At 39.9% G+C, this 70,994-nt stretch overlaps 6 protein-coding genes across 7 annotated transcripts in view; 3 read left to right on the top strand and 3 right to left on the bottom strand.

Moving 5' to 3' along the window:
• The window catches only part of LOC103700633 (putative wall-associated receptor kinase-like 16), a 2,539-nt gene extending 147 nt beyond the window's left edge, over positions 1–2,392 (bottom strand). The window contains exons 1-3 of the mRNA XM_039115747.1: positions 2,292–2,392; positions 1,712–2,091; positions 1–1,194 (exon numbers count right to left, since the gene is read on the bottom strand). The exon at positions 1–1,194 is cut by the window's left edge and continues 147 nt beyond it. Coding sequence (XP_038971675.1) covers positions 1–1,194; positions 1,712–2,091; positions 2,292–2,392 — 1,675 coding nt within the window. The remainder of the gene's footprint in view (positions 1,195–1,711; positions 2,092–2,291) is intronic.
• Positions 2,393–14,200: 11,808 nt separating this feature from the next.
• LOC103708447 lies at positions 14,201–20,503 on the top strand. Its single transcript, XM_008793376.3, has 2 exons — positions 14,201–14,412; positions 19,978–20,503. Exons 1-2 carry the CDS (start codon positions 14,246–14,248, stop codon positions 20,303–20,305), a joined length of 495 nt encoding a protein of 164 aa, XP_008791598.2. The 5' UTR covers positions 14,201–14,245; the 3' UTR covers positions 20,306–20,503.
• Positions 20,504–23,556: 3,053 nt separating this feature from the next.
• LOC103708446 lies at positions 23,557–24,454 on the top strand. The gene has a single exon (XM_008793375.4). It carries the CDS (start codon positions 23,711–23,713, stop codon positions 24,230–24,232), a length of 522 nt encoding a protein of 173 aa, XP_008791597.1. The 5' UTR covers positions 23,557–23,710; the 3' UTR covers positions 24,233–24,454.
• Positions 24,455–24,996: 542 nt separating this feature from the next.
• Positions 24,997–32,292, bottom strand: LOC103708444 (pre-mRNA-splicing factor SLU7-like). Of its 2 annotated transcripts, XM_008793374.4 has the most exons (11): positions 32,097–32,279; positions 31,883–32,025; positions 30,564–30,727; positions 30,354–30,466; positions 29,211–29,624; positions 28,880–29,015; positions 28,458–28,757; positions 27,974–28,190; positions 25,659–25,762; positions 25,511–25,579; positions 24,997–25,427 (listed from the first exon to the last, which is right to left on the bottom strand). In XM_008793374.4, the coding sequence occupies exons 3-11, from the start codon at positions 30,600–30,602 to the stop codon at positions 25,350–25,352; spliced, it is 1,470 nt and encodes a 489-aa protein (XP_008791596.2). In that variant the 5' UTR covers positions 30,603–30,727; positions 31,883–32,025; positions 32,097–32,279; the 3' UTR covers positions 24,997–25,349. The 2 variants fall into 2 exon arrangements, with proteins under 2 accessions (XP_008791596.2, XP_008791595.2); XM_008793373.4 differs by lacking the exon at positions 31,883–32,025 and having other exon boundaries at positions 32,097–32,292.
• Positions 32,293–43,282: 10,990 nt separating this feature from the next.
• LOC103708443 (malate dehydrogenase) lies at positions 43,283–51,040 on the top strand. The gene is made up of 7 exons (XM_008793372.4): positions 43,283–43,450; positions 45,546–45,704; positions 45,810–45,985; positions 46,206–46,483; positions 46,600–46,735; positions 46,821–46,932; positions 50,624–51,040. The coding sequence occupies exons 1-7, from the start codon at positions 43,408–43,410 to the stop codon at positions 50,716–50,718; spliced, it is 999 nt and encodes a 332-aa protein (XP_008791594.2). The 5' UTR covers positions 43,283–43,407; the 3' UTR covers positions 50,719–51,040.
• A 7,146-nt stretch (positions 51,041–58,186) lies between these two features.
• Positions 58,187–60,514, bottom strand: LOC103708442 (transcription factor MYB30). Its single transcript, XM_008793371.4, has 3 exons — positions 60,167–60,514; positions 59,562–59,691; positions 58,187–58,988 (listed from the first exon to the last, which is right to left on the bottom strand). The coding sequence occupies exons 1-3, from the start codon at positions 60,297–60,299 to the stop codon at positions 58,460–58,462; spliced, it is 792 nt and encodes a 263-aa protein (XP_008791593.2). The 5' UTR covers positions 60,300–60,514; the 3' UTR covers positions 58,187–58,459.
• Between the last annotated feature and the right edge of the window lie 10,480 nt (positions 60,515–70,994).

Genomic DNA, 70,994 nt, shown 5'->3' with positions numbered 1-70,994 from the left:
CAATCTCTTCAGGATTATGTTGTAAAAATGGATGCTGCTTGAATTTTTTTAACCGATTTAGGTCGTCGGCCACCTCCTTCATCGTAGGCCTATCTTCACTTCTAACATTGAGGCATCGCTTTGTTAGCTCAGCAACTTCTTGTACCAATTCCATATCCTCTTCATTTTTAATACGACTGTCCAAAAGCTGTAGAAGTCGATCCTCCTTCATGGCAGATAAAAAACTTGATGAGAAGCTCCTTTCTTCATCAGATCCTTCAAAATAAATTGCCTTCTTTCTAGTGAGGAGCTCCAAAAGAACAACACCAAAACTATAAACATCACTTTTATCGGTTAATTGACATGTTTGTAGGTATTCAGGATCCAGGTAACCACAAGTCCCTTGAACTAATGTAGCAAACTGAGTTTCATCCTTTGGCACCAACATTGAAGCTCCAAAATCGGACACCTTTGCATTGTAGTTGTCATCCAAAAGTATGTTGGAAGACTTGACATCTCCATGAAGGATTGGAGGGGAAGCTGATGAATGTAGATATGCAAGGGCTTCTGCAGACTGTAAAGCAATCTCCAAACGGGTATCCAATGAAATGTGGGATGACTTATTTCTGTCATGGATTAATTGGAATAACGTTCCATTTGAGACAAATTCATAAACCAGCATAGGGACTTCCACCTCCAGACAACATCCCAAGAGCTTCACCACATTCTTATGGTTGATCTGAGAAAGAATAACCATCTCCTTCCCAAATTCCTTCTTTTGGCAATCATTAATTATTTTTGATTTTTTTATGGCAACTGCATGACTGTCATTCAGTATTCCCTTATAGACGGTTCCATGGCCTCCACCTCCAAGAATTCGGTTCTTGTCAAAGTTATTTGTTGCCTGCTCTAGCTCTCCTTTCGTATATACCTTAAATGCAAGACCTTGCTTCGACTTTATCTCTTCTAGTAACAACCGCCCTCCATGTCGCCGAAAGTATTCCTCTTTTATCCTTGTAAGTTTTCTTCTTTCACGTACCCGGGAAAGGACAATGCATAGTAATAGTAGAAGGGCAAAGCTGGTGCTAGCGACAATGCCTGGAGATTGTAAATAGACAGGTAGAGTAATAATCCATGAGTTCGAATAACAAGGAGGTTCTCCCTCGTGTTTATTCCTTTCCCATACTAAACGAAAGTTTGAAACTTTTAAGCAGCCTAGAATTCTATGCTTAGCTGTACCTTACTTGTACACAGCCACCCTCATCTATAAAAGAGAGGGCTATGACACTGTTCTGATAATGAAGAAGTAGAGAAGCATATGCTTTTCTTCCTTGTTTCTCTATCCTCTTCATCTCCCTCTCAACATGGTATCAGAGCCTCACCTTCTCTAGCTCTACGAGAGCCTCTTTCCCTCTCCCCTCTCCCTTTGTGCTGAAAGTCTTCTTCTCCCATCATTCTTCTTTTCGAGCTAACGGCCGGCGGTTAGCTGAGGTTCTTCCATTGTCCCGAGAGTCTCCTTCTCCCATCTCACTTCTCTTCGAGCTAGCGGCCGGCGGCAACGAGAGGTCCTTTCGGTCTCTTCCAAGAAGCTTGTCTCGGTCTCCGGCGGCGGTGTAGGAGACCGGAGAAGAGGATTGTCCTCTGACCGGAGAAGAGGATTGTCCTCTGTTTCTCCGCCGCTGTGACCCACATCCAACCTGCCGTGGATTTCTTCTCCTCTGCTGTCACCCACATCGAGCCTGCCCGCCGGAGCTCGGAGTGGACCTGAGAAGAAGGAGGAGCCCGCCTGTCCGTCCGCTGTCAGGTGCCGGCTTTGGGTTTCTCTTCTCCGGCTTTGGGTTTTTCTTGTTGTCCCGCGCCGCGTTCCCGGCCAACTCCAGAACCTCGGCGGCGAGGTACTCGAGGACGGTGGCGAGGTACTCGAGGACGGCGGCGAGGTAGACGGGCGCGCCGGTGCCGACGCGCTGGGAGTAGCGGCCTTTCTTGAGGTAACGACCGATCCGGCCGACCGGGAACTGGAGGCCGGCCTTGACCGACCGGGATACCGGCTTCTTCTTTGGGCCTCCGCCCTTCCGGCCGCCTCCGCCCTTCCGGCTTCTTTTCTCTTCTCCGCTGTCAGGTAAAATATCCTATTCTCCGCTTTGGGTTTCTCTTCAACCTCCTCTCCGCCTTGGTTTCCCTTCACCTCTGTGGCACAAAAGCAGAGGAGCTCTTTCTGAAGTCTGGTGAAAGAAGTGTGACAAGGGAGGTTGAAAGTTGAAAGCGGCGTAAGGGTTTGGTCACCTGTCATCTGGGCAGCTAGCTAAAGCTACAGAGACGTGACAAAAAAGAAGAAGAAGAAGAAGAAGAAGAAGAAGAAGTAGATTTCATTCATGGCCTTGTCAACTGATGTTACACGCCCTATTGAGGTCATTCTGAATGGGACCAATTATAGCATTTGGTCCCAACAGATGTCTGTTTTTCTTATTGGGCGCAGATTATGGAGATTTGTCACCGGAGACAGGAAGGCTCCTACACAGGGTCTTACAGAGTCTGATGCTAATTTTGAAGAATGACGAGAGGAGTGGGAGAGTACACACTGTAAGATATTATCTTGGTTTATTAATACATCTGCGCCTTCCATTCAAACTCTTCTCCCAAAATTTCGAAATGCCAAGCTTGCATGGGAATTTCTGGCAAATCGTTACAATTGTTCAAGTGACTTGGCTCTTCAGTTCCAGCTGGAGTCTAGGATTCACCAGTTGCGTCAAGCATCTGGTCAATCCATTCTTGATTTCCATTCACAGATCAGCAGTCTCTGGGATCAACTTTCCCAGGCTGATCCTAATTTTACAGATGAGGACTCTGCTAAGAAATTTCAAGAATATAGAGATCGTCGGCAATTTATTCAGCTTATGATGGGCATTCGCGACGAATTTGAGACTACCAGGGCTTCCCTACTTCATCGATCTCCTCGACCGACTGTGGAGGTCGCCCTCACTGAACTCATTTCAGAGGAAACTCGTCAGACTACTCGTCGAGGCATCTCTACTGATATGGTTATGGCCACATCAGCTGGTATTTTACCTACCCCCCTTATCTCCTCTGCTTCTGTTCCAGTTGCTGCAGCTATCTCTTCAAAGTCAGACAAAGGAAAAACTAGTAAATTTCAGAAACAGTGTTTCTATTGTGGCAAAATAGGCCATAAGATCTCAGAGTGCAGGAAGAAACAAGCTGAGGAGACGAAGACAGCTCAGAAAGCCCAGACGATCTCATCACACCGTTTTGCGGCCGTTGCTTCTACTGATTCGTCTGGTTCTGCATCCTCTTCTTCTATACCCACTTCATCCCTTACTACAGCTGATATTGAGGCAATAGTTCATCAGGTTCTATCTCGCACTGCCCTCTCTACCATCTCAGGTAAACCCTCCTCCTGGTTTATTGACTCCGCCTGCTGCAATCACATGACCTCTGATTCATCCCTAATTTCCTTGAGCACAAACCTAAACTCTGTTCCTGTTATTTACACTGCTAACGGCTCTCATATGGATGTAAGCCACGTAGGTTCTGTCTCTACTCCTATTCTGTCTTTACCTAATACATATCTTGTTCCGAAATTATCTTTCAACTTACTGTCTGTTGGTCAACTTGTGGAACATGGCCTTAAAGTAACTTTTACTGATAGAGGTTGTGATGTGCAGGATCAGAAGACGGGTCAGCTCGTTGGGACCGGGCGTAAAGTTGGCCGTTTGTTTGAGCTCATATCACTACATGTTCCTAACTCTAGTCTTATCCCATCAATCGCTGCTGTATCCTCTAGTCTCTGGCATTCTCGGTTAGGACATGCTTCTCCGTCTCGTGTTCAGTTTTGGCTTCAAATGGTCATTTAGGAAAAGTTAATTTTGAATCTTTTGATTGCGTCTCTTGTCAATTAGGAAAACAAAATGCCTTACCTTTTAATAAAAGTATTTCTTTTTCTACTGCACCTTTTGACTTGATACACTCTGATGTTTGGGGACCTGCTCCTGTTACCACTAAGGGAGGATCAAAATATTTTGTGATATTTATTGATGACTACTCACGGTATACATGGCTCTATCTTTTACGTGATCGTTCTGAATTGCTTGATACTTTTCGTGATTTTCAGCAGATGGTTAAAACTCAGTTTGGTCGGCCCATAAAAATTCTTCGTAGCGACAATGCCATGGAATATACCTCTACCTCATTTATGGAAGCACTTAAACAAGATGGAACATTATCTCATCGTTCTTGCCCTTATACTTCTCAGCAAAATGGTCGTGCCGAACGAAAACATCGGCATATCTTAGATATTGTCAGGTCCTTTCTTCTTTCTGCGGCATTACCTGAATCTTTTTGGGGAGAGGCTGCTCTTACAGCAGCCTATACCATCAATCGGGTACCCTCTCCTATCATCTCAAACAAATCACCATATGAAGTTCTTTATAAAAAAATTCCTGATTACTCTTTCCTAAAAGTATTTGGTTGTGCTTGCTTCGTTCTACTTCCTTCACATGAACATACTAAACTTGGACCACGATCACGTCTTTGCTGTTTCCTTGGTTATGGCATCGAACATAAAGGTTATTGTTGTTATGACCCCATAGCCAAACGACTTCGTATATCTCGACATGTCCACTTTTGGGAACACAAAATGTTTACCAGCATATCTCCTCTTTTCACAGGTTCTCCTCAATATTCCCCAGTCTTCAACAATCCTCCTATTGATTTCTTTCCAGATTCCTCTTCTGTTGCAGGTGATGAGAGCTCATCAAGAGACCGTTTCATGCCCGACTCCACCGAAGCTGGATCGTCCACTGATCCCATCAGTACAACTGGATCATCCGAGCCCGAACCCCTCCCCAGTACTACCCTCCGTCGCTCTGGTCGGGTACGATCCACTCCATCTCATCTAAATGACTATCATTGCTTTTTTACTCTTGCTACCCTCTATGAGCCTCGTACCTATCGCGAGGCCAGCTCTAATCCTCTTTGGCAGAAGGCTATGTCCGATGAACTTCAAGCACTCCATGCCACTCATACATGGGATCTGACTGACCTACCTCCTGGAAAGACTACAGTGGGATGCAAGTGGGTATACAAGATCAAGACGCATGCTGATGGTTCAGTAGAACGCTACAAGGCTCGTTTGGTGGCTCGAGGATTCACTCAAGAGTATGGTATTGACTATGAAGAGACTTTTGCCAAAAACGCCTTCCTCAATGGTGATTTAGCTGAGGAAGTTTATCTACAGCCTCCTCCAGGTCTTGCTCATCCTCCTGGAAAGGTTTGTCGCCTCCGAAAGGCGCTTTATGGTCTCAAGCAGTCTCCTCGCGCTTGGTTCTCCAAGTTTAGTTCAGTCCTTACTCAGCAAGGTTTCACTCCTAGTGCATATGATTCTGCACTGTTTCTTCGCCGATCTGAGGCCGGTACTGTTCTTCTCTTGTTATATGTGGATGATATGGTTATTACCGGAGATGACATCTCAGGGATTCATGCACTTCAAAAAATTTCTTGGACGACAGTTTGAGATGAAGGATTTAGGATCCCTTAGCTACTTTCTTGGTCTCGAGGTGACATCCAGCTCAGATGGCTACTACCTTTCCCAGGCTAAGTATGCTTCTGAGCTGATCTCTCGTGCTGGGTTGACAGATAGCAAGACTGTGGAAAGTCCTCTGGAAATGAATGTTAAGCTTCTTCCCACTGATGGCGAACCATTAACAGATGCGACTTTGTATCGACAGTTGGTTGGTAGTCTTATCTATCTGACTGTTACACGCCCAGATATCTCTTATGCAGTCACATTGGTCAGTCAGTTTATGTATGCACCGCGTTCTACACACTATGCAGCAGTCTTACGTATTCTCCGGTATGTTAAGGGTACATTGTTCCACGGTCTTTTATTCTCAGCCCACTCTACCTTGGATCTTCAAGCCTATTCTGATGCTGATTGGGCTGGAGATCCTACAGATCGTCGTTCTACCACCGGCTATTGTTTCTTGCTTGGTTCTTCTCTCATTTCTTGGAAAAGTAAGAAACAAACGGTTGTATCTCGCTCCAGTACAGAGGCTGAGTATCGTGCATTGGCAGATACTACTTCTGAATTCATCTGGCTTCGATGGCTCCTCCATGATATGGGTATTCCTCTGACTAGTGGTTCCTCTCTCAATTGTGATAATATAAGTGCGATGCAAATTGCTCATAATGATGTGTTTCATGAGCGAATAAAGTATATTGAGATAGATTGCCACTTCATTCGGCATCATATCAAGCATGGCACTCTTCAGTTGATACATGTTGCTTCTGCAGATCAGCTTGCTGATATTTTTACAAAGGCTCATCCACCAGGGCGTCATCGGGATTTGGTTCACAAACTCAAGTTAGCATCTTCGTTACCATCTTGAGTTTGAGGGAGGATGTTAGCTGTATGATTTGTCTTGTCCTATAGCTATATAGGAGTGTGACTTGTCTTGTCTTGTAGCTGTATAGTAGCTGTATCTTAGCTGTACCTTACTTGTACACAGCCACCCTCATCTATAAAAGAGAGGGCTATGACACTGTTCTGATAATGAAGAAGTATAGAAGCATATGCTTTTCTTCCTTGTTTCTCTATCCTCTTCATCTCCCTCTCAACAGCCTTGGCGCGCCACTCAATATATAGAGGAGATCGAGTGGGACGTGTAACGAGGGTTCCCCAACAACAACCGATCGAAGGCGCTGGGTATTTTCTCAAGTCACCAGGGCTGGCCCAGTCAACTGGGAAATGATTTAGGTCATCGCATATGTCATCATCATTGTATGTAGTATAGCAGATAGGAAACCATGCCGAGACGTGAATTAATATTTTAGAACTCTTCCAATCGCAACTCTTCCGTATTTGATCCTGGCTCCTTGAGTTACGGCCCAACTAAAATCTTATTTCATTTAAATTTTGGATTTTTTTTATCCATTTGTTTGATGTATACTTTAGGGATCTCCAAATTGCTTTAGCATTGATCAAATACGAATGTCCCAGCAAGATCGGCACAAATGGTCGGACATGCTCGAATTATATGTATCACCTTGTTTCATGGTCCATTGGTGATTAATGCAGGAAATATATATGGGTTGTCGAAGTGCTTCGTTGTGTTGGCGTCCGAAGTGGACACCATTCCAACTCCGGCACCCATCATTACAGGTAATTTCTCGGAACGACCAAGTCAAGTGGCTAGTCGGTCGCGCCTCCTTGGGCACGTAATTGTGTTTCTGGGACACGTTTCCTCATGCACGCTCCTCTCCTTGTCCAAACAGCATCACCGACTCTGTCAACTTCCGGGCAATATCATGACTTGTGGTCTTTTTTTTTTTTTGATACATTGACTTGTGGTCTTCTTTTTTTATACGCATGCACTGACTTGTGGTCTTCTTTTTTTATACACATGCACTGACTTGTGGTCTTCATCGACTTGCTTGGTCACGGGGTCTTCCGCAAGAGTATGATTGATGGGATACATGGGGAGGTAATTATTACAATAGTTGTCGGATCGGGATGCTTTTCATCCTTTTCTATCAAGATCCTTTGCTATCAAGATCCTTTTCATCTACACTTACATATATATTAGCAAGGAAAACGTGCACTGTGCATTAAAAAAGAATTATTCAATAAAAAAAATATAGAATTGGAGATAATGTGTGTAAAATTCGGCAATTAGATAAAGTGTATTGCTCTCTTTTTTTCTAAGTTTTAAAAAGAACCCAATTATTGAGGGACATGGATAGGAGATGGATGGGATTTTTTTTTAAAAAAAAAACAAGAGTCCAATTATTTTGGGATGCCTGTGAAAAATAAAAACCCATGAAATCTTCTTGATCTTATTTTTTTCTGAAGAGAGGGACTAAGAATATTTTAGTCACAAATTTTGATAGAGGAAATCTAAAACAACGTGTACCTTTCTGATATTGTGTGTATGTAACTCTATGTAATTGTTTCTTGAGCCCAATTGAGTCCATAGCTAACCCCTTCCTCATAGTTGTTGCCAATCATCGGCTCTATTTAAAACGGGCGACCGTGATAGGTAGAATCTGGCCGAAACATACAGTATCTCTAGCTGGCTATGCCCAAAACTTAATCCCTTGTAATTTCAATCCCCAATTATGGCCTTAGATCATCTTCATATGTCGACGTGTCTATGTCTGATTCATTACAATTTCTAATTCTAGCCATAGATTTAGATTGTTTCAGGACATGTTATTTTTAATTGTTTTGTGCTAATTAGGAATGCAAATGGGTCGAGTCGGACCAGATTATGAGTGACCGTGATGCAACCCAGTTATTTGTTCGGGTTCTAATGTTGGACCCAGACCCAATCCAATAGAAGATAAGATCGTGTCGGATCGGATCCATAGCTAAAATTTCTGACCCAACGGGTCATTCGGATCGGGTCGGGTTCATGTCTAACCTAGTCCCAACCCAAAAAATTTGGGTCTAGGTTAGGTTCGGGTCGGATCTGAGTCACATCCCTGTACTTGTCATTCCCTGTACTTGGTTTCATTTGCAATAAATGAAAACTACAGAAAACAAGTTATGCACGACCATACAAGTAAAAGTGCCTAAGCATCGAGGATTGATGCCATTACTTAATGATGATAGGCTCGACCTTGTTAGCTTCAAGAAAATTTTTTTGTTCATGTATGCATACTTTTTTTTTGAGTAGAAAAGGATTGCAGCTATGCTAATACTTTTTACTCGACAGTGATATTCCTTGAATTTGTTAGAATACATCTACTACTATTTTTTCTAAACATACTACGAGAAAAGTATATATGGGCCAAAATAAGAAATATAGTTTTGATTATGACACATGGCAAAGTTCAATAGTTGCAAAGGACTCATCATGAACTTATCGTTTTTCACATGTCAAAATTAACTCTATTTTGCTTTCATTAGTCTGAACTTTTTTCTTAAGGAACAGTATTCTCATTTAATGTAACCAACCTAAGCCTTAACATAACAGTACACAAAAAACAATCTCTTCCATTCCTCTCGTCCTCAAACACAAAAAGAAATTAGAGGAATAGAGAATTATAGACCCTTAAGAACTCCTGCGGGCCCTAACGTTGTACCTGGTTTGGGTCGGAGCGGGTCAGAATTTAGTAATCCAGACCCAACCTGAAAAATGGAACAGGTCCAATTTTAAAACCCGACCTAGCCCTATGGATTTTAAATTGGGTTGGATCGAATCTAAACGGGTTGGACCGGGTCGGGTCATAGGTCAAACCAACCCATTTGCAGCCTTAGTGCTAATCCATCGTGATGCTCTTTTGTTGAACCCACGACTACTCTAATATCCTAGTGGCTAGCACTTCGTCCATCTTGAAAACTCGAAGAAATCTTGACCCATTTTTAAGGCATTGGTTACAGTTTATGATAGCTTCTTGCTTCACCATCTCCCACCACAGACTAATGGATTTGGTACCAGATCCCAGACTTGATTTGTCCTCATTGACTCCATGTCATTATCCATTGCTTTTATCCACTCATTTTTACCGGAAGATGAGAGAGCCTCATCAACTGTTATAGACTCATCATCATCATGCGAAGCAACCATGAAAGCTTCTCCTTCAATTTCAAAACGACGATGGAGAATATTTTCATGTTGACTTCTACGCGGGTGAGATTGTTGTTGATCATCCTCTAATGGTGTACTCCCACTAGGTAGTAAGTCACTTTCACTATCTCTAGGAGTTTGAGAAATCTCTTCCTCATCATCTACTAGGCCACTTGGAGTGCCTTCCCTTTGATCCACAACTTCATAGAGTTCTAAATTTCTATCAACCTCTCCTCTGCTTGGGAATTCATCTTCTATGAAATCCACAACTCGTGATTCAATTTCAGTCACACTTCCATCAGATTGTTCACCTATTAAAACATAGCCCTTGGAATGCTCTGAGTATTTTATAAAGATACATTTTCTTCCTCCAGGGCCCAACTTTCCATACTTGTGAGAAGTATCGTGAACAAAACCCGTTGAATCCCATGGCCGCAAGTTATTCAAATTAGGTTTCTCGCCGGTCCATAGCTCGTACAGGGTGGAAGGTATTAACCTAGAGGGCATCCGGTTAAAAATGTAGGCTGCAGTCAACAATGCATCCTTCTAATAAGATATCGGTAGGTTTGCTTGCGCCATCATTGACCTAACCATCTCTAGCATTGTACGATTTCTTCTTTCCGCCACGCTATTTTATTGTGGCATACTTGGCATCATCAACTGCCTCTTAATTCCTTTCTCATCACAGCCTTTTAAATTGCTCAGATAGATACTTGCGACCACGATCAGTTCTAAGAGCTTTAACAGTCCTGTCTAATTAATTTTCAACCATACTAATATATTTTCTAAAACAATCCAAGGCTTCAGACTTATGGGAGATCAAAAAGACATAACCGAAATGTGAAAAGTCATCTATAAATGTCATGAAGTAGATACCACCATGTCTAGCCCTCACACTCATTGGACCACAAATATTAGAGTGGACTAATTGCAACGAAAATGATGCCCTAGTGGCCCTTCCGAATGGTTTCCTCTTTGACTTTCCAATTAGACAATGTTCACATATGGGCAAGGAGACCTTAGTGAGATTGCCTATAAGGCCTTTTCTAACTAACTTAGTCATCCTATCTTGTTCAATGTGGCCAAGCCTAGCATGCCATGTCAGTGAACTAATATTATCAGATGAAGTCAAATAAATAACTGAAGCATCGACATCGGAATAATCCAAATCCAAAATCATAAAACAATCAGAAATAAAACCACAACCATAATAACTTATTTCCAAATACAATGAAACGCCATTATTCTCAAACAACAAACGAAAACCAAGTGTCACTAAAACAACTACAGAAAGTAAATTCCGCCGAATCTTTGGAGCATATAACACATCATGGAGCAATAGAGTGCGCCCACCATGCAAATTCAGCTTGTAGGTACCAATGCTAAGCACCTCCATGCTGACTCCATTTTCCACTTTATGTCTTTACTTCTAGCAGATACCCGGCGTTATTCCACGTATCTGACTTTGTCTCGCGCTACATGCTCGGTTGCTACTGAGTCTACAGTTTACACAGGAGAGGAGTTAGCAACCATAGCATAACTTGTTACATAAACACAGCGAGGGTAGTCCGAGAATACCTTCTTCAGTTCAGTGCACTCACGAGTGAAGTGGCCTTCCTTTCTGCAATTGTAGCAGACCATCTTGGACTTATCCTTCCTTCTAGCGCGTTTACCTCTCTTGCACTTGATGGTCGTTGCCTTCTTGGCAGCTGGTCCACTAGCTGTCCTTTGGTTGGGAGAGAGGACAAAGTTCCTGCGCTTGGGCCTAAATGCCCTACGCGAACTTGACTCAGCTATATACACGGAACTGTTAAGCCTAATAGCCTCTAAGCGCTTAGCTTCTAGTTCCAAATGACGCGCCACATCATTAAAAGTCTTGATGTTCTCATTGTGCGTCATGTTTTGGCTCATTGTCTTCCAAGTACTCAATAATGAACGAATCACTGCTTGAACCTGCTGCTCATCAGTGAGATTATTCCCAGCTGTCTTGAGCTTGCGGATTATTGAAGACATAACTCGAAGATGCTGCTTCATCGAATGACCAGAGCGCATCTTATAAGAGTCAAACTTCATGGTAATCCACGCAGTCTGGTAGCAGAAGTTCCACCAAACTTTAGCTTCAATGTGTTCCACATTGCCTGAGCCGTTAGATACTCCTCAAACCCACCAATCAGATCGTTGACCATGCTGCTTAACATCGTAAAGCGTGCACAACGATATTTCTTGAGTCAGTTCTTATAGGCATCAAGGTCTTTCTTATGCTGTTCGATATCTTCTATTTCAGGCTTAGGTAACAAATTTGTCAAGGTCTCCAAGACCTCTTGTTCGTCCAAGACATACTGGATATTTTGATCCCATTTGTTATAATTATCCCCATTCAACTTCTCTCCCTTATTCAGATCAACGATAACACACTTCGAAGCTATTTCACTATAAAAATACGCACAATGGAATATTACACGCAAGTCTAAATATTTTGTCACGTCTATCTAGATCAAAGTAAAAACCATTCTGACATGTCGCTAGATCGAAAAATCACTAAGCTTCGTAATCATCTCCAGCGCCACTATGTCCAATCACTAATACAATAACCTAATTTTCGCTCAAAATAATGTATGGAGGAAAAATAAATTTTCAACTCTACCATACTCCCACTTTCTAAAATAGATGTCACCATTGAGGATTTACCATTAATAGCCTGTTGGGCAAGTCACTAACAGCGACAGTTCTTACTGGGGACATCATAGCCTTTCGGGCCAGCCATTGAAAGTAATATTTCTTACTAGGGCCATTAATAGGACAACCTTAATTCTAGGTCCTAGTAGCCTTTTGGGCTAGTCACTGAAAGCAACAGTTCTTACTAGGGCTACCAGACCGACTCTCCTCTAAATCAATACCAATTCTCTGAATCACTGCAGTTGGATCAAATAGCATAAGGTACTACCAGTAGCTTTCCTTATTGTGTTATCCCTAATATTCCCTACAGCAAATTAGTTAGGTCAAAGAGCACAAGATATTATTATTAGTTATTGAGAACTGATAGGCTGTTAATGAGTAGCAATATTTATAAATGTTTATTGCTTGTAATATGCGCATTAATGTTTAAATGCCTTTATTGCATTTAATTTTTTTTAAATGCTTGGAATGATCTAAAGGCCTCTATTTATTATGTGCATTTATTAAATTGTTGGGCCTATGATTAGCACATTACTTTTATGCGTTGTTATAATTTTAGAAAATGTTTAGTATTATTTATTTTTTTGGAGAAATACTTAGCATATTTTGGAGTACATAAAAATGGATGTATCCCTGTTTTTGATCTATACCATGTTCAGTTAGGGACAGCACAACAAGGGAGGCTACTGGTAGTACTTTATGTTATTTGACCCAACTGATTTGCTGTAGGAAATATTAGGGTCGGGTCGGGTCAGGTCATGAGTGACCCGATCCAATCCGGTTTCTTGTTCGGATCCTGATTCTAGACTCAGACCCGACCCGATGGAAGATCTGGTCGGCTCGGGCCGAGTCTACCACTACAATTTTTAAGCCAATGGATTATTTGGGTCGGGTCTGGTTCATGTATAATTCGGACCCAACCCAAAAAATTTGGATCCAGTTCAGATCCGGGTTGGGTCTAGATCGGGTCAACCTATCCATGGCTTCAGAACTTGTGTTTGCACCCCTACGGGTCGCAGCCCGCGGGCCCAAATAGTTTTACAGATTTGGGTCGTGTCGGGTCGGGTCAGAGAATTGAAAACTCAAAATTATTCAAATTTTAAATGGGTCGAGTTGGGTTTGAATTTAGAAAATACAGATCTGATCCGAAAAATAGAATGGGTCCAATTTTAGGACTCGACCCGACCCGATCCGACCCCACGGGTCCTTCAAAACGGGTCGGGTCTAAATGGATCCGGTCGGGTCATGGGTCAATCCGATCCATTTGCGGCCTTAGTTAAAGAAGAACCATAATAATTGTTATAACTGTAATTAACAATTTTGTTGGAGTCCGTTGCAATGGGATGACTTATTGTTTAAAACATTACAGGAAACATACCCTTGTAGAATCTTAGAGACATGCGTTTTTGAGTTAAACATTCACGTGGTAAGTCCAGGCTCCTTAATCTTATCCTGCCAAACCCTTGGGAGATGATCACTAATTTTCGAAGCACGAAACCCGTCCAAGCACGTGAGCCATAAGTGCTAACATTTATTATACCGTGTACTGCTGAAACACCCAAATAATAATAATAATAATAATAAGAATAAGAAAAATATATTTGGAGAAGGTTTGAGACTTTGAGGGAATGTTATCATAAAATATTAAATTTATCTGATGAACAATTATACCTCTAAAAATAATTATGAATGCATAAACATAAGAGAAGGCAGCTATTGCAAAACAATCCTTAATCACAGCCGTTCAAATCCAATCAGATCATCAACAATAGATACGAGGAGGCCATTCGACCCTTCCGGTCCACCAGATGGACGGTAGGAATTCATCAGATCATGATTCCGATGAGGTACACCAACCAAGCCCAACGTTTTAAAATGGCCAAAGAGGTCAAGAATTAGAGTGATATGGACATTATCGTCCATCCAAAATATTAGACATCGTACAATTTTAAGAAAACGTTGGGGTTTTCAAACGGTACAGCGAGAGCCAAACCAGAGAGAGAGAGATGGGGTTGGTGGTGCTCTGTTTGGTCTGCTATCTCGCAGGGTTCGGAGAAGCAGCCGCTACGAGTGGGAGAGGGGAGGAGAGGAAGATGAGGGTTTACTCTGCCATCTCGGAGATGAAAGGGCCGGGCTTTCTCTATACCAGAGCCCCTGGAAGATGCACTCCCCAGTATGTCCTCTCTCTCTCTCTCCCTCCCCCCATGCTCTTGTCATGCTCCGGCCGTTTTGTGTTTCTCGTGCTCTGTTCCCTTTCTAAATTGAGGATCTTATGCTTCTTCCTCTTAATGCTCTTTTTTCTCCTCCCCTAAGAAAACATGTATTTGTTTTTGGATTTAGATAGCGGTGTGGAAATGTATTTAATGGAGTGGGTGGGGAGCTGTTTCTGGGATGACTTTTTGCGGGGGATTCGTAAGGAGAAGGTTTGAGAGAAGAAGTGTCCGCAACTTGAAGCCAAATCCCATTCATGAAGATGAGAAATGAGGACTTTTTCTTGCAAGAAGTCAGTTTTTTAAGCTACGGACTAAGTTGCCGCACTAGGTGGAAGGAAGAAATTGAGAAGAGGAAACTGAGGGCAAGAGCAAATTTCCAAAGTTGGAAGCAGGGAGTGGAAACTAGCAAATTGCAAGAATATGGTGATGAATAATTGCAAAACCTCATAGGAGCAAATTGAGGAACTACTGAAAGCGATAGTCCTAGGTTTGGAGTTTGGGAACAATTTTTGCTAGAGGCAAACCTGAATCGGGTTGATTTTATGCAAAATTGGGTAACCGATCGGGTCTGGCAATGGGTCAGATTGAGTTACGAGCTAGGTCAGGTCAGACCTGACCGATTGACAAGCATCGTTGGAAGCATGTCAGACCATCAAATAGATCCATGTTTTTGCGAATGCCAGGGGATCTCCTATTTTTGTTTACATTCTGTAGCCTGATCTTATTGTCTTGGTCATTGCTTGTAAGGATCCACAAGAATGAAATCCAGTTGCAATAAAACATGGAAAAGCAAGATTCACCGTCTTAGTATCGAGCCCAATACCGGTGCCACACTAGCACTGTATCAGTACGGTATAGTATAGAGTCTTTTTGGCATACCAAGTGTTTGTACGCCATTCATATCGGGTACTGGTACCGAACTGGTATGATACGGTACATCCTATACCGCCCAGTTCGGGCTGATATGGTGGACCATGTGGAAAAGGGTTCCTTAGGTTTAGGATGTCTCTTGGAAGCAACATGGGTAAATCATGCCCAGGTAGAGTGGTTAGAAGATATGGGCAACTACATATGATAGAGTAAAGACATACGAAGAAATGTATTACACAAAAGAAGAGGCTTCCATTTGCCATGTAAAATGTTGAAACTTTTCCAAAAAATATTAAATAGCTAATATATATGATAACTTGAAGGAGAACTAAATTGCTTGAGTACAGGAAACCAAATGGAAATATGCAAAATCAATGATCATCTATGATGCTTATGAACTCTTATTTCTAGGAAAGGAAAATGCTAAAAACAAAGTTGAATAGCAGTTGACAAAAAAAGACAAAATATGAAAGATAAAATTATAGATGTAAATATAATAGAATTTTTTAAAAATTAAAATAATTTGAGATTTTTACTTATGCGATTCAAATGTTTCTCTGATGTAAGTTGGAGAGAAGCTCTTGACAAGTTATTCTTACGGGGTCTTTTAATTAATTTATAACATTAAACTCCATGATGACATGCGTGAGGACCTATGTGGCCATGTATTTAGTTCCACATGTGCTATGCACTGGGTAAAGTTTTAATACTTATACAGGATCAAGAAATCCAAATAACATTTTTCGTCTAGTCTTTTTGGATGATGTCTTGGATTATTACAAATGATATCAGAGCGGACCCAGCCATGTGGATTAGGGGCACTGCTGCACAGGCCTATCTAAACTGGCCACTGGTTGATCGTGGTGTTTGTAAATTGAATTTGTGGTATTTGTAATTGGATTTGAATGGATTTGGATCTTTAGCCTAGTGAGGATGTTTAGGCTTAAACAGGAGGAGTATGTGTAAACCCATTTTGGTGTATCTTTTAGTCTTATGCTATGCACTGGGTAGATCTTGAGTACTTATACACGGCTAAGAAACCCACATAATACTTTTTGGCTAGCCTATTTGGTAGAAGTCTCAACATGTAGGCCTAAAAATGATCCCAGCTGCTCTTTTGCAGCTCGGGATCGGCTCGACTATAGCATAGATCAAGCTTAGCTCAACCAAAATGTGAACCGAGTTCAAATAGCTTTTAGAGCTCAGCTCATAAATGAGTCGAGCCTGAATAGGGTGGGGATAATAGAGTGACAAGGGAAGCTTGGCTCGGCTTTTTATAGGTTTGGCTTAGAGCTTATATACGCCATGCTTGAGCATGAGCTGTCAACCTCTGCTTGAGCTCGAGCTAAGTTCGAGCAGCTTCCATATGTTTCAAGCTGAGCCCAAGCAGCCTAATACTTGGCTCAGCTTGTTTGCACCCGTGATGAGATGGGCCCTACTTCCTTCTAGAATGTAGTTTCTTTAGCTGATTTTTCATAATCTTTCTACGGGGAAATAATGGAACACAAGGCCAAAAAAAGGTGATAATACAAGAAAATAATGCTTGGATGGTCGAAGCACTCAAAGTTGCTTTTGAATTGTTATCAATTAAAGGTTCAGAAAATATGCCCAAAGGCAAAATATGGAAGATTATTAAGTTTTGAAGCTCTTCTTTATCTCACCGGATGTGAGATTAAAGAAGAAAGAACTTTCAAGGCTTTCAATGATCAACCTTGCAGCTTATCCATGAACTAGTTTTCAAGCAAGATGCAGAACGCAAATATAAATTCATAAATAAAGGCTAATTTGTTCATGAATAATGCATGACCAGTTTGTATATGGAAAATCATCCAAGGGATCTTTTGAACAAGAAAAAATATCAGCAATAAATTAAGAATTTTCAGTAATTTTGTGAATAGTGCTGCCTATTTGTTGGAATTCAATGTTTTCTCATACCAATGAATTTGAATCAAATCAGCTACATGAATCCTATTTATCTGAAACAAGAAAATTTACTAGAGTGGGTTCTGTTATGGGGAAAAGGAGCTCTGAAAAAATATTTGTAGTAAGAAAGCACACAAGTAGTAGATGCAGGTATCAGATTTTAGAGATATTTTAAAGTGGATGTGGCACCCTAGATAGAAAAAGTATTTGCAGCAAGAAAGCACACGGGTGGTAGGTGCAGGCAAGGTAACCGGTCCGAACCGGAGGGTACGGGGTGTACTGTAGCATACTGGTTCGGTACCGATATCTGGTACAGATGGCGTACTGACACTCGGTATGTTAAAAAAAATTTCATACCGTACCGACACTGTGCTAGTGTGGCACTAATACGGAGTTCGATACCGAGATAGCGAACCTTGAGTACCGGTATCAGATTTTAGAGATATTTTAAAGTAGTTGTGGCACCCTAGATATAGAAATATATGCTACGCCCTAAATGCATTTCATTTCCTGCATAATATTGCTTTCTTTAGGGGACAAATTCTTTAGTATGCCTCCAGTTGGATCTGGTTAATCCAGGACCCACCATAATGTATTACTTTTCAATTGTGGTTTCTATCTTGAAAACTTGCTCATATAATTAAAATTGGTCAATTTCAGCTTATTTTTTTATGCACCTATCTATTACCTGTCATGCCCTTGAACATATGCAGATTTTAGGTAGATGTTCTTACAATTTTACTTGAATAAGTGCTATCAAAGTTCTCTCAACTCTCAAGATCTTTTTACAAAGAGTTAGCTTTGTCACAGATGTTCTTTATTTGTCATTATATAAATTGACCTTGAATATGTGCGAGATTCATGTTTAGGAGTTTAAGAAGTGATATAATTTCATGTCGTCTTCCAAAGTGGGAGTAGCTTTATTCATAATTTTGCCTAAATTTTCTGAGTGGTCTTATATTCTTCTAGTGGGTTGTTGATCAAAATCTAGATCAAATAAATACATTCTTTTGAATAGGTTGTTTTTGATCTACCTGCTCGCAATACTATGGATTGCCATAGGTTTGTCATGCCACATCATATGAATTTCAAAATTAATACATGAAGAACTCTTCAAGAGGAGAGAAATGTATCCTTCCTAAGGATTGTTCATCTTATGATGCTTGAGGAAATGGAGTACACCACCATCTTTATGCATCAAAATATAGGTCGATGACCTCATTATTCAATTGGCCAGAGTGGTAGTCCATCCTTTTTGTGGAACTTGTATTGCTTGGTTGAGAACCTCTGGAGCAATATTATCATGTTCTTTTCTTTACTGGGTCAGCTCAAGAGCAGAAGAGCCCAGGAGCTTGACCTTGGCTTGTGGTGCTTAACAGTTCGACGCTTAACCAAAGGGCTTAAATTTCTCAGTAGTTATAAGACCTAATTGTACTATGTAAGTTGCTTTTTAGAGGACTCAGGTTTAGAGCATGTACGAATCAGTAGTTTCACTCAAGGCTGAATAAGGTTATTTTATGAGCTCAACATCGTAATGAAAGCTGTCAGAGCTTAGGTATTCAAAATTAAAAAACTAATTAGAGCCTACCTTCGAGCACAAGAAGGCCTAAAAATAGGCCATCATCCCAACACATGTTATAAGATACTCATGAAAATACCAATATCTTCACCAGCATATTAATTTATCAGTATGTCAAGATATATCGCTTTATGTTAACAAAGATAGAAATATTTTTACATATAATATTGGTGACTTGGGGAGTGCCTGTTATCCCTTAACCAAGAAAAATTCATCTATGAGCTGATCATAGGCCAGATGTTACAGAATATACAAGGACATGCTGATTGTGTGTGGATTAGCATACCAGTGTTTCAGGTAGTGCACTTTGTGTGATCATCGGTCTTCCGGGCAGTGGGCTGTTGTTCTATCAGAATGTGCTTTGTCCCTTGCCAGGATGGTCGCTTTCTCTCCCTCTCTTTAGAAGATAATCTGGGAAAGGAACATTGCTATAAAAGCATGCTATTGAAGATGATATGGCACTCGGATGATATACCTAGATTGTATTTTCCATTCGCACAAAACATTTAAACACATTCATGGAGAAAAGTTTCCTACTCAGAACTTTTCAATGAATTTCCATTTCTTCCTATAAAAAGAAAATGTTATTGCAATTTGTTTTGAAATTGATAGCGTTCAATGCAGTGACCTCGATATGATTCTTGTTGATGTTCCAAATTAAGTATGATTAGACCTCTGTCTGCCTCTTGTAATTGCATGATCTGCAGGTCCTCCATTAGTTGAAGAAAACGCTGTTGCTATCTTGGTTTCCTATAAGCAAAACCAATTTTGCTTAAGGTTGATGTTGTTGTTTTCCTCAGCAAATTGCAAAGCTATTTATACACCAGCGTTTGTGCATCTACATATCATGCTTATGAAGGTTATGACCTACTGTTCCATTTATACAAGTTTTGTCAACATTTGTGCATTGATTTCTTGTACAATACAAATTGCTTTTATCTCCCAAGGTGACTTATGCCTAATACTTGGTGCACTGTTATGATCTCTCATAGTCCATCTAACTGGTTGGAGGACTAGCTGACGGATAATTATTTGTTCACTTGGCACCATAAAAGTTGCCTTTGCTGACATTTTTATCATGAAATAGTATGCTGGATATATTTCCTGATAGCCATTGCATGTACACTGCTGATGTACTGGTGTCCTTATGTAGGTTCTGGGGCAGTGGAAGAGAGGTGTGGCCCAATATGGTCCCCCAGGAAGCATCAGTCTCAAAAGTGTTTGGGTCAAGGGTGTTGGAGAGGTATGAACCAGGCCTGACACTATTGGAGGCAACGCAAAGGAATGATGATGTTGGTGGCAATGCCTTCTCCAAATTAGTCAAGCAGTCAAGTGCAGCACTCCTAAATGCTTATACAAGACCAGGCTTTGCTTACAGTGCTTGGGAGGTCAAGACTTTGCTCTTGGAGGCCCTTGTCTCGGAGGAGGCTGCCGCCTCCCAGGCCAAGCTTTTCGAGGAGGCTAACCAAGCTTGCACTTAGCTAGTCTCTGTTTCATTCATATGCCTCTCAAACCTATGTTAAATGTCACTTTGTGGATCCTTCTGCTACCTAAAGCCTTCAGTTACCTTGCTACGTATGTATGTTCCATGGAAGGCAGATTCTTTCACACTGGTAGTTACTATGATGTTAGATTAAGCTTTTGACTGTGGAAAATCAAATTGCCAAGTTCGAACGACAGTTTCTTTTTCTTCTCAGGTTCTATAATCGAAAACTGAGGGTTGTCTTAAAGAGTGTGCATGCAAATGATGTAACATACATAGAAGTTGGTTCGAGAGAGTACAATAACATGTCGAGCTTTGACACCATTTAAGAAACAAAGTATGTTCAGGGAGACATTAATTTTGCAACTTTAGAATGGAGTTCCTTGTTTGCTATGTAAACAACTGAATATATCCTTTTTAGTTGGAAAAAGAAAGTTCCTGGTAACAGAGGTATATTAAAAGTTCCACCAAAAGAGAATAAGAGAAAACAAAAAGGTAGAACAAAATTACATGACATTGTTATATGCTTCTGGTATTGTTATAGCTAAGTTTTCATCAAAAGTTATTATTTATTAAGTTTTTCAGACTGCAATAGAAGTGCTTCTCAAATATCATCCGAGCTAACAGAAGCAAATATGTTAAGGCTTCAAATTATTAATAATAGCTTACTTTTCTTCTCCAACTTGTACTGTCCTAAGCTTCGCATGACGTCCGTTGCAATTTTGCCATGGTTTCTCAAAGGCCTCCTGTAGCTCAACTGAGACTTCCGTAATAATCTGAAGCAAACAATTCGCACCCTTCTTCTTTTTCTTTTTCTTTTTCTTTTTTTTTTTTGCTGAAACGGGTATTTCATATATTACGAGTATGGATACACCCAATAGCATCCTTCCTCTTGGTAGAACAAGATTTGTGAAGATCTCGTGTTCAAAATATTGGCAGGCATTCCTCCAAGTGCAATAATCTCATATTTCCAAGTGCTCAATCTAACTAATTTTCACATCATTTAAAAAGAAGTTAAACAAAAAGATTATTGGTTAGGAAACCAGCAATATATTAATGGAATTTTGACAGGGTGATGGAGACCAGCAGCGGACTTGAGCTTGGTTGGTATAATAATACTAATAGCAGTCTGCCAGATTTAGTTTAACGGAATTGCTTAATTAACTAAAAGATTTTCATGGAGTTAGCTTAGGACCAAATCCCTCCGGCAGTGGAACGGTGAAAATATATATATATACCTAAAGCACTCTGAAACTACTACTCTCAGCCAGGACCTATTGAGAGCGCTTTATATGGAAGATTTCTGATTTGAGATGAAATGAAAAACTGTAGCTTTTAATTCGCTTTAATATAGATGATTTTTAACTTTTTCCCAACAAAAAAATTCTATCTTCTTTTGTTAATGTCGTGCAAGGATTGAAAGAATTGGTGATAAGGCACGCTCTTTGCTCTAGAATGATGGATTGAGTTTTCTCTGAACTGTGTTCGCAACTGAAGTTTAGTGCAAATAATAAAGAAATATGATAAATGTTAGTATAATGTTAGCAATTATGTAACGTCCGGCATCGCTTATAATATTTTTCTTTATTAACATAATCCTATATCAACCTAAAATATATATTTTTTAACGTGATTTTGTTAGAGTAATTTTATGAATCACGTAACAACCTATACCATCTATAATATATTTTTTTTGTTAGTGTAATCTTATATCAGCTTATATTATTTTTCTTATATGAAATATGTCCACGAGTCCATATAACCCCTAAGATGTTCCGAATGTGAAGGAGTAGAGCGATAAAATTTTTTCTCTCGCACTTTTTCTCTTGCTTTCCAACTTTCTCTGCAAATATTTTAACAGAAAACTTGAGGCTAGATTTTCTTCTGTTAAACTTCTCCAAGCATATGTTCTCCCACCACACTTGTAATGGATATCATATTGGCTTTCAATCTAAAGAATATACTGTTCTGCATGGCAGAGGAAACCTAAGTCCAAATAAAGCATTCGCAGGCGCGCCAAGGGTATTCATCAGTTTTGACGTTCGGTAGTTTCCTCTCATGATCTGCACAGCCCAAAAGATTGGCATCCCTTCCGATTTTTTTTCCTCATGTTCTCGACTGTAGAAGGCTTATTATTTTCTCAATTTCCGTCCAAATTTTTGTGCAGCAAGCATTCTTAGAATCATTAGGATGCAGAATAAGTGCAGGAACAGTCATCATGGGGTTCCTTGTGCTTTCTTAGTGGGCCCAAAGAAGGTGGGAATAAACTGGATTGCTATTGGGAACTTCGCTGGAAAGCATTTTAGCTGAGCAGAAAGAAAAAATAGATTGTTTGGTCCCTGGAAGGTGCCAAAGCATATCCTTTGATTCTCGGAAGTTTTAAGCAACCCAAGAATCTTGGCTGCAAGTTCTGGGGATTTGCCGTGCCGTCCACATTCATTGTTAGAAGAAAATGAGGGATGGACGTAGCATGTTCCAAAGGGGAGGTGGAGGTGGGGGATAACAATGGACCCATTATTCCAGGTGTTACGCAAATCTCGTCAGCAACCGAGCTCGAGAGTGATTCCTTCCTTCGCCTTATAGTTCCTGGAATTAAAAAACAAAAAGAAAGGCAACCAATTGAAGTGCTGAAATGACACATAGGCCCTGTGGTCTTACCTAATGGTTTTGGGAGTTTGCATTCTATAAAGAAATTATAATTCACATATTAATGTTATGCCGAGTACTATATGGATGCTGGAAAGGTTCCAAAAAAAAGAGATGAAAAAATGATGAGTTATTGGATCTAACTTTACAAGCTCAGCACATCCAAAAATATAGGAACCAAGTCTTTTTAAGTGCACAAGCCCGACATATACGAACCAATGTCTGATCTTAATAAACTTGGATAGGTACTGCTCATCTTCCTCTCAAAAGGTTGCAGATAAAATTTTTGAAGTGCTGCAGTGAAAGCAAATTCAATTAACTCTCAAGAATGTTAGCAAATTTGATTAGAAAAAATGGAGAACAATCATCACGCTCATCTACTTTTGGCAGCTCTCACAGGGGTGTTCTGGTAATCTTATTTTCCGAACCACGATTCCCTTGCAACTTAGGAGAGTTTGGTTCTACCGTTGGGTCACCCAACGGTCAAACACTTGGCGTAGATCTTACCCAGGGATGCCGAAAGGAGGAGACTAGACTCCCGCAAAACCCCATGTCTTCCACTTCCACTATCATAATTTTATAAGTAATTTCATCACAAAGTGGAACTATACTTGAATAAAAAAGGCCGGCCAGAGCTAGGAGAAATATATAAGAGCAAGCACCATCCCTCCCCACACCCTCAACCATCCCAAGTCCAAAACAAAGCCTTCGCCCGCTCAAGTCTCGTCCCTCTCGCCACCACCAACTCTTTGATTGCATGGCTTGCTTGGGCCTTAAGAACCAACTCCTTCCCTCCAAGAAGGTGTGGAACAGCTTCACCTCCAAATTTCAATCCAAACTATCGAAACTCAAGCGGGCCAAGGCCCTCAAACATGCAAAGGCGCGCCTCAACACCATCCTTCACTCCCCAAGTTCGTCCTCTTACCACCGTCGACGCAAGAAACGCCGCACTCGGCGACTGCACCAACATCGGCACTTCGCACCGGTCTTCGTTGATGAGCTCTACAACCAGCCCACGCCGGTGCACGTCGAGTGCGTGGAGCCATATTTGGAGAAAAGTGCAACGAGAGATCAGCTTCGGGTTACGTTTGGAGCTGCTGCTGTTCCTGCTTCTTCTTCTTCTTCTTCTTCTTGTGGGCCTTCTTCGAGTCTGGTGGGAGGGATGGGAGAGGTGGACTTGAGAGCAGAGATGTTTATAAGGAAGTTCAGAGAGGAGATGAGGCTTCAGAGACAGCGGTCGTTTGGGGAGTATCAGGAGATGCTGGCGCGAGGAGTATAAGCCCCTGCGCGAGCCTTGGGTTCATGGGTCTCTATAGGTTCATGGGTTCTATTGTTTATTCGAGTCTTCTTCTAATCTTTCAGTTTTCTTCTTTCGTGTATATATGGTGGCTCTGAACAATGATTGTGTATGTGGAATTTATATGGTCTGAAAATTGGTAGTGGCAACTGGAAACAACAGAAATTAATACATTTCTCAATCTATAGTATTTTAATTTTTTCCCTTGGAGGTTGTTGTGGTTGCTTGATTGGAAACTTCTAACACATTACTCGATCCAGAATATTTGTTTTACCTTTATATTTCAGGTTGTTTTGGTTGGCTATTTAGAAAGTTCAATTGGGAAGTTGTAAGTTAAAAGCGCTGGCCACGGCAGTCTATTTTTTGCTGTAAATTTTAGACAACGTGGATCTCCCGTTTCTGTATTTTCAAACAACACATGCTCTTTCCATGTTGCCCAGAAACTGGTTCAAAACTGGATCGGATTCAGATTCACAAATCCAAATGATCCTTGTTACAGATATTCAAAATCAGGTGGGAAAATGTCGGATTTGAATTGTATGATGAGCACTATTCACTTTTCAAGGTCTCAATTAGTCGAACCTGGTCAGTTGGGGATGAACTAATGTCGAAAGCTCCCTCCACCCCCGAACCAGTACTTTTTTTGCCCCTCCTCTCGGGCTTCCGGTGAAAATTCTCTCGGAATAAACTGATTGCAAGTCGACTCATCCAATGTCAAAACATGCAAAAAGATTGAACACATAACCTGTTCGATAATTTTGTTGTTTCAGATATCCCGGAGTTCACTTGGCAAAGAACCATCACCACTATCTTAACCCCAATAACCAAACCACATTTAACATAGAACCATCATTCCAATGCTCCTTTCACAATCGTAAGCCTATACGGCAAACGACTATAGACTTGATTTCTTAAGGATAACCAGTACCAAAGAAAAAGAAAACGTTCTCCACAATTATAGCCTCTGCAGCTTGGTCTAAAATTTACAAACTGAACACTCAGCCCTCAAACAAAAAAAGCGTCCAGGGGAATTGTTGCTCGTCCAACAGCCTCCCAAGCTTCATGACTTCAGTGGTAATATATATACACCAAGCAGGAATTAGTGGAGGAAATCTTTGATTGGATCATGATGATGGATCTTCTTCATTCGATAGGCTTCCATTTCTTCCGGAGTGACCTGGATGGATAAAATCAGATGAGAATCACGCAATGAAACACCTCTTTACAAGAAACAAGAAATACATGGAGACAAGATAATACCTCGTCATTCCACTTCACATTGTATTTCCGCTTTCTTTCATCCCTTTCTTCCTTCTTTCTTTCATCCTCCTGCCAAATTTGAAACACTTTCAGTATCTATAGATTAAACAAAAACACAGAAGTAAATAAAAGTAGAACTCATACTTACCTTCTTCAGAGCTTCTGCAAGCAATTTTTTATCAAGAACCAGGTCATCAGGGACATCAGTTCCCCAAGTAGCCAGCCGCTTCTCCTCATGCTGTATGGGTTTCTCTGTATTGCACAAATATTATCAGAATCAAAATTCGCCGTCTCGGTACCGAACCCCATACCAGTGCCACACTAGCACAGTGTCAGTACAGTACTATACAAAGTTTTTTTGGCGTACCGAGTGTCGATACGCCACTCATATCGAATACCAGTACTGAACCGGTACGGTATGTCCTATACCACCTGGTTCGGGTTCATACGATGTACCATGATCAAAATACCATCAGAATGTCGGAAGAAACTTCACTTGACCAAAATAATCACAATATTATAGTTTCTCACATACCACAAACCAAATTTCATTGTAATGAAGCTTGCTTGTATCAGTAACAGCCAGCTTTTAGGTATCAGCTAACCCTATAAAAGATATGCTGGTACCTTCTCCACATGTAACTTACATTCAGCTAAATTCACTTAAAACCTAAGTTCAATTTCAAATGTTTACCTAGTCAAATCTCTCCAAAGGAATATTTTAAAAGCCAATCAGGTCAAAGCCATGGGAACAGATCAGCCAAGATATGGCGACTTCTCTCTTTTTCTTTATTTCCAGTTCTTCCAACATGCAACCATTATTTGTTTCACAAATCAAATATACAAAATGTGGATGATAACATGATATGTACTAAAGCAAAATTAATAGTATGCCACAACATAGAGATCTCAAAGAAAATTAATACCATCTGAAGAAAGCAAAAGCTAGGAACGAGTGAAAAATTCCTTATGCACAATAAATCAATGAGTATGACGATATCAGGGCATTTTAATTAAAGGCAACAGGATAAAAGCATGCAAATTTGATTTTGAAAAGAGTGAACGGATACAAAGCTTGCTGGTGGAAAAGCAAATTATTGTGGAAGGAGGGAATGACCAACAGCTCCACAAGCAGCTCCTATAGACTTGGAACATAATGAGTTCCAAATAAAAAAAGTAAACGAACAAGAAAGGGGAAAACTGAGAAGGTTTCCATGGAGTCCAAGTAAAGAGAGAGACATCTAAAGAAAGATCTGTTAAAACCAAGATGGGCACTGAATCTGTATGCAACTACAGGTGCATACAGGAGGAATTAGTTAACAGAGGAAAAGGGCCCCATCAAATTGCAGAGGAAACACTACTTAAATATAAGAGCATGAAAGGTTATCTCAAGGGTATAATCACCCTAGGCTTTGTGATTAAAAGGAAATACAGAAACATTGAGAATTTCTTTTATCATAAATAATCACCTAAGTAGACTTGCACAATCAATGTGAATTATGACCCTCATTTACTACTAACAGATTTGAGACAAAAAAATATTTGGCACAGTCAAAACTAAAAGTTGTACCTCAGAAGACCTTGATAGAACTTAAGACATCTGACCAAAACTATCATCTGCCTATCCAAAAATTTAAATGAGAAAAAGAATAGAATAATCAGATTGCATGATGTTTAAAGGCTTCCGAAAATTGTGTCAGATTCAACAAATCAAGAAGATACTACGCAATGAGTCTAAAGAAGCTAAAGGCTTTTAAAGGGAGCTTTAAGTAAAAAATAATTTGGCAGAAATAAATATTTCTGAAACATTTTGTCACATAAAACTTTATGCAACAATGTACTTGTGGAAATTAACACTAAGTTCAGACATTTGTAGCTGAATTGCAAGTCACAGCCTCATAGGATGGATGTCATTACCAAAGTTTCTTAGATTCCCAAGTGATGAAGAAATTCTAGAGAGTAAAAAGAGGGAGAAAAATTCCTCGAGCATGGATATTTCAGAGCATCAGGAAGCTTGATCCAAGAAAACAGACAAGCTTATAAATATAAAGCAAAGAAGTTAAATCACATAAAGGTTTTGGATATTTGGAAGTTGAGCATTGAAAATAATGGAAAAGAATATGCCATGCCCGCCTGGCATTGGCATGGTTCATGCCATGCCGATCCTTGCCTACTTATTGCTGCATATCAACTTGTTAAGGTATATCACTTCAATGTGCACTGATGGAAATTGATACACAACAGACGTGTTCCATTTTCCCATTTTAAAATATGTTAAATGTTCATGAATTTTGGAACAGCAAAGAGCTCTTTCATCTTTTGGCTTTGTTTGATTAGAAATGTGTGGCAGGAGTATCATATTTTGTGGCAGCTAAGAATAGCTGAACAACCAGGTTTGCAATCAAATCGTGATATAGTCTTGTTTAACAAAAAATTCCAGAATTTGGTAACTCTTCTACTGACCTTCTGTGGCCTCCTTACGAGCAATGTTTGCCTTCATAAGTTCTGCAGCAGCTTCAGCAGCCTCAATTCCAGCTGACCCTGTGCAGTAGCTGTTACGAATTGTCTGTTTGCAGCATTTGTAGCCCCACTGGTGATCCTTCCACCATGAACCCCAAACACTGGTATGGTTATTTATGAATACATCTTCTTCATACTTGCTTCTTGGCAGTGAGGTCTCCTAAAATATGTCATTGTCAAGCCATGATTTGGATTAGCCACAGTTAGAAAAGACTTCCCAATTTTCAAAGAAAAAAGACAGAATTACAAGTCCCAACCCAAAACCACATATCAAACCTATGAGTTTAAATATATATAGGTGTCTGGAAGGAAAATCTTATAATTCTAGCAAGACATCTACTAGGAAAAAGGGCACCTTGCCTATTTCTTTCTTTAAATTAAAGAAAATGGAAGATAGAAGAAAACATATGGATGTAGACAATTATACCTGGCCCTTTATTATTCGACCAGCACGGTCATACTCAATCTCTCTCTCACTTTGCCCAAGAAGAAGTTCCCTTGGAAGTGCCTCTTCGGATGCTGCATTTCCATATTTCTCCATAATGGTATCCTTCATTTTTGATTTCAACTTCTCTTTAATAATCTTATAATTCTGAAAAAGTAATTCTGCTTGAGAGGGGGCAGCTTGCAGGTGGATATCCTGCCCTTTCTCAAAAGCTTCCCAAGCATGCATATTCAGCTGCTTGAAGTCGAGTGCTTGTCCGCTAATTCTGTTTTGGTTATCACCCTACAGTATAATCATGAATGAATAAGAACATGTACAGTGAGAAAATAACGAAACATTGTATACTTCTGATATCCATTAAATGGCATCAGATAAGCATGTTTTAGAATTATTTGAGCACTCACTTCGTAAAATTTCTCATTTGGATCGGCATCTGGTAAAGGATCCTCACGCATGGAACGGGTTTTTGGATCATAGTGGGCTGAATTGACATCTAAATTCAGAAGGTACTTTGCAGTATCCTCCCTAATACGCAAATTCCTGGAAAGAATAATTAAGGTTATAACTTATAAGTATATAAAACAGCTCAATAAGCATATGCAACAGCACAAATTCCTGGAAAGAATAATTATATATCTAAAGAAAACCAATAACTATTAGCCATGAGAGTAAAATATGACTATGAAAAGCCTTCTAACCAGTTCTAAATAAGAGTAATAGAATTCTTAAATTTACCTGACTGTTCCAGTGCTTCCACCACCTGTGGTGCGTACACGTTTCTCCACTTTTGCAAAGTCCATCTGTTTGCTCTCATCAACCTTTGCCTCATCTACCTTTAGCTCATCTTCGTCATCATCCTCATCACTAACTGCACCTTCGCCATTCTGATTGTTGTTTTTCTCCTCCAGCTTTTTCAGTTGCTGTTCTTTTAGATATTTCCGCCTCGCTGCCTCCCTAGCTTCATATTGCTCGATTACACGAGCATAAGTTGATGGATCATAGCCATTCCAACGGTCACGTTTTCCATCATAATCAAGTTCAAATGTCTCCACTTTCTCATCTGGAGCTATATGCATGTTAGTCCACTTTGCTCCCACCTTCCGTGGTCTCTCCATGCATAACTTCTTATCATGAGTCATTGCCCCACAACTACAATATGAACCAAAAAAAAAAAAGGTCAAATCTCTTCATCCAATATAGCATCAGATAATGGTCATATAACCAAACAAGATTTTGACAGAATAATGTCAAAACAATTGACAAAAACTATGAATAACTAACTATTCATGAACCCATGCCACAGTGCAGCATCGATCCAAATACTGATCCCGCATATTGAAGAAAGATATACATTGTCAACCAAAAACCTTACCCAATTACAACAGGAGGTGAAAAAAAATGTCAAAACTCTTTCATTCAAAATCGAGTCAGACAGCAGTCACATGATCATAAACTAAAACCAGTCGACATTTTTTGACAGAATAACATTAAAATAATTAGCACACATCACGTCTCATGAATAACTAACTACAAGTGAACCTATTGCACAATGCAACATTGATTAGTAGTAGAACTGATCCCAACGTATTGAAGGCAGAGATATGTTGTCTGTGTTACTCTTAGCACCTATCAGGGTTAAAACTTCATAATTAAACATAGAATTAGAATAGTATTTTTATAGAAATGGTGGTATAGCATTTTCATAAAAGTGAAAGCAATTAGGGCAGGGAGAAAAAAAATGCAAAATGATGTGTCACCCCAAAAAGATCTCCAAAGAAGTTTTAAACCACAGTTTTTTAGGAACTGCCGGCAGTAAAGATGGCATCCTGACCCCAAAATTGAGAGCGAGAGAGAAAGGTAGAGAAGGAGAGTACTTACTTTTCACAAGCACCCTTTCTATATTTATTAGCCTGATAAATTTTTGCACCTCTGTCATACCATGATTTTGTGTAATTTGGATCTGACTTCCATTTCCTCTGATGCTTCAAACTCTATTGGAAAGGAAAACAATTGCAACTAATATTAAAACTTTATCAAGTAATATTGGACATAAGCCAATGCACATTAAGTTTAGGCAAAGAAACTTACAGGCTTCTCAGCATTAAGATACCAAGGTGCAGATGACATGTATTGAGGAATGTGTGGATTAATTTCCTTTCCATCTTCATCAACCTCAGCTGGGGCAAGCCCAGCCTTACGTGCTTCTTCCAACTCAAGTTGTTTTCGATGGTCTTCTCGGGATTTAAACGATGCTGCAACAAAGACAGCAATATATGAACCTCACACAAAAAATAAAAGAATAATAAAAGACATGCAACTCTTATATAAGACATATCAACTCTTAGCTTAATAGCGCAATGCCAATGTGTCTTGATTGGTAAATCTACATGAATAGCAACATGGACTACAGTAGAATGTATACATATGAATGATCCACACAAGACCATGATTCCTCAAAATTCTATTTTTGGGGTTACACCTCAAAATTCATTTTGAAAGATGTGTCTTCCTAAACAATATAAACCCAATATTCTTTTGAGGCTTGTTGTTACTAATATTACATGTTTTCTCCAGCAACACTTGTGAAAATTATAAAACACGCTCAAAATAATTTTCCAAAAAAAAAAGTCAAGACCTGAACTTAAACTATTATGTATCGTGCCCGTGCCAATAATAGGACAATAAAGTACAGCACATAGCACCATAACATTCTGAAAGAGTGAAAAACAAATAAAAGAAGAAGAGAAAAGATATTAACATGTACCAGAAAAGATATACAACCAGTCATACTGTACCAACAATTGGTGGATGATATGTCTCGAGCATTTGTAAAATAATTGTATAAAGATCAAACACATTAACATTTATTTATCATAATATAGCTAACCAAGATGATGTATGTTGTCCAGAAACTAATTTCCCATGCCACCTTGTTTATCCTAGGAATATCCATTGAAAGGAATATAAGCAAAAAATTAGTATGGACGAGATATTGTGGATTATAGGTCAGTCTCCACAATTTATTTCCAGCAAGCTGAATGGCGAAAACCAGCAAAAATTTCGACTTTCAGCTATATACACAGGGTAATGTACCCTAAAAAGTTAACTTTTGCCCCTTTGTTCAAACAAACCTATGGAGATGCCAAATTTCAATACAAGATACGCGTAAACTTCAAAGAGTTCGTATCATAACGAATCTCAAGGCAGGTTGCTTTCACAATGTTGGATTGGATCCCTCAAATTCCACGTATCTAGGTAGCAATTAGCATCTCTTTGAATCTTAGCGGCAATTAACCAAGAACCTTTTCCAGTTTTTTGGGTGGGTGCGGGGGCCTTGGGAAGGCAAAGAAACAAAAAAGGCCCATAATTAAAATATTTCGGGATCCATCACCATGAAGAACTAATACCATATTGTTCTTGTCAGTTCCTTTTCACGTCAGAAACCCCAAACCATCATCACGCATCCAAAACGAGAGGCCAACAAAAAAACCAATCACCATCTCGTATCTCATCCACGCCCAACAGCAAAGAACATCAATACAGAAATTAGCTGCAAAATACGAGATCGAAGGATCAAATTCCCACACAAGAATCGCCCGGCGGGATGGGAGAGAAGCTTACCCGAAGCCGTCGCCATGTCGGGCCTCTAGCAGTGGAGCGGGAAGGAATCAAGAACAAAGAAGGAGGAGAACGAGATCTTAATCGGCTATAGATCGGCCCGTAAAGTAATCAAGAACAATGAAGAAAGAGAAGGAGATCTTAATCGGCCGTAAAGCGGCCCGAAGGCGCCCACGGGAACGACAGAGAGGGGGCGAGCCTGATAAATCGTTATCCCTTTCCTCCGTTTCGGCGCTGCCTCGCATATCCGCGCAATCAGAACCGTCGACGCGTTCATCAATTTCATCTGATCCGATCTGATCTCGTGATCCCACCGCCTCTCCTCTCTGCCATTCGGCACGTGGGACGCGCGTGGCTGGTCTAAGAAAGAAAGCAGCATTTAAGCTTTTTTTATGATCACCAATCGCATTGAAACACGTCAGCACGTATCATTAATGTCTGTAGTAAGAGAAGTGCCTGCGAATATAAATATTACGATCAGCAATGTGCAACGCCGCTGGAATACAACGTTAATTTAAACTGATGTTTTAAGATAAAACAAAAAGGGGAGCAAAATATATTGCTCGAATGCAGATTAAGGAATCGAGAAGGTGAGGAAAGAGAGAGAGTGAGAATTCAACCTTTTAAAATCTTTAAATTTCTGGTGGAGAGAAAACAAGGTAAGTCCCGGCTTTTTGTGAAAAAAAGAAATTTATGGCACGAAATATATATATATATATATATATATATATATGTCATAAGAATTAATATTAAGCATGGAAGAAAGAGAATGAATTAGGAGGTGGTTTTGGAAACAACTCGTGATAGAAGAACAGAAGGATGGGAGGAGATGAGAGAGAGATTGTAGCACATTTAAGTCATCCATTTAACATTTATCGTTCAACCCTAGGAAAATAGCTAGAAGAGGGAACCCCGGCAACAGCCTGCACACTGACCGAGCAAGAAAAGCGACTGGATCATACGGCGCGGGGGTCCGCGGAGGTACTGCTCCTATCCTCACGGTTTTGCCCTTCAAAAGGCGCCTCGTGAGGAAAGGTTTTAGGCCTCCTCATTATAAGGCACAGACTTTTCCGCTGATTAGCCGATATGAAACTAAAGTTCGGAATCCCATCCCACAACAGAGGGGATCTGATGTTGTCAGTCGTCTCCATCCTACACCATGAGTATTTGCTTTCCGAATCATGGAGGACATCATGCATTGCAAAATAGATGATAAAAAAATTCATTTTTGAACCCTAATCTTTGATTTTGAATCCTCTTTAAATTATATAAAAACTAGTCAGTTCGCTTGAATTGAAACGATATAAAAGAATTAGCGGTTCAGCCAACGATTCTTCCTGGTTCAACTAAAAAAAGGATGATTCTTACAAAGAAACAGTTTTTGGTGTAAATTTGAATTGTTGATTGACGGTCCAATCAATTCAACAAGCTGATCCTGTTTGGCTTTTAAAATATCTTCTATTTTTTTTTATGTAACGGAAACTCTTGGCATGGATCATTTGTTCAATCAATCATAAATCATATATGACTACACATGCATAAGGGCAACACTATTTTTTTTAAAAATCGCAATTATGATAAGCTGATAGCTATTATCATAACCCACGAGTCCATGCACACCACGTGTCTATCATAGCTAATCCAACAAACAACGTTATAATCCGGACATCCATATAGAGCAATCATATGCGGAGCAGTCAAGTATCAAGGCATGGTCTCTCATGTAAATTTCATTAGATTAGACTGATCTTCATCAAGCTCATCTTGTCTTTCTTCTCAACATCAATATATCAAACGAGAAAGTTGTATTTGATTTCATCTAAACACCGTTAAAAACTAGTAATTTTTCAATTTTGACAACTTTAGATTACAAAATAAATAAATAAATAAATATTCCTCCTAGATCAACCAAAACAAAAGTTAAGAAAAAAACATAAAAATCAAATCACTGCTTCTTCCTTGGGCAAGTCCTTCTCGACTTCGCACCATATGCCACCCTCCACTTCCTCCTCTCAATTATATCTAGGAATAGCTCAATAAAATAATTAGAAAGAAAAAAAAAAAGCACATTATACTAAGATTTAATATGGCTAATCCAAAATCTAGGTTACATCCACCAAGATAGCAAGGGATCCATTGTAATAAACAGAGAGAAAATAACATGGAGAAAATATAATAAAGATAAGAAATCTGATATAGAAGAAGCATGCCACTTAGAGATTCCCGAGATGTCGAAACTGAAAGCATAATTTTCATTTTCCTTCTATATTTTCTTCTCCTTATCTTCCTCTCTTCTTCTCTTTCTTTTTCCTTCTTCCTTTACTAAGCAAGAGCGACACCACTATAGTTACCTCCTCATCCTTCTTCTCCTCGGACTCAAGAGGAGTTTAAACCAAAGAACCTTGGTTTTGTCGTCAGCTTTCAGTCGAAGAAGGGGAACTTCACGGCATCTATTCTTGCTTAGGCTCAGAGCCCCTCGATGGAGCTATCTATTCTTGCTCAGGCTCAGAGCAACGGGATCCACGATAGGTACCAGCTGAGCATGAGAGGAGGATAGAGATAGGGTTGGCCTTTTATGATCCGATTTATCAATTTGATCCATGAACAATTCTTTTTTAAGCAGATTTGGGTTTGATATAAATAAGTTTAGGTCTTATATGTGTCAACCTGTCTAAATCTGACTATCAAATAGATTGGGTTCAAGTTTAAAATATTGACTCGTTTAACCCATTTAATAATTAAGTCTGGTTAAGACCCGACCCATTTAACCTATTTAAAATTTATTTAAATTGTTAGAAACATGCTTAACTTGTTCGTAACATATTTAACTTGACCAACATGCTTAACTTATTTAACCAATTTAAATCTATTTAACCCGTTAAAAATCCATTTAACTCGTTTAACCCGACTTGGCCTGTTTAATAATTAGATAATGTGGGTTGGGTTGGATTACTCATTTAATAAATATGTCGGATTTAAATTTAAAATTTTGTCCTATTTAATAAACAGATCAGGCTTGAGTTAATTAATTTTTGATTCGACTCGCATCCAATCCGATCTGTATCTGATTCTATCCGACCCAATAAGCCCACCATCCAAACTTTCTTCTTCTAATTAACTTTTCCACTAAAAAAAGTTGATGACCAAAATCGCTTTTCATAAGTATATCCAAGCCATGTGAGTCATTTAACCATTTCTCGGTGGAAACCAAACTCCTAGACCAATATATTTCCACAACACGGCCAGGGTTAGATAGCATTGTCACATCGCATGATGCTCCTCTAAAACTATTTTTTTTGATAGTTAACTGAAGGGGTTTCTACTTCTACTGTATCCCAATATAAGCAAGGATTAAAATTATTTGTGAATAGATATTGATTCATGAAAGATGTTAGATAATAATAAAAAAAATTCTGGATAATTATATATGAAGAACAGTAGCCTTTCAACTAGGTATGTAAAATTTTTCTCTTGACCACTACTTTTTTTTCTTTTTAGCAAGATGTGTACATATACGAAAATACAAATCGAAAAGTTATTTGATCCTCTCTATTTTTTGTTTTGGAAATATTTAAACTATCTTTATCAGAAAATAAAACACAAATCATAAAAGGAACCTGCGGATTTTTTGTAATAAAAAAATCATTTAAGTGTTTTTTCCCCTAAAATGGGAGCACAAGGGGCAAGAAGCACACTAACTCTCTCATTTAGATTGTAAAGAAGAGAAAAATAATTAGCCGGAGAGACCCACGAGACGGGTCAGTGAGATGCTGTGACAGTGCTTTAGGAATCGTGCTACCGGTGGAGCATTTCAACAAACACGAGGTAGTGTGGAGGATGGCAACGTTGGGTGCTGCGGAGCCGGAGAAGATGGAGGCGAGCTCGGGTGACAAAGGGGAGCAAACCCACCCAAAGGCGCCAAAGAAGAGCAGGACATGGGCAAATGTGGTAAAGGGCTCGTCGAGGATGCCGTCCTGGACCAACCACCAAATCACGACGGCGGAGCTGGAAGCCCTAAAACGGCGCTTCACGGATGTAGTCGAGATCTCGCCAGAGAAGAAGGAGGTGGCCAGGGCGGTGTGGCGTGATACCACGGTGATCATGCACAGCCTGGGGCATCGCATGCCGGTGGAATGGATAGCCGGGAGTTGCGTGTGGCCAGGAAACTCGACTATGATGTCGAGGAGTTTACGATGGCGGACGAGACCTTTACGTTCCATTTTTGGTGTGAGAAGGATCGGGAGGCGGCCATGGAAGGTGGACCCTGGCTGGTGGGTGGTCAGCTCCTGGCTATGGAGCGTTGGCAGCCAAACTTTGTTCCGGGGACCAACCAGTTGTGCCGGACGGTAGTTTGGCTCCGGTTGCCAAGTTTGCTGATGGAATACTGGACGAAGGAGATGATCTGGGGTATCGCGGCGAAGGCTGGACGACCTTTGGCGCTGGACAAGGTCACTGACCAAGGCCGGAAACTGGGCTTCGACCGTGTCAAGGTTTAGGTGGATGTGGGTGTGCCGTTCCGGCCGGGGACTTTCATCCAGGTAGGATTTGACCTACATTGGCAGGCTTTCCGCTACAAAAACCTACCTGGGTTCTGCTACAAGTGTGCCCGGTTGGGGCACAGAGAGGGGGCTTGCCCTTTTCCTCCCACGGATCCGACGAAGCCCGGAGATCCGGTAGATCAGTGCTCCCAGCAAACCAAGACGGAGGAGCCCCCACAGGAGCCGACATTTGAGTCGAAGAAGGGGAATGTTTTGGGGAGTCAGCTGCCCTTTGGCCCGTGGCTGACAACAACCAAGGTATGGCAGCTGAAGGTGAACAAGTCGATGAAGAAGGCCACTGTCACGAAGGTTGTCCAAACTATGCCGGTGCAGGATCATCCCCCTGAGTCGGGGCCGAGGTCTCCCATTGCTGCGTCGAACCTCCCTGTATCGCCCACGGACACGGACGGATGGCAAAAGCCAACTAAACTGGCTAGGAGAAGGTCACCGGAGACGAAGACGATGGGTGCACCGGTGCTGGATACCGAGATGACTCCACTCGGTGTGGTGTTGGGGTCTGACCTGGATTCCGTCAAAGGGTCGGACTCGACCACGTGTTTGGGATAGCAAGGCGGAACTGAGCCGGGATGGGCCATGACAATCTCGGGCCTACCCCTTACTGACGAGCCGGGCCATGTGGTAAAGGGCCAAGTTGCTGCAACTGGGCTGGCCCATGGACAGGGCCAAAGCCCATTGAAACGGACCAAAAGCCCAGCTAAGTTGAGCAGTGCATCGGGAGCGGATAGGGCTGAGTTGACTCAGCTGGCCCGGTCGGCGTCATCGTCTTCCTTCGAAAACCCTCGCCTACGCCAGAGGGAGGAAGGTCGGAGGCACTTCCGGAGTGCCTCCCTGCCGTCGGCGAGAGCCCCCAGCCGACCGATGACGGGCGGTGGCCCAACCGTTGATAGAGCTGCTGGGACCCTGCGAGCGGTGGACGGAACACCTGCGGCGAGCGGGACGACGGTGGTAGGTGAGGCCCCATCTCCGCGTGCAGCCGTGGCTGGCGATGGTGGCAAGGCTCCGGCTAAAGGAAAGGGTCAGCAGGAGGTGACGATGGACCTGCACCAGTGGAGGGAGGTGATCTCGGCAACGGTGTCACAAAGGAAGGCGTTTTCCTCATCGTGTCAGAGAAACAAGGGGAAGCTTGAAACGGAGGATGTGGAGGGATCTCTCAGACCTCTAACAGCTCCGGTAAGGCTCTCCCCATCTTCTTCTACGGTGGTGGTGATGAGAGGCATACTTGGGGGCATGGGACAGGGCACCACTTCTCCTATTCAAGAGCATGGGAAGGTAGCTGATTTGCTACGTGCTGCGATTCAGGGAGGTGGGGAGTCGGCGAAGGAGGATAGGCCTGCACAGGAAGTGAGAAGCCCACGAAGATAGGGCCACACCTCATCCCACAGTGTTAAATGAAGATTTTAGCTTGGAATTGCAGGGTGGCGGCCAAGCCTTCCTTCTTATCATCCTTTAAGAGGTTAGTACAGCTACATTGCCCTGAGATTTGCTTTCTTTGTGAAACAAGGGTGTCCGGAGAAGGGTTGCGTCGAGTGCAGCGACGCTTAGCACTTGATTGGGATTCCTTTATAGTAGAATCTTAGGGCTTGTCTGGAGGTATTTTGATGTTGTGGAAGCGAGGGGTGGCTTCTGTAGATGTTTTTCGCAATTGTTCTCAGCAGGTTGTGATGGTCATCTCGGAACCAAATGAACCTTCGTGGATCCTGTGTGGGGTCTATGCTAGCACTGATTACCGGACGAGGAGAGTCCTTTGGGGCGAGCTGACCTGTTTGTTGACTCAGGGAGTCCCGACTATGGTGGTGGGTGACTTTAATTGCATTCTTAGCTCTAATGAGAAACGAGGTGGTAGGGCCTACTCTGATTCAGTGGACAGAAGGGAGTTTCGGGAGTTTTTGGATGAGACCGGCCTAGTGGACCTTGGCTTCTCCGGGCCGCGATTTACTTAGTGTAACAACCAGCTTGGACGAGCGCGAGTATGGGAGCGGCTTGATAGGACTTTTGCAGCTCCGGACTGGATCCAGCGCTTCCCATCATACCAGGTTAGTCACCTTGCTCGGATTGCTTCAGATCATTGTCCTCTTTTGATTTCTACAGTTTCGAGCTCCAGCCACCATAGCCCATTCCGATTTGAGAAGCTGTGGCTGTCATACCCCCAGTCTTAGAAAGTAGTTAGGGGGGCCTGGGGCATGCCAGTGCAGGGAGATGCCATGCAAAGGGTGTCGCGCAGATTGGAGCTTACTAAACGACGCCTTCGCAGATGGAACCGAGAGGTTGTGGGCAACATCTTTCGGAGACTAGAGGAGGTAGAGGGGTTGATTACGGATCTCTAGGGGAGGGAGGATCGAGATGGGGAGCTGGAGGAGGTTGAGATGGCAGACCTGCGACGTCACTTGACCTATCACCAGTCGCTACTGCATCAGCAGAAGATTTTTTGGAGGCAGAAGTCGAGGGCACAGTGGGTTAAGGAGGGGGACCGAAATACTAGCTTTTTTCTTCGATCGACGATCATCAGGAGGTAAAGGAACATGATACGATCACTGAGAGCTGGGGCGAGTCAGCGGGTGGAGGAGGACTTGGCAGTAAGACAGGTGATGTTCGATTTTTTCAGATCCAAATGGACGGAGGCGGGGGGGGGGCTATGTGCTTGGTCAGCTCCCCAGGCCGGCCGTCAGAATTGAGGAGGCTGATAATGAAGCATTGATTCAGCCAGTGTCAGATCAAGAAGTGCAGGAAGTGGTTTGGGCCTTAGCAGAGGACAATGCTCCTGGACCGGACGGATTTCCATCCTTTTTCTTTCGGAGATATTGGAGCATCATTCGGAGGTCAGTGGTGGAGGCAATGCAGCTATACTTCAGTAGGGCGATGATGGCAGATGACTGGCAGGCTACTTATAGCACTTTGGTCCCGAAGCATCAGGATGCGTCGGAGCCGGGCCACTACCGGCCTATTAGTTTGTGTACCACTTTGTACAAGATAGCGGTGAGGCTTATGGTTGGGAGGATGAAGGCTTTGCTGCCTAGCATTATCAGTCAGGAGCAGGGTGCGTTTGTGGGAGGGAGGAGTATTTCAGATAATATTTTGCTAGCTCAGAAAATGATGGGAGACTTACAGCGGGCCCCGAGGAGGCGATGTTTGCTGGCAGTAAAGCTGGACATGGAGCGTGCTTATAACCGGATTCGATGGAACTTTCCTAGACGGGCATTGGAGAGCTTTGGATTCCATCAGACCTGGATTAACTGGATTCTCGGCTGCGTGCAGGGGCCTAGGTTCTCCATTTTGGTCAATGGTACGCCTTCGCCTTTCTTTCGGGCTACTCTAGGGCTTTGTCAGGGATGTCCTCTATCCCCTTACCTGTTCATCATCTATTCTGATGCACTATCCCGTGCTTTACATGTAGCATGCGAGAACCGGGAGTTGGCTGCTTACAGTCCAGCCCCGGGTGCTCACCCCATTTCTCACCTACTTTTTGCAGATGATTGCCTGCTACTGGCCAGGACGAGGGTGAGGGACGCGCGAGCCCTCCAGAGGGTATTGATGGAGTATTGTGCGGCGTCCGGGTAGAGGATCAATTGCCAAGAGTCATCCATACACTTCAGTCCGAGCATAGAGTGGAGAGTCAGACAGGAGATCAGGGCGATATTATAGATGCGGGAGCAGGAGGAGGCACTAGACTACCTGGGAGTTCCCATCACAGGAAGGAGGCTGCGGATGGCTGAGTGTTCCATTTTGGTGCAGAGGGTGCGGAGCAAGCTCGAGGGTTGGAGAGCCTCGTCACTCTCTATGATGGGCAGGTTGATGTTGGTCAGGTCTGTCCTCTGCTCTATGCCTGTTTACATTATGGCCCATTCTATTGTGTCGAAGACGGTGCTAGCGGGGATAGAGCGGATTATGCGTAGTTTTCTGTGGGGCTCCTATGGGAGGGGCCACGGGGTACATTTGGTGGCCTGGGAGAGAGTTTGCCTGCCTCTGAGTGAGGGTGGCTTGGGGGTGCAGTCACTGTTGGCGAGGCGTGAGGCACTCCTGGCGCAACGAGCAGTGCAGTTTGTTCTAGAGCCACATGGATTTTGGAGTCAGGTCATGATAGCGAGATATGGTCGGGCAGGCTCAGTAGGCCAGGTGGTGGGCGGCCGGAGGATATCTTTCATGTGGCGGGAGGTTGGGAGGTATATGCCTATGGCTCTGGCACATACTAAGTGGTTGATTGGCGACAGACGGAGCATTGATGTGATGGAGGACCCTTGGATGGATGCACTTCTGCTGAGGCTGTGGCCGACGATGATCAGTGGTGAGGGAACTGCTGGACTCCGAGTGTACGACCTCCTCATACCTGGGGAGGCAGAGTGGGATGATGATAGGCTGGGTGAGTTATTCGGGAAGCACTTAGCAGAGCGGGTACGGGCTCTCCCCCTTCCAGGATCAGCAAGTCCAGATGTTAGGGTATGGAGCACCACTTGTACGGCCAGCGACAAGGTTGGGGATGTTTTTCGGGTTATTCAGCAGAAGTCGGAGCTGGGTAGGGACTGTGGCTGGGTATGGAGGTTTGGGCTACGTCGGAGGGTTGCATTATTCCTCTGAAAGGTAGCCTGGGACCGTCTGCCGACGAGCTTGGCGCTGAGCCGATGTGGAGTTAGCATTCCTCCTCTGTGCCAGTATTGTGAGGTAGACGAGTCAGTGGACCACGCACTATTCCAATGTGTCTGGGCAAGGAGGGCTTGGAGGCTGTCCGGGATTCTGGAGGTAGCGTGGAGTCGAAGGGATTATTTTCTGGAAGAGGTCCGGCGTTGGTCCAGTTCCTACTAGATGCGTTCTATGGCTATTAGGGCGTCCTGCATAGCTTATCAGGTATGGATGGCCAGGAACGCCCGAGTTTTCGGTGAGCCTAGCCTGTCCCCACGATTCGTGATGGAGCGGGCGCAGGCACAGGAAGCTGAGATCCTTAATGTAGGTCCGGATCATAGACCTTTGACAGCTCGGGACACCTGGGGCCCCCATGCTGCTTCGGCAGCCTCTCACACGGTGTTTTTCACCTGGCAGCTCCCACCCCCGAGCTTCCTCAAGGTCAATTTTGATGGCTCGGTCCTGGATGGAGGTAGGAGAGGAGGAGCAGGGTTTGTTATTAGGGGTCCGAGCTCCAGCATGGTGGCAGCAGGGGATTGTCAGATCTTTGACACCTCGGTCCGAGGGGCAGAGCTACGGGCGGCTTGGATGGGATTACGGTATGCACGACATGTGCTTCTGGCGAGCTCCATCCTCCTAGAGGGTGACTCGGCCACGGTGATCAGCTGGATCCGGAGGGGCTCTCACAGAGATGGAGGGGTCCATCCTTTGCTTCGTGATATATGGTTGATGGTGAGGGAGGGGTTTACTTTTTAGGCTATGCATGTATATCGTGAGGCAAACGGGGCGGCGGTCTGGGTGGCGGTGTATGTTGCGAGCCACTCAGGAGGCACCCTATGGGTTGGCGAGGATGACTTGCTTGGTGCATTTCAGGACCTTTTGTTTGTAGGTTCTACTGGGTGTATTTGTATCCATATAGTATGAAATACCTGTTTTTAGCAAAAAATAAAAATAAAAAATAAAAAAATAATTAGTCCCACCAAATCCAAGAAAAAAACTAAATATGAATTGAATTTTTATTCGGTGCCCGCGCATTTCAATATGGGTAGAACCGGAAAAAGGCAAAGGTAAACCGGTTAAAACCTCAAGGCTGGGTAGAATGAAAATTTTTCTTCCCATCCCATCATCAGATCCTTCCTACCCTGACATGGAATGCTTTGAGATGTGTGCTTGGGCTGCGTAGAATGAGAAGTCTTCTTCCCATCCTATCACAAGCTGCTTTGAAATTTGTGCTCGCGTCCCTAAAGCCGTTTGAATCCGTCGAGGAAAAAATGCATTTGACATACGGACCCGCACTCCAGGGTCGTGGCCGCAGGCGGCTGCCAGTTGTTCGTTACATCAGTCTCGGGAGCAGAGCTGCGCGCAGCCTGGGCGGGTCTTCGACATGCACGGGCGATGATGCGGACCAGCTCAATTATTTTGGAGGGCGACTCAGCCACTGTCATTGGATGGATTCAGAAGGGGTTGAGGAGTGAGAGCTTAGACCACCCCTTGATTCGCGATATAGTCAGGATGATGAGAGATGGGGGGGGCCATCCAGGCCAAGCATGTATTTCGGAAAGCCAATGGGGCGGCTGATTGGGTGGCCGCCTATGCGGCCCACCACTCGGATTACGCCCTTTGGTCGGGGGAGGGGGAGCTGCCGCTGGCACTCCGCGAGATATTGTATTTTGATCTTATTGGGTGTATTCATACACTCACGGTATGAAGCAGCCGCTTCAGCGAAAAAAAAAAAAAAAAAAGAAGAAGAAGAAGAAAAAGCATTCGGAATGCTCTGAGATAACGTGCTCGCTTCCCATCTAAAGCCGCTTTGAGTCCATTTAAAAAAAAAAAAAAAATTGCGGTGTCGTTTTTTGTAGGGCTGGGGAAGGAACCGGACACGTAGTAGCCCTGCAAGCCGGTCCTTCCCACAAGTGGCGCGCCGTGATTCGTGATATCCAGAGGTCTCTATCGAATCAACAGCCGATGATCGTCCTCCGCCGCATCAGGACCTCACCTTATCTAGAGTCTGCTTCTCCATTGGCGATCGCCCGTTGATAAATACCGCTTTTGCTTTTGCTCCTGAGAGCGTCGCCTCCTTTATTGATCGCTCGTTCTCTTGTTCTATCCTTGTTCTAGAAGCTTCCTTTCTTCTTTCGGCATCCATGGCGAAGGATCCCGTCCGAGTTCTCGTTACAGGCGCCGCAGGTATTCGATCCTTAACCCCCCTTTACCCATGATGATCGGTTAGTAAATGGTAGCTTGTTGAAGATCCAAGAATCGGTCTTGGATCTGATCAGAACAAGGGCCATGAACTTTTGATTTCGATCTCGAGCGAATCGATCTCCGTGATTCCAACGAATCGTATTTTTATCGCTTGGTGATCTTGTGAAGGAGGAGCTATTATGCATCTCTCTTTGTTGGGACTGGATCAGTTGATTCGATATACTTAGGGCTTGTAACACTAGTAGCTGGCATAAGTACATATTTACAAAGCTGGCCTTTAAAAACTAATTTTCTTGACAAGAATATAGTAGAAATAACTGGATGTTTCGGAGGGGTGATTTTTTGGAAGTAGAACAGATCAAGTTCTTGGCTTGATTTATATTCCGTTGACTTTTGAATGGAACAAAGTGAAGTTCTTTTTGGACAAGAATTATGATCTTCTGTGGTTATAATTAACCTAAAGGGCCAATTAATTTTTCGTTTTCTCATTACATGCCCCTAGCTTGTGGTTTAGTCACATATTAGTTTGCACGTCGTTGTGATATTTGGATGTACGCGTGGAGAAAGTTGTACATGAAAAGCACTTGCCTTTCTGATGTCTGAGATTGTTTTGTTTGACACTTTTTTTCTAGGTGTGTTGTGGGCTGGTGTAGTTGCTAATATAGAATTTTTGTATTTGTTTCATTCCCTGGAAGTCTCAGATATATCCTTAACTACTTTAACTACTTTGCCATAATACACTGCAAGGACGACATGATACTTCATATGGGACATGAGCACAAGGAAGAGGGAGGTGAGGGTTGGGGTTGGGGGCACTATTTTAAAGTGTTAGCAAAGAAAGGCTTGACCTGTTAATCTGAATGATCAAATTGAATATTTATGATGACCGAATGCAATTGTGTCTTGGAGTTCAATCATTTCTTATGTTTGGAATTGATATTACATCTACTTATCCAATTTGAACATTTGTGCCATATATCCTCGGGAGTCTGGAAAGTTGGATACCTGGGACATGCACTTTCTTGGCATGATTATTGTTGGTTGGTTTAGGGACCCAACTTTTTTGTTTTTCTTTTTTTGGGATACAGATGTATTTTATTAGTGTCTTTTATCTCACTGCAAAGTTATAGTTTTTCTTGCCTTTTTCCCCTTTTCCAATATGAATGTCTGCTCGATTTCTACCAGTTCCTATAGTTGGTTCATCAAGCTCTTGAGAGTTCTTTCAGTTTTTTCCCTCCTCAACCCCAAATAAGTTCCACGTAAAGCCATTTTCCAAGCAGACTTTTTAGGTAATGAGTTTATTGTGTAGATTTTATAGATTAGTTCTTTTAATAATGGACCTGTTCTGAACCACTTCATATTCTTGGTGAACTTTTAACCTTTTCCTCCTCCTCCTTATTTTTGACATTCACATCGCTTTTTCTGCCTATTTTATTAAATTCAATAATTATGCAATTATGAGATTCAATCATCAAACTTTCCAAGTTTAGGTTTTCTTTCTTAGTAATTGCCCTTAAATTGGCAACATGAAAATTTCAATTTTGTGCCTTTGGGTATCATATAGAAGTCTTGTAAATTGCCATGACTGCCAACTACTTCACTATGGTGTCAAAACCATCCTTGCTGTTTCATGTCTACTCCCGTTGTTGATCTGGTCTTTTTGCAACCAAAATGAATCAATGATGACCATCATACTCCTCTGAATAGTTGAGATTCACGTCCATTGTCAATAAAAGATGGATATGCTGCATAGACATTACAGCTGATGAAAACTATTTGCTGTTTCCTGCCATGTGCAGTCTCCTTTTGTAAGTTTTAATATGATATTTTTAAAAAAACAAAATCCTTCAAAGAGGAAGCTTCTGTTGCTTAATCAAAAACAGTTGTAAGATTATGCTTTTCTAGGAAAAAATTGGTTCTAGATGCCTGCTCCTTCCCCCAGTTTTATCATATTGGACATTTTCATTTTCTTCTTGATCTTTGGTGATTCAACACTTGTCCTTTCTTTTTTTGAGAAGGATCTCAACCCAATTCAAAAAGCAGCAATGTAACATTTTGAGTGATGTTATGTTTTCAGGGCAAATTGGATATGCACTGGTACCTATGATTGCTAGGGGAGTAATGCTAGGTCTGGATCAGCCTGTTATCTTGCACATGCTTGATATTCCGCCTGCTGCAGAATCTCTTAATGGGGTTAAAATGGAATTGATTGATGCAGCATTTCCTCTTCTTAAAGGTATTGTTTCTTTTTTGGTGTATAAACAGTTAGTCTAGCATTCTTCATTTTTAACCTTCTAATCCTGATGCTTACTCTTACAAAATGCCTCCAATGATTATTCAGGAGTTGTTGCTACAACTGATGCTGTCGAGGCCTGTACTGGTGTCAACATTGCAGTCATGGTTGGTGGGTTCCCAAGGAAAGAGGGAATGGAAAGAAAAGATGTGATGTCGAAAAATGTTTCAATCTATAAATCTCAAGCCTCTGCCCTTGAAAAGTATGCAGCTGCAAACTGTAAGGTGTGAAACATCACAGATGCACATGCTATCTATTTATTCATCTCTTTTCTGTAAATGTGTGGATGTTTAATAATATTTAAAAATTGCAGCACAGCACAGTTTAGTTTGGAGAACTTGTATGGTTCTTGCTGTTTCAGTGTGGATTACTTACTTATATATATCTATGATATGCACCTGCATGATTCTGTCTTTTTCCAAAGTTTACAATTTTGTCCTGCAGGTGCTAGTTGTGGCTAATCCTGCAAATACGAATGCTCTGATTTTGAAAGAGTTTGCTCCATCCATCCCTGAGAAAAATATAACTTGCTTGACACGACTAGATCACAACAGGGCACTGGGCCAGATTGCTGAGAGATTAAATATTCAAGTCAGTGATGTTAAGAATGTAATCATTTGGGGAAATCATTCTTCCACTCAGTACCCTGATGTGAACCATGCAACTGTAAAAACACCAGGTGGTGAAAAGCCTGCCCGTGAACTTGTTGCCGCCGATGATTGGTAAGAGCGTGCACAGAGACATATTTTTATGCTTACAATGTTCCTAAAATCCATCACGGGTATTCAAGGTTTTGTAACTAAAAACTGATATGTGTGCTGCTATCTGATTATTATAGGCTGAAGGGAGAATTTATCACAACTGTTCAACAACGTGGTGCTGCAATCATTAAAGCAAGGAAGCTCTCAAGTGCATTATCTGCAGCTAGTGCTGCTTGTGATCACATACGTGATTGGGTCCTTGGGACACCTGAGGTTGTATTCTGTTCCTGTCTTTTATCTGATTCAGTTGGCTTGTTTGTTGTGAAGTTCGCTAAATATTTTCCTTCCGCTGTCTCAGGGAACATGGGTTTCCATGGGAGTGTATTCTGATGGTTCATACAATGTACCGGCTGGGCTTATTTATTCATTTCCTGTGACATGTCGCAATGGCGAGTGGACCATTGTTCAAGGTATGCATGTTGCTTGGGAAACTTCAGAAGCTTGTATGCTTATATTGACTAGGCTGAATTTTTACAAAATCCATAATATGTTGATTTTTTTTTTGAAACCCAGTTTGTATTATAAATTAACAGAGTAGTCCAAGTATCATCTGGTACAGTCTTAGTTCGAAGTCATGCTGCTTCTTATATCTATGAAGAAGCCATGCAGATTTTGAAGGTGTGATCAACCTATCACATCAAAAAGATGAACAGGATTGGAGCTTAATACTTGTGAAAGTTTTAAGTCTATTCTAAGCTAGTCTTTCACTATTAAAGGTGGTTAGAGGTGCAAATCTGGTGGAAGTTCTTCTTAGTTATAGCTAGTTACACTAACATGGTAGGGCTTCTACTTCTCCCAGTTGTGTCATGCATCCGTAACCAATAGTTTATAATATTTTTTGAAGTAGCTGCCTTCAACAATGCTGTACCTAAATTTCTCTGGTTCACAACTTCACAGAGAAAATATAGGTGCACAGACTGTAGTGCAATGTCATTCTGATAAATAATACTCCTTATAAGATGAATTAAGCTGAAGGCACTCTTTGCATTGATGATTCCCTTAAAGACAGTGTTTCTTGACATTTTTGTTGTTGCATAGGCGAGATAGGATTTGTCTAGGACCATTTGAAGCTAAGAGAGGCTGGAGTTGTTTGGTGTATGTTTTGGGTTTTGGCGGGGGCTATTTCAGTTGGAATAGGTCTAAAGTTTTGAGGTTTTATTGGCTTCAGTTAATATATTTTGGAATTGACTAGTTTCAGTGTTTTTTGATGACTTCAACACATAGAAAGCCTTGAGTCTCATTTAAGGGTGTTTGCTTTAATTATCTTACATTTGCAGTAAGATATTGCTTACAGGTGATAGACTGAACTAGCAAGATCAAATCTGGATTTTTTTTAATGTTTTGAAAGGCAAAGAAACCTTAGTATTCAATTTCGAGATATTTAAGAGAAACTTGATTTTAGTGATTTACTTAATTTGTTTTCCTTCCATAAATTTCAAAATTAATTTTATAAAATTATGAAAAATGGGTTTGATTGTTATCCTATTAATTAAAATTCCCTAAAAGTGAATTTGTTAGATGTTAGTGTGCATGCAAGCAATTTATAAATAAAGCTTACAAATTTTAGGAACAAATATTTTAGCAAAATAAGGAGAAAAATGTTTTTTATTCTTTAAACTATAAACAACAGTTTTTGTTAAATTTCATTATGAGTATGCGTATTATTTGTATGAGAAATCTGGATCTACTTATTCTTAAATATTTTTTTTAATCATTTTTTATTGGTACTTGTGGCCATAGTGATTTGTAATTTTATTGGAATATCATTAATCATTTTTTGATATTTTAGTCATTCACATTTGTTATGTTCATTGCCATGGAAGTCATTTATGCATGAACTTCATCTTATAAACCTGTAATAACTCCTTTAAGCAAAAGTTTTCCTTATTTGCCCCCTAATGGTTGTAGACTTGTAGTACTTGACATTTTGGACATGCTTGCACTTGAAAGAAAGAGATGAACTTGAGATCAAGTGTACTGCCATGTAACATCACTGCACGGTAATTTGAAGTACCATATGTTGAAAATGTTTTACCTGCAGCAGCACTCACCTGGAATGCTTGCAACCATGACTAACCTATGTCCTGATGTTTTGGGTTCAGCTTTTAGGATCATTGTTCACCCAGGATCATGACCAACCCATACCATCATAACCAATTCTCCATCACTTAATTTCCTATTTGGATAACTCATACAACTCTTTGAGGATACTCATTCCTCTGTTTTTGTAAATTCTCTCACTTGCGTATGTCCTCATATTTGCTACATTTAACTTGTTTTCTGGAGTCTCTTTATTACCCAATATTCTAGACCATACGATATTGCAAGGTCTTATTGTCATTCTAATTTTTTCCTTAATTGTGTCTTAATTACATAATAGCCCTCAAGAACTTCTCCCCTCCATCCAACCAGCTATAGATTTGTCACATATGCTTTCATCTTTTTCCGTTATTTTGTTTAATAAATTCTGATAACGAAACTGATTGTTTCATGGGATCCCATATCCATCAAACTTAAGTGGCATCCCATCTTTATCTCTATTTCTACTAAAACTACACTTCCAGTGACATTAAGCTGAGCTTAATTAACTAGTGCTGATTTATATTCCTCCTATTTTTGGTTCACTTGATTTTCATAATTTTTTTGGGAAACGAATTGGATTATATGGTTTCTTGGCAAATCCTCGGTTGTAAAATATCCACTGTTTTGAACTCATCTTTTCGTTCCTTCCAAATTGTAGATGGTCGATTCATAAATCTTCTGTGATTTTTTATCCCAAATGATCCCATTGTGGAAACCCAACGGACTTGCAAGTGAAGTTCACAATCTTGGTACTAGATCCCATAGTTGTGCCATCTTGGTGCAATGTCAGTTGGCTTGGTGCCAAGGGCAATTTGGCATAGCGGCACTTGGTATACCCCTCATATCAAGCATCAGTTGGTACCAATATGGTACATTATTTTCTAGTATAGGATGGTACACATTAGTACTGTGAACCTTGCTTGCCAGACTTGATTACATGAATGGCCATGTTATTCAGGATTGACTTGAGCCATTCGACATACAGTCCATAACTGTTGATATCTAGAGATTTGTTTTATTTCTTATTCGGCTGATCTCCTGGTTGATTTTGTCTATAGCAAAAACAACGTTCGGTTTTGTAATTTTAAGGGAATCTTGTCCTTCCCACATTATCTCACATGGGCTGAAAAGGTGAACTCAAACTGAGTTGCACGGTCGTAAAATAAAGACTGCGACTCTGTATTGCAACAATCATGACCAAATAATGGATGCTATTTTTGGTGATTTGATCACGATTTTTTAACTACCTAGATCTTAGTCATCCCAGAAGGTTTCCGATATTGTGATGGACGAGATAATGGTTTATCTCCACAAAGATAGGAAATTCAGAAAAATGAAGCAAGGAAAGAATTCTGATATCTCGACTGTTATTATAGGAACTGAGATCTCAAAGGTCCTGATTAATATAGTAGACCTGCACCAATTTCCTTATTAAGACAGTGATTTGAAGATGTAATAATAAAATATTAATTTAAAGATTCTAAAAGGCATGCCAGGAAACCTTAGCCAATATTTTGATATCATATCGGCCGATATATCAGTGACTATCTGATACTGATCCAAACTATATCTCAGGCTGACTATCCTGAGATGAAAACCCACTTTGTAATTGGATGTTGTTGCACTTTGTAGAAACGGTCAATGAGCCTATGAAGTGGCATTAGTTTTATAACCAATGCATTATGGTGCAGGCTTATGTTTGGAATCCAGTGTGTTCACACATAATTTTGGTATCATCTGCATTCTGCAGATTGGCTGAATAGAATCTTCCTAAATAATATCATCCTTCATATTGAAGTATTTTCAAGAATTTATCCATCGTATTGAAGTATTTCCAAGAATCAAGCTGCTTCTCCATGTAGTTTATCTAGCTTAGTATCATATTCTGGTAATAGAATTACTCATCTTGTTTTGCACAGTTTTATGCCATAAAACTTTCTGAATAATCAACTGATATGTAGTACAAAGTAAAGGAGAAAAGTGATTGATCATTAATATCTCTGCCTATGATGCTATCAGGGCTTCCAATTGATGAGTTCTCGAGGAAGAAAATGGATGCGACTGCTGTGGAGTTGACGGAGGAGAAGGCATTGGCATATTCATGCCTCTCTTGAACTGTCTCCTTCGTTATCTACGCCTGGAGTGGTTAGAGGCCCTATGGTTACTGCATACCGAGAAGTAACTCCAGATTTTGAATAAATAAACTTTGGTTCTGCAGAAACAATTGTTGCAGATGTTGCCTCTCTTGATCTATATGGTATTTCCTTTCTTTTTTGCTCTTACAGTAGGCCTCATTATCTCTAATTGCAGTGCTCTCGTCTTATTATGCTGTGGTTTATGCGGAGACGGTAACTTAAATCCGGATATGTACTATTTATTCATGGAAAATGTTGCAGATGTTGCTGCGTTGGGTATGAATCTTTCGTTTTGTTCTTTGCTGGTCTTTTTTGCTCATGAAAACCGGTTTGGTCATATTACTCTTCTCGATGTCGAACATGCGAACGAGAAGGAAATTTAATGTCCAAAAGAAATAAAATTCTAGTATGATTCCGACTTAAGGCAGGATTAGTTTCAAACACAAGGTAGTTGTGATTGAGAGAATTCTGGGATTTCATTTCACGTCTTAATCTCCCTGTTGATCACATATTGTGATCGCAATGCACACTGATCTAGATCGTTTCCTTGTTCCTTGCTTTTTGATATTACGAACACGGATAAGGACCATCAGATTTGTGAGACTTGTGATGTTACACACTGTATTATAGAATGAGCAGCAAATCGCATGCGACGAACCGGCCAATTATATGAACATGTACTGAAATAAAAACTATACTCAAGTCATCAAAATGGATAACAATATAGATCTGCGGTTGTTGCTCCTGTCGGAAACGGTAGCAAAAATAACTAGACTCCTGAGATCAACATCAAAAAATAACAGTACCCCTGAGATTAATGAACAGAGGGCGATTAAGCTGCTTTGTGTGTGCAAGTTAAAAGAACTAAGAGTTAAAGAAAAATGGAAAGGTCGTGCCGAGGAAATATGGTGGAAGAATTGATTATATATTATACAAACCATGGCTCTTGGTAAATTAGCTGGCTTCAAAATTAGAAGCATCCACTATGATGACTTCTACTATTTTGATCGACAGAAAATTTTGTATCCAGGCTCAGTGTTGAACGGGACTTTTTTTGTATGGTTGGATGATAGGTACTGGCCAGAGGAGGTGTGGGTGGATGCTTCGGAATCCCACTACTCAACTCCCACGTCCACGCCTCTTGCTTCGGAATCCTTCTCTTCTCCTCGTCCCACGTCCACAAGAGACCTGGGCCATGCACGTGGCTTCAGCTCCCATTTCGAACGTACTCGGCTTCTTCCGTCCTCGCAACGGAACCACCAGCGGAGCGAGTTTTCCCCTTCTCCCAGATCCATCGCGGCCGACTCCACTCCTCCCTTCTGACGGTTCTGACGGGGTGGTTGCCGTGCATGGGACGTGGTCCAAAGACACCAAGTAGCGTGGATTCAGCTGTCGAACTCATTGGGATCTGGTGCACCCATCAGACTTTAAAATTAATTTGCTATTTGATTGCTTCTTTTTTTTTTTCTTAGGCGAAAAAGGAAAGAGGGGGGTGAGGATAACCTCACCCGCGTAGCAACCCCCACTGGGCCATTTCTTACTGAAGAGTGTTCGATACGGGTAGAACATTTTTTACTCATACCCTCTCCATCCGTGGTGGAGCCCGACCAGCATGGCAGCCCCATCCACGTATGAGTACGTCACACCAGCACCACCTAAGTATCGGTGGACTAGATGGCGACTTCACCGAACAAATCAAGTGGAGAGCATCCGATCTCCATATTTAATCTACGCCGGCGCATTTTGATTACTATTGGAGTGCCGTGTTGGTAACCAGAATTTGAAAGTACCAGAAAGACACTAGAAGAAAGATTCTGTACGCCATTTTATTTTCTCGACCTAGCTGTCGATATCTAATCTTTAGCTACTCAGCCAAGTGATGCTGAATATTATGTAATCTCGATCCATGCGGACAGGGTAGCAAGTCAAAAAACCAAGCAACTCGGGGAGAAAATTGCTGCAATCTACTTATCCGGAACTGTATCAAATCAATAATTTTTTCTTGGCCCAGGTCTCTCCGAATTGTCGCCTTGCCTTCTCGTCAACTTGCGGCTGGGTTTGGTATCCAACTTCTCCATTTCTGCTGTATATGATATGACCACCCACGCGTCTTTAGGAATGGATTCCATTTTGTCGGCAGACGGAATGGATTCTGTAGACACGCTTCGCCGGCATCCAGCCTGTGTCTTGGCTGTTTAAGATTGTTCAGATATAGATGTTTCAACCATTACACACAGCCCGGACGCACCCAAGACAAAAAGACATCTATTTTGAAGCAATATATACAGCTAAGATACAGAGACATCTATAGTTGAAACATAGAGGGATCCACTGAACTAGCTTGTTTGATTTTCTCCCAAAAAAAAACAAAGAACATCATTTTTGACAATGAGGTCGATGGTTGTTGTTACGTCATTTTAATCAGAAAAAAAAAAAAGAAGAAAAAGGGACAATGAGGTTGAACTTGATGGTGATCGATGCAGTTCATCATAAAACTAGGTCATCCTCAGAAAGATTCTTGTAAGAAAAGTCCTTAGCAGATGAGCTCCCAGAATTTATATGGCATTGGTAATTGTCGCATTTTTAAGCTGCTGTGATTATTTTAATCAAGTGGCTGATCGCAAGAATTCAAGATAGAGCCTGTAGAAGAAGCAATGCCGCATGCTTAAGTTAAGCTCTTCTTCCATGGAAATTAAAAACGAGAAACTGCAAGAAGTTTGGGAAGATTTGAGCAGATAAAGCGATTGAAAAGGAAAGCTAGAACAATATATCTATATGTTGGTCATGTATAGAAAGTAATAACGACTAGTAGTGAATGAGAAGCATGAACTGAAAATGATTCAGAGAATAAATATCCACGTAAATATATTCTAGGGAAAAAAGATCCACTTAAGTATATCAATAATTGGAGTTCCTTCGGTGCTTTGGAGAATATTATAACTATAATTTTAATGAAGTCCGGTTGTAGACAAGAAAGGAAAGCTGATGCCTCAACTAAGTGTTCTTCTATATCGTGTAAGAACGTGGAAACGTTCTGCCTTTTATTTTTTCCCGCTATACTCTATAGTCGCTGACCTTTTGTTGCACCTCCACACGTACCATTTTGCCCTCTAATTAAAATGGAGGTGAGTTGGTCACCGATTAGGAGTACAAAGCCAATGAATTATAGTTTACATACACATACATATTTTGTAGTTGAAAGTAATTATTGGAAAAATTGGGCTCTCTCTTTTAGTATGAACACTACACAAGATTGGTATTAGAAAAATCATGATGAATTAGAATAGATGCTATATCTGTTATCAATCCCACTAATTATATAAACATGTGTAGGATCATGCCATAGATATCTAGTCAATCTTGTGGGATCACATATCATAGAGATCACATCAATCATGGAATCTTATAAGGTCACATATCATATATGGACCATCAATCTTGTAGGATGGGGGCATACCATATACATTCCCATCAATATTATCGAACAAGTTGCTTTGTACTCTATATTTATCTTCGCCAAATCTTTGAATGTCATTTGGAAAAAGTTATAGATGAATATGTTGTATAATTATTTTCACCTCTCATCAGTTGGCCGACATCTTCACCAAATATTTGAGTACAGCTCATTTTCAATTGTAATTAAAGGACAGCTTGGGCATTCTTGATTTGCAAGCTCCAACTTGAGGGGAAGAATTGTTAAAATCATGACTACTTAAAATAGATGTCATCATATATGTCACCTAATCCCATTAATTGTGTAAATATTTGTGGTATCACATACAGTGGTCATCTAGTCAACCTTATGGGATCACATACCATGTCAGTCTTGTCAATCATGGAATCATTTAAGATCACATATCGCATAAACTCATCACACTTATGAGATGCTGGCATACTATATATTTCCATTAATCATGGGATCATGCTGATGTAGCATGCCATGTACATTCCTATCAATCATGGGATCATGTTGCTTTGTACTCTATATATATATATATATATATATATATATATATATATATATATATCATATATTTGGATGTAAGATATTACATTTCCATACAACTCTTAACAATTAGATCATGAAAAGTCTTGAGCTCAATGAATCAGGAAAACAAAAGCTTGTATCCTAATTCTCCGAGTCTGTATACTTAACAAAAATAAGAAAATCTCACTCATTGTCACATTTGCATGAGAAATTATTTGCTTGTGTTGTAGTAGGATATTGTTAGACGGTCCTAGAACAAAAACTCCATAGCTCACCCACATTAAGGTGGAGAATTGACATGTTTCAAATGCATGGTATAACCATATGTCATTCTATTCAAAAGAAATGATGGTATAATTCTCAAGTAAAAGAAGGATGGTTTTGCCATACTTTCTTCCCCATATGAACCCTAAAAGAAAAAAAAAAAACTTTTGGATGATTATCTGCCGGTGTACGTCTTTAAATTTTGAATTATCTTTATCTAAAAAAGTTCCTATTGAGGAGAAGGAAAAATTTCTTCATCCTACTCAACTCGAATATTTCAATAGAAATTTAAAGAATAGTGGAAAGTTGATAAAAGTAGGATGTAGGTCTTCTTTTCTATTATTGATGATTCGAAAACTAAGGAATACAGTCTCTATTTATAATAGTAAGATCCACTTTGTATAATTAGCGTTGGATTTCTCTTCTAATTTAAATAGAATTAGTTTTTCAAAAATAGATGTTTGCAGAAATAAGCATGAAAAAGCTAAAATCCTACATGAGCAAAAATAGATGTTGTTTATAGATCTCAACTTCTATATCAACAAGTTTTTTCACAAAAAAACTAATTTAACTGACCCGTTTTGGGATCCAAATAATAAAATTTGGATATGATCCCTGTGCAACTTCTTTTGGGAAGCGGCACTATGCCGTATCTCAAAAAGTTATCTGATTTGAAAAAATATAATCTCAATCAATTGTCTTACAATTAAAATATAGCCTTTAAAAATTTGGTTTATGATTTGCTTGTTCAATATGTGGTGGATTTCATTTTTGGATCCTATCTTATTCTATCCACAATGGTCCAAGTGGTCGATATCAAGTCTGATAATATTTTTAAATTAAAAGGCTAAAATATTCAAAATCAGGCCAATTTTTCTCTTACACTCTATTTTATAATAAAAAAAGTTCTTGTCGAAAGATAACCCTATCGGCGTGCCCATCATAAACTAACAATGTATAAGGACACGAAGTCTTGCCTATTTAAAAAAGGCAGCTTGATCCTAGTTTATAATTAAATTACATCTGATACCAACTCCAAAAGGTCTTTGCCTCTAGATGGGTTTAACCGCTGCCTTGTCATGCTTCAAGTCGATATGATAAGACAAGGATACCATCAATAAAGACCTCCTGAAGAGAAATTTTAAAAGATAAAAACTTGTGAGGGAGGAAGGCTTGGAACAACTCTAAATACTAGTGCCTGTTATTGTTGTGTATCTGCATGCATGCATGCGTACTACGTACATGGATGCTTGTGCATGTGCGTATGGTAAGAATGGATACTGGTTTAAATGATAATATGTTTCTGCTCTTCATTTATATTCGAGAATGTTCATAACTTCACGTCTCTGTGACCAAGTTTCAGTTTTCCAGTTATAAGGTATATAGCTTATATGACTAATTCTTTATTTACATCCATAATAAGAGAAGTTGTGAATCATTAATCGTACTACTAGTCAATAAATATATAATTCATCTGGTTGTTTGTCAAGTTAACCACATCAAGGGACAATGATTAAACTTTTCAAATCAGGATTTCCATTCCCATCAGCTTATGGAAAAACTACAATATTTTGCCTTCCGCATGGGCGAAGCTAGCATTATTTTGCAAAGGATTTTTACTTTGGAATTCCAAAGCCTTGAGTTACACTTGATAATTTCTTAGGAAGTTTATTAATTTATCCTTTTGTACACAAGTTAGGGTAGCCTTCCCCCTCGTGGACGGAGCCAGCCATGACTAGGGTTTTGATTTCCTGAAAGAGTTGAAAGAAGAAATTTGTGCAAAGACATGAGGGAATTTTAATCTGCCCACAAACTTTATTCAAGGTTACTTCTTATCTTCCAAATTGAAGCTGTGCTGCCTGTGCATGACTTGTTTGATACTTATCACATAGGATTTGGTTCACAATAATATAATCTTAACTGGAATTGGTCAATTTGAATTGCCTGATGGCATAAGTTCTGTTAGAAGACAACGTGCAAAAGGTGATGTAAGCTAGAGAGAAAATCTTATCAGATTTTTTCTGATATATGGCATTTCGAGTTGAAAATATATGATTAATTTGAGATTTTAAATAATATTATACCTCAAGTTTGAAGCAGTGGAAGGTACATATACATGGTTCTACAAATTAATATTTGCTAATTTTCACAAAAAAATATTTTTTTAACCATGGACCATGATATATTTACCTGCTACAAATATCAGAAATATTTGTAAGCTACAGCGAAAATCCTAAGTTGACCACAACACGATGTTGTTTGTTTACCCGATCTTCCACACGTGTGCTTACCACTGAACTATGATAAGACTTAGGTGACATATTTGTTGAGATTCATTGCTAAGTCCTAATTCTAATAGAATTCTTATTTAGTTAGTCATTAGTTTTAATGAATTTAGAATTCCATTTCTAGTTTTATTCTAAAGGCATGTGCGAGCATGTGTTTAGTCCCACATCGGTTATTCGTTAGGTTTTGGATACTTATATAGGATCAAGAAACCTAAATACTACCTTTCATTTAGCTATTTTGGATGAGGTCCTGAGTTGTTATAAATGATATCAGAGCGAATTCGGCCCATAGCCTATATGGACTAGGGAACACTATAATACGGGTTCATCGAGTGTAACCATAAACCCAAAAAAATACCTTGGTTGTTACAAATGGTATGTTATAAGTAGTGAGCGTTGAATTTGGTGCTAAATGCTCTACACTTAAAATTCCATATAGTTTTTTTTTTTTTGGCACAAAATAAGATTAATTACTTGTCTAGCAAAGTAAGGAACAATTCATCATTCCTTTCTTTCTTTCTTTCTTTTTTCTTGGATGAAATCCAATTCACCATTTCTTATCATGCTTGAAAAGCCAAAGGCATCGAACCAGCTAACTGGGGCTTAGAGTCCCTAGAATATAGGGCATTTATTATTTTTATTATTGCTCTGTCCAAATTTTGATCAGGAGCTTTATAAGCAGACCATGGCAAGATGCACAACTCCAAGTTCGAGGTGAAAGGAAAATGCTACAGTACTGACATTGATATATATATATATAGCACTTTATTTGGTTATATATGGAAGAGCACAAGAACCATATAGATTGATTTTTACCTTGTCGTGCTTGCTTTAGGAACATTAATTAGAAATGGAATGACAACTTAACAAAAGTATCAGGATGTCATAGAAGAGGTTTGGAGGTGTGTAAATAAAAATCGTTTCTATTAGGAAAATATCCAAATTACAAATTTTTGCTGTTTGAAAAATCCACACGGCAATATCTGTTTCTATACATGGAAGAAAGGATCAAAAACGGTTAAATTTTCAAACTCGCCCAGTTCACCTATGACTCTTTCTTGATTGATGTAGAGTTAACGAATTCACCCACCACTGAAAAATTTATAGGAAAAAATTTATCTAAAGTCAATTTCCTCATTCACATCAAAATGGAATCTATATCGCATGTCCCTTCCAGTGGTTAAATTGGTGGCAAAGCCTGCAAATCACCAGCTTCCATGAACACCCTTAGCCAAAAGTCCATGTCATCATCATTGGATGCCCCAAATGAGCCAAAGGGCTCCCCTAGTGGACCAAATGTTGGACCTTCTAATGCTGTGAAATCCATGGATAATGTCTCTGACCAGAAGCTCTCATCGATCACCGGGAATTCTTCTGAAGAAAAGCTCTCTTCTTTGACACTCACATTGCAAGTATTTTCTCGCGATATTGTAGATGAATCAGTAGCAGTGCATGAGATGTCACTATATGATCGTTCTGGGGATACTGGCAGAAGTCTTGGATCATCAAATCTTGGGTGCGTTAAGCCTGAATTGAGTTGTGTAGGCGTATGTTTGGACTCCTTCTCAATCATGGCATCAACTTGGGTCTTTTTCTTTGATTCTTGCGCCACCTGGTTCGGGTTTACTCTCTTCTTCAAGTGTGTGTGCCACACATTCTTGATTTCATTATCCGTCCGCCCTGGCAGCTTCGCAGCAATCGCAGACCATCTATCGAAAACATGAAAAGAATTGTATTAAGAGACCATTTTTTTTTTATGCAACAAGAATTGTACAACACACTTGCATGTCGAAAGATAAATACAAATTTCTTATTTTCTTGTTTGATTTGACTGACTAAACAAAACTACAGGTTTACCAATGCTTTGTTTATAGGTTCATCTTGTTATAGTGTGAGGAAATCTGTAGTGTCTGAAAGCAACTCTAATATGATAAACAGCGCATTCATCCATGTATGGATGGTTTCAAGGTGTTGACAACTTAATGCTTGTGGTCCTGTAGGCATGTAAAGGTCCATGTAGTGGTGGTAGCCAAAGCCAAAACGAAAGGAATCTTTGAGACTCTCCAAACTTTCTTTTTTATTAACCGAGGTCATTAGCAAGCTAAGAGAATAAATACAAAAAAATTAAGAAGCATCTTCTCCTATTTCTTTTGAAATATTTCCAGTCAAAATCTTGTGGCTGTTTATGCCCTTTTGTCTCTTTCTCTCTGTGTTTTTTTTTAGGAAACGGTATACTACGCTGGAAAAAAGATAGGAGAGCCGTATTTTGTGTTGAACTGTACCTGTTCCCAAGTTTCTCATGCAAGTGGATGATGGTTTCCTCTTCCTCCTTTGTGAAGTTCCCTCGTTTGATATCCGGTCGCAGGTAGTTAATCCATCGAAGCCTGCAACTCTTCCCACATCTCAACAGACCTAAAGAAATAAAATTTTAGATAAATGTAAAGAGTGGTGAGACCTCATTCATCTCTAATCAAAGCTCAAAACATTCATGACTGCGAAGTACCTGAATTGATTAAAGTTTTTCAAAGACCAACTCACTTTACGGAACTTTTGCTCAAAAAAAAAAAACTATGGACTTTATGATACTACCTCTCTTTCATCAAGCCATCAAGGCCTTAAAACGCTTCCATTGTTATTTTACAATGGTAAGAATTTTCAAATATTTTCTTTTTTGGTGGAGCAAAGTCATTTCCCATGATTCATGAAAAAAAGAAAACTAAAGATAGCCGTAGAAAAATATTCGCAAAATATCACTTTTTGAATTAAAAACCTCCTTGTCTCTTCATGAAAGCCGATCTCTTCACATTCTTCAATGAGTAGATATATAAAACCAATCAGAAGTTCTTCAAAGGTTATAACGAGAACTCGTCAGTGAATTCGTACTTACCAGCTTGTTTCGGCAGCGCGCGCCAATTCCCATGGCCATATCTCCGGATATGAGCAATCAGTATCTGGTCTTCTTCTGGAGTCCATGGCCCCTTCTTCAGACCCATCTTTTCACAGCAGGGAGCTCTCCCCATCTTGGTATCAACTCAGCTCAACTCTTCGCTCTTCTTTCTTCCTCTAATCCCTGGGCTCTTGAGAAGAGCAGAGGAAGCCCCTACGCTATTTATCCTTGCGCTGAACCCAGTAGACAACGTGCTCTAATTCATTCAAAGTTGCAGCAACTTCCTGGAAGGAGGGGCCCTCCAAATGAGTGTGCTCTCCCCTGATATTTTTTAACAAAGGAGTAGTGCTAATTATTTATTGACGCTGGCTTAGGTAAAGCCCTCCCCCGGCCCTCTCCAAGGCCATGACTATGTCCCGCTCGCTAGTCTAGGCGATAGACCAAGTCCGGATGTATACTTGACAGCGTCCATCACTATTAAGAATTGGGGTGCCTCCCAGTTGCGTAGGGCCATCCAATTAATCAAAGCACTCAATTGGACGTCTTCAATACTGTAATCAGCACTGGACCCTATAATGAAGAAGGATTCAGCCTTAGAACGAGATGATATATATGCATCCAGTGACATCATCTACTATTTAAATCAGTCAAAAACATCTCTTGCAGCCTATTGGTAAATGCTGATCAAGCTGCATCCTAACGAAGTTCAAGTCAAACTTTGAATATAGAGCATATCTTAACAGCGAGGTGCAACTATCATTATAACTTGGTGGGATCTCGTGGTTAGATTAGGTCAAGTTTGCATAGAAATATAAGTTTAAGTGCATGGGAATCTGATTTAGACTCCATCTAATTTTGAGTCGACATCGTGATAACTTTAGGTGTGTGTCAATGGAACTTTAAGGTCCAAAATCATATGATTACTACAAGGGTAAAAGAATAGCATAATTGTAACGAATTCATTCTGCACCTTTCTTATCAAACTACGAAGGGGAACATGTTTCTGATACAACTAAAATAGGATATACATTTTGATTTTTTGTGTTAGCCAATGTAAAGAGTATCTAAAAAAACAAACAAAGGTTCTATAAGCACTTAGAAGTTAGATTTACTAAGTAATTTAAAAGTTACACAAAAGAGAGGGGGTATAAGTGTATAAAACTTGATGTAGGCAAGTGTTCCCTGAACCTAAGATGAATAAAGTTAGAAACGGACATATATTTTTGCCTCTTTGTGTCTTTGTGTGTGTTGGGGTGGGGGGTTCAGGTTGGAGGTGGCTTTGAGAGAGAGTGAGCTAGAACAATTCTTTCATAGAGATCCATGTATCCATTTTCAAGCCGATATTTTCACCTTGTTTTGGCTTCTCCCTTTGTTTTCTTCTTTTTATTTTCTCCATGGCCCTACCTGCTCTATCCATTTTGTTATTAAAGAGGCATTTTGCTACGAGGACTCATACGAGTGTATGTTTAGTTCGATACCGATTATGCTAGGGATATCTTGCGTATTTATATAGAATCAAAAATTTTAAATAATATCTTTTGATTATTTATTTTGAGTGAGGACCTAAATTATTACAAATGATGTTAAAATATATCCCATCCTTAATAGGCATGGATTGTTCCACTTTAGGGATGTCAACATGAATGGGTATCTAAATATTTTATTTGGCTTTGAACCGAATGAAGTAGTTTTAATTCAAATTAAATGGGGATGGTTCAAATAATGGTTTTAAAAATTAAAAAAATTATTCGATTTTGGCTTCAGTTTCGATTCTGATGAATTCTCTAACCCAAAACTTAATCCGGCACTAAACTTGATACCGAACCTATTACTGAACATACTGCATAAGTAACATTCTTAATGCCTCTTGTATTTAGTATAAATCTAAATTAGGAACTCCATAAGATAATAGTGAAAATGACTTTTATGTTGATGAGGTAATCTATAAAACTTTTCTTGATATTAATAAAATTATAGACTTTGAATAAAGTTGATGGTTATATTATTAACTGAGTTTGTTTAGCGGCAATGTTATTAGTTTTGGATATATTTATCCATTAAATTGATATGAATGATATTATAAAAATTATAGATGGTGCTTTTTAATTTGATTATTTATATGTAAAAATTACGAAATGAATACAAAAATGAATACAAAAATGGTTTTGGTTTCAACAAGCGATGGTAGATTTCGGGTCCGATTTCGATTTTTTGTTAACTGCATCGAATCCACCTCATTAATTGATATCCTATTCCACTTACCAATAAACCAGAGCTTATTATTTAACTAATATTTTGAGACCAAGAAAAGAAAATTAATTCATCTACATCAGGAAGAGATTTCATTATCTAGTATTCATCAATTGCTTTTTCTTTTTGGTACAATGGTTATTCACCCTACTCTAGTGTAAGTGCAGCCAACTGAATCAAGAACAAGAATCTGGCACAGCAGTGCAAGAGGGACCCCCTGATGAGTCCAGAGAACTTTTCCAACATGCTGAGCCGCATAGGTAGCAATTCAGTCTGCGGCTCGGTTCGCTTCTTGGTAAACATGCACTATCTAAAAGGCACTGCACCCTCCCATCATTTGTTAGGAAAAGAACTTTATTCATCTATGGCAGGAAGAGATTTTATTACCTAGTACTCATCAATTGCTCTTCCAAGGAGCATCCCAGCAGGATAATCTGCCATAGGGTACCTTTCTTTAATCAAGAAAATCCGCCATGAGATACACTAATAGGAATAAGCTTAGGGGAAGGCCAAATGGCTGGTTCCTGTAGAGACACTGGCATCTCTACGCATCCAAAGATAAACTGGTGGCGATCCGTGCGTGTACGAGCGACCACTGCATGCATGGTCTTATGGTCAGAAAAACGTGGGGGTGGTCTTATTTCTTTTATTGCTTTCTTCCTTTCACTTTTAATAATGTAGTCTATCAAACACGCGCGAGACATCCATCAAGTGGTGGGAGATGTAGGCGAGAAATTTTACTGCAGGAAGGTTGGCCGAAGCTACCATGGAGAGAAGGAGAGGGTTCACACCTTCCCCCTTCAATAGTTTTTTTTTTTTTTTTTTTTGATGATGGACCCTAGCTTCAATAGTTCTTGAGATAAGTCTCACCCTTCGATAGTTCTTGTCGCCTTCCTTCTGCGACCGTGGGCTTGTTTTCGCAGCTATGGAGCACGAGGAGTCCAATATAGCGGCATGAAATTAATGGCTTGTGTCTGTTTGAAAAAATATACATATCGAAAGTGGAGACTCCAACCAGGGGAACAAAGTCGTTGGATTGGGTCGACCCAAATTCTCGGTCAGCCTCTCCGACTCATGTCCAATTGCACTGACATAATGGCTAATTTTGACCAAGGATGCCAGCTGCCGTGTTATGATTGGAGACTGGTTTGAAAGAAGAAGCAGGCTGCATACTTGGCCCCCTACGTTAACTAGTTTATAGTCTCAAGTTGAGATGGTGTTTAATAGTGGAAGAAGTGCCATGGGCGTTGAATTTTTGTGCCATAAACTTGTCGTAGAAGGACAAGTAGGACACCTTAATCCAAAGAAAGGACAAGTGCAGTCATGAACTGGTAATCCTTAAACCAAATGAAAAAAAAAAAAAAACAAGAGACCAGGGATTGTACCCCGTAGATATTAAGCTTGAGAGATCCATACATTGATGAAAAGAGGACTATACGATATATGTAAGTGAAAATTAAAATAATATATACATTCTCTCTTAAGTTCGACCTAGTATTGCTCGTGTGCCAAGCATATATTAATAGATAGGCTGTGGGACTGAAAGCATGCCTTCATATTTGAAATTCTGCATGGAAACACTTGGACAACCTGCCTTGGTGTCATCATCTGAAGTGAATCGAGGATACAGGATTTTCTTCTAATGCTTCATAAGAATTTTAAAATTATGATGAGCGTGAACAAGGTCAAATCCAAGGCCAACAATACTTGAGTTCATTAGTTGTCACCCTTCCCCTCCGCACGAAAACTAGGTAAAGGTTTCAGGTTCATATTGGAAGATTGGTGAAGTTTATAAAGTTAGATTTTACAATCCAGATTTCAGATTACAAATAAAACTGTTCTTTTGTAAAGTGCATATCAATAAAGTGGGTTAAAAGTGTGACACATTAAAGTTAAAGAATATCTTACCCCCCCCCCCAAGATCTTCTTGTAATAATAGAATATTTAATTATGGAAGACCCACCCTAAAATTGATTAACTAGCCACAATTAGTCCTCCATGGATTTCTTCTACTAGTAAGAGATCTTAAAGAATTTCTAATGCAAAAAAATGAGGTCTTCAAGAATTGATGTCAAATTCCACCCAAGGAAAGTGGCTTGTCCATTACATTGGTTCTATGTAACTTTTTTTTTTTTTGGAGTTTTTTAATGCATCAAAAAAGTAATATAAATGAATCATTTTGTGGCATAGTTGTTATTATAACCATATCATGCTCCAAAATCTTATGGAGCCATGGTAATTACGTAACTAGCTCTAAGGCAATCTATCTAGTACTCTCACTTGTACATGGGAGGATCGGCAGGTTATAAGGAAGCAAGGTTATTGCCTTGCTTATGTAATTTGAATTTAGGTAGATACTGGTGCAACCTTTAAGGTTCTTGTAGATTTTAAAAGTATCTAAATAAAGAAGTGGGAAAACTATCGGGTTGATACAAGAAACTGTGTTATTTCTTTTTGCTTAATGTGCGATGAAATGTTGAGGAGCAACAGTAAAATTCCACACCCGCAACAGAATTTTTAGGTATAATAATATGTATAGATGCATCATAAGAAATAACTCATTTGAATATTCGATGGAAACTATAGTCTATTGGTGCATATCTGCATATATATATTAACTGCATATATCATATTTCTTAAAAATGAAATAAAATAAAACAAATATTGCTTTTGCTTATATAATGTTTATGATGTATTTAATAAGACTAATGTAATCATCTGCTTAAAAGACAATTATAATTGGCTCTTCTCTATTCCAATAGTCTAGTCTTGATCTCCATTGGAGGTCATTTCTTTTGATGGGCGACTTACATAGTGGTCTATCAAAGCCTTCCGTTTTTTCTTGGCACAAAGCCACATTCTCCTACGTGGGGGGATCGATTTGGCATGATAATTCCTTTAGATACAAGGCAAATCAGCACATAATCTTGGAACTTTCCGACATTTAGATTTTGGCACCAGCACAGAAGTGAAGGGTTGCTTTTAGGCTATGATTGCTGGAATCCACCTCCCACACTCGGGAAAAGTTGGATCCTCCCGCACCAAGGCACATTGCTTGTACTCGCTAGAATTTTTCACTTGTTTTACACTAACCACATTTTTTGGGGTGTGAGGCATATCTTCTTTCTAGTCTTTAAAAATTCATGTCATTAATCAAGTAAAAAACATCAACAATGACATGAATTATTATCTTTTAGATTAACTCTTAGTATGTTAGGTATTGAGTATATGCGGGCGTGATGGAAGATGTGTAGTCTAAGAGTTTTCAAGCGAGGACAGGAGTGTATCTTTTGCATGAAAGAAGAATTTTGCTAGATCATTAGTTGCTCGCTTTGAGATTTATGCTGATAGAGGAATGATGGAGCTTGGAGTGCCTTGAGATCTATGCAGTAGGTGATCCCTAGTGGTGGTTTCGTGCGAAAAAAGGTGAAACCTTCCAGAAGATACAGCCGATTTCCTTCCAAGCGTCCCACCTAAAGCATGTAGATGATGCACGCTAACCCCTGTGTAACGTTATATACATTACTAATTTGTTTAGTATCAATGGAATAAATAAAATGTAATCTGGTGATACTTTCAGCCATTACCTATGATTTTCTTTTTAGAGTAAATTATACTAACCTTTCTCGAGATTTGAGGTAACTACAAATCCCACCCAATGTTTCAGAAATATGCGATGCCCTTTCTAAAGTACAAAAGCAAATCACGACATTATCCTTTTCATTTTTGGGGCATGTTTCTTCCCATCTTGGGACTTCAATTCCTCTTTAATAATAAAAATACAACAAATAACAAGACGCAAACACAAAAAGAAAATCAATAGTTTGTTTTGTTCTTCAAAGACCACAATCTAATATTCTGTTTTCGCTCTTCAAATATCACAATCTACTCAAGGCAGCCAAGTGACACCGGTGCTTGAAGTGATGCACTTCTTGGTTAACAATAAATTTCAGCATCATTCATGATATTGTTTGCTTCTTTATATCATTGTAAACAATACTATAAAGATGTTGAGACTCTGATTTGAGCTTCTCATAAATTTTCTTGCACAAACTTCATATTTTAGAGAAACAAATTAATGCCCATGAGGTTGGATATGTATAAGATAACAATAGGGAATTATGTGTTATAACATAGAAAAAACTAAGAAATAAAATGTATATTTCTGAAATATTCGATAGAAATCTATATTTCCCCTAAACCTTGTAGGGGTCCATGTACGTTTTTTTTCTTTCTAATTAGTGAATTCTAGGATATAAGAAGTTTAAACCAAGCCACAGGCAAGAGCAGCATGGCCTCCAGTGTCCTATCTGAGTTCACAAAACCCGAAAAAACAAGCCATATCTATGGTAAAATCGTCCATCTAATCTGAAAATTAAATTTTATAGGTGAAGCTTGTGAAGAAAATAGTATAAGGAGAAAGAAATCTGAAACATGTGTCAACTGCTGCACCTATTAAGAAAAGTTACAGATTAAAATAAAAAAACTTGTTGACTGCTGATAGGATAGAACCAGTGTGTGTAAATAATCACGTTCCGCGAGGGAGATACTTTTATTAGTTGTAGAGCTTGGTATGGAACTGGATTGCAATTACACACGATGTCATGCACCAAGAATAGCTGAATTTAATGCTTTCACATTGCATGTCATATGGTCATAAGCATTGTTTTTGATAACCCTGAAATGAAAAATAACTTTAATATCCGTACAGCTTTGACATGAAAAATGAAAGACGTTTTCATGGCACAAAAAGTCAGACAATATTCTTCGAACATTGTTGCACGATGAAGTCATATAACAAACACAAAGTAATCTAATCAGGATCCGTTTGTCATATTAAAGAGAAGGATTCGAAACAAAATAATCCCTTAATATAATCTTTTTCTCAAGTGGATGTCGCTGTGAATGCTGTCCATTTTCCTTTTTGTGATGCAGAACATATGATTCTTTTCTTGGTGGGACCTTAAGATACATGTTTTTTAATATTCATGATTATAATAACCAAATACTAGTCTTGGTGGCCAAATAGTTCTGCTATACAAATAAGTTGCAGAGATTAGAACCTATTTGGCATGAGAATCAAGTTATATTGGCTTTGCCTTTGTTTGTTGCTTGACTAGATGCTTGCTCTCAGGTGAACTCATTAAACTTATATAAAAAAATCGAAATTGCTCTCAGATAGAAAGGATGATGCGCACGTTTTCTTATATCATTGGATAGTTGTTATATTGCTTAACATTATTTTAGTTATTTTCGAATTTTTTTTCCATGTGGTATTTATGTTTTATTTAAGATTAACAATTTAAATAATATTTTATTAAGTTGCAAGATGGTTAAGTTATAGATTAAAATATTATATAAAAATACACCTAAGGGGTGTAAGGGTAAGTTTTTCAAATCATCCATAATCTCTAAAAAAATTATAATTTACTTAATTTTTGAATAATTAATTATTTCATATTAGTCTGATCTGCAACCTATTTGTATACCAATATAAGCTATTATCCTATCAGGCCATCCATTTTTAGTAAAATATTATTTGGCAAACCATGGTAAGCCCATTCTTTGGACCTGAAATCAAGGGAGTTTGATAAATCTCATTTTGTCTAACTCCATGAAATGTATTTACTCCAGATTAACACATTTTTTTGGTTTATCAAAAAAAAAAGCACGCAAACAATTTTTACTCTTTCGAAGGTAATTTCAATCTTTATTAACCACTCAATTTGCCATACAAGAATTATTTATGTATCTTCCAATCATCCCTACGCCAAGGCTATGCAACTCCAGCCATGAAGTCTTCCATTATTGTTGTTCAAAGAAAAAGGTCCACTGGCTAGCAAAAACGACTCCAGATTATGCCATTGCTTTTAGAATGTACCACACCCAGAAGGAATGCAGTACCAGCAGCAGAACGTAGTTTGTGGGTTGTCTCTTAGACCGAGACTCAAGGAATGCCGCCATTGTCTCTCATGCCATGCACGGTTTTCTTGGGGAAATCTTCACAAATTCTAAAGGAGAGATACGGCTGTCCGTGCCCGCCACGGTGTTCGAATCGTACCTTTTTCCTTTGTTTTTTTTGGTGAAATGCACCGTACTATTTTTCACATCAGAGTGTACTATTTTGGCCAGAATTTGCCGGACTCTGCTGCTTGGCTTCTGCCGGAGGTGCCCAGAGACCAAGGGAGGCTACCCACTACGTTTGGTTCTCAAATAAAAAAAAGTATTTGTATCTCTATATTTCTATATAAATAAATTTATATTTTTGGTTTGCGGAAATTTTTAAGTAAATGGAGATGACTGCAAATGTTGTTTGACTAAAGATTTTGGAATTACTGTATAACTATTTCTTTTTCATGGTTGAGATGAATTGAATCAATCTTAAAAGTTAATGTATAACACCAGCTTCATTTTTTGTCACGAACTGTCTCCCCATCCTATTTTGAGCACAAATCTACCGCAGCTTTAGTTTTCAAGAATTTTTTTAACTAGAATATGCTATGCATTTTTTTTTTTTTGTTGATCATGCAACTCAGACCTGCATTCACTATATTAGAAAGATTTTTGAATAAAAAGTGAATCTCAACTTAGCATCAATAAAATCTGTCGCATAAGCTGCAAAATATTACTATACTGAATAAAGCATAACGTGCTAAAAATTGGGCTCTCACCTAATTAATCAGTAGATGTGCAAGTGGACATATTTTAAGGTTGTGAAGTTCTTCTCAAAAAAAAAAAAAAATGTTGGCTAGCAATTTTGCAGGAGTGGGAAAGAAGATAGGAACAATGAAGTGCTCAAGCTTAGAAAGTAATAGGATGCTACATGCCTTTCAATTACGAAATGTGCCAAGCATGAGTTATATATCAATGTCCACATAACTTGCAAAATGTGCTGAACTTAAACCATCCCGGCTCACAAGTGGAAGCTTGGATATAACCATGAAATTGGCTAATTGACATTAAAATGCAAATATTCAATTCTAGCTGAGTCATATGACAGGATTGTTCAAGCTTAGTTTGAAATCGAGATGAGATTAGCTATAAATATTTATACTTCGTTCATCGGCTAATAATATGAAAGCAGCAGATCCTGCATAAACCAAGATGTGAGAAATTCCTAAAGCATGGGTTGTCAAAGATTTTGACAGGCAAAAAAGAAAAAGAAAAAGAAAGTTGAAGCCAAGTTCTCAGTGGGTTGGATGGAAGTCATTTTTTGTTTTCTGATGGAAAGGTTGGATGGGAGTCAGAGCAACATTTTTGTCAAAAATTCATAATATTTCCCCAATCATAGTTGTTTAGTATTTGCAGTCAAAGATGCAGCAGATGTGAGTGCTGAAAGCCAAAACTAGGCTGCACAAATTGGCATGTTTCTTTATATTTCAATTGGATGCTTACAGTGTTGTGTAATGTTATTGTAATCCTTGGAATCTAAATACTTTATTTCTTTCATGCAATGTCATTTGTCCAAGGACACCTGTACCTAGGGCTAAGCTGACACCATAGGATGCGCAAGGTGGTTCAACTAGTATTAAAAAAATAGCATGTTTGGCAACAAGTACTTGGGCATTCAGCATTTTGAGATGAAGTCGCTGATGGTGAGTTTCTGAAGGCAAGTTGAAGCAATTAAGGCTGAAATAACAATCCATCTGGGAGTTGAGACCAAATATTTTTATGAACCTATTCACATTCAACCAGCCTTTACGATGACACTGAGAGAGAAATTCCACTGACCTGCACCGTACACCCAAAAGTCTATGTAAAGAATTCTTCTATGAGTACCCTCAGCACCAAACACCCAAAAGTCTATATAAAGTTTTTTTTTAAAATAAACCGTACCGAGCCATGCTTATCTAATATAAATACATTTAATAAAATTAAAAAATAAATATTATAAAAAAATCGCACTTTCACATAATCGGCATGTAGTGCATTACTAGAATACTAGCTACACAATCCAACCTATATTTCTATTTGTCTCATGGTAGACATGCTAAGCTTAGAAAGTAATGCAATTCCTTATAAGTTGCAAAATATACTACGGTAGAGGATGTCTCTCTACTATTCTAAACTGCCTCTGGAACCAATCAACCACTATAGCTAAATTACTATAAAGGGTTCTTTTTTGTCCACCCTCGTGCATTGGAATGGTCGATATTAATATAAAGAGCAAAGCCCACAAGCGAACATCATCCTTCTTTGCGTTATGCGAAAGTATGGAAAGTCTTCTGTTCGAACACAAACCATGTGCTTGGTATTACCTACTCTTTGAGAAGTCTCTGGCGATAAGAGGTATGGCATCTTTTTATAGTGTAGATTTCAGCCATTCTAATGGACCGTTAATACTTGGACAAATCGAGATCTTAATTTATCTTAACCAATATGATTGGTCAGATAAAATTTTAGAAAGATTGATCCATTTTATAAAATGATTGCCACTTAACATTGGACAAAAGAAGACCAGAAACATGATATTCTTGATGTCAGCAAAAATTCTATCAAAGACTAGCTAACCACCTCCCATTTCTTTTCTTTTTTTATCAAGTATTCACTACAAACAGATCGACTGAAAACAAAGACT

Source organism: Phoenix dactylifera, chromosome 2 (genome assembly GCF_009389715.1).
Source record: "Phoenix dactylifera cultivar Barhee BC4 chromosome 2, palm_55x_up_171113_PBpolish2nd_filt_p, whole genome shotgun sequence".
NCBI classification, from domain to species: domain Eukaryota; kingdom Viridiplantae; phylum Streptophyta; class Magnoliopsida; order Arecales; family Arecaceae; genus Phoenix; species Phoenix dactylifera.
Note: the sequence above shows the minus strand (reverse complement) of the source record. Positions and strands in the feature narration are given on the sequence as shown.

What these genes read in the sequence shown, in the direction of transcription:
- LOC103708447 (XM_008793376.3), top strand. Translation starts at nt 14,246, where the DNA reads ATGGGGTTGGTGGTGCTCTGTTTGGTCTGCTATCTCGCAGGGTTCGGA. An exon ending in CCTGGAAGATGCACTCCCCA is followed by an intron (nt 14,413 to 19,977) that starts GTATGTCCTCTC and finishes GTCCTTATGTAG; the next exon opens with GTTCTGGGGCAGTGGAAGAG.
- LOC103708446 (XM_008793375.4), top strand. Translation starts at nt 23,711, where the DNA reads ATGGCTTGCTTGGGCCTTAAGAACCAACTCCTTCCCTCCAAGAAGGTG.
- LOC103708444 (XM_008793373.4), bottom strand. An exon ending in CAAATGAGAAATTTTACGAA is followed by an intron (nt 28,758 to 28,879) that starts GTGAGTGCTCAA and finishes ATTATACTGTAG; the next exon opens with GGTGATAACCAAAACAGAAT. An exon ending in TCGTAAGGAGGCCACAGAAG is followed by an intron (nt 25,763 to 27,973) that starts GTCAGTAGAAGA and finishes TGTGCAATACAG; the next exon opens with AGAAACCCATACAGCATGAG.
- LOC103708443 (XM_008793372.4), top strand. Translation starts at nt 43,408, where the DNA reads ATGGCGAAGGATCCCGTCCGAGTTCTCGTTACAGGCGCCGCAG. An exon ending in AGCATTTCCTCTTCTTAAAG is followed by an intron (nt 45,705 to 45,809) that starts GTATTGTTTCTT and finishes ATGATTATTCAG; the next exon opens with GAGTTGTTGCTACAACTGAT. An exon ending in ATGCAGCTGCAAACTGTAAG is followed by an intron (nt 45,986 to 46,205) that starts GTGTGAAACATC and finishes TTTGTCCTGCAG; the next exon opens with GTGCTAGTTGTGGCTAATCC.
- LOC103708442 (XM_008793371.4), bottom strand. Translation starts at nt 60,299, where the DNA reads ATGGGGAGAGCTCCCTGCTGTGAAAAGATGGGTCTGAAGAAGGGGCCA. An exon ending in CGCGCTGCCGAAACAAGCTG is followed by an intron (nt 59,692 to 60,166) that starts GTAAGTACGAAT and finishes TTATTTCTTTAG; the next exon opens with GTCTGTTGAGATGTGGGAAG. An exon ending in CATGAGAAACTTGGGAACAG is followed by an intron (nt 58,989 to 59,561) that starts GTACAGTTCAAC and finishes TGTTTTCGATAG; the next exon opens with ATGGTCTGCGATTGCTGCGA.